The following is a 58,146-nucleotide window of genomic DNA, read 5'->3' as shown; positions in this document are numbered from 1 at the left end:
ATACTATGTTATTTGTTTGACATAAGTTTTCCGTTTTCCGTTCCCTTCCGTTTTTCCGTTCCGTTTTCCGTTCCGCGTTTTAGCAACACCCCACTTTTAAGGATTTGCATCCCTTATGGGACCAAATTCTCTACCCTTACATGTCCGTCAAGTACATAATACTCTGCTATTATATTAAAGCATTTCATAGTGAAAAAAGGTTACCCGCGAGAAAGTCTTTAAAACATTATTAATTAAGCAATAGTTGATTAAAAATAATTGCACTGAAGTCTTTGTGGAAGAACATTTCTTTTAAAATAAAAATTCAATTAATTTGAATATCAATTAATATTGTGGTGGAAAGTTGCATTTCAACATTAAAAATAGAAAGACAATTGAAAACATTTTTTTACAGGCTAAAATTTTTTTAATTGATTTTTTTTTATTAATTAAAAAAGGGGGAGATTACACATACCAAAATTCAAGGTCATAAATTAGGACACTCTACAAAATACAATTTTCATTGCAAGTTTGGCAATTTACTTCAATCCAACACGATTAAGGAAGATATCATATAAGTACTTCTGCGATAAATCCCGACTTGCTGCGATTTTTGAATTCGTAATGAGTCGTAGCTATAAATCACGACATTGTGACACGGGCTTAACATGAAACGAATTCAATGAAATTAATACATAAAAGAAATATAGGCATTGAATGTTCAGTACATTTAGACACAATTTCCATTTAATACTATTAGCATGTATTGTTCATACGTAGATCATGATATTGATATCGAATCAAGTGAGATATATAAACTCTGTATGCAGGTGATGAAGGTATATTGCTGAATACGAAAAGTTAGTCATCACTTTTATCATAGAGTTTGGTGGTTAGATTACCATTAATGTCTTTTACAAGTGAAATATCTAAGTATCTAAGTAAGTGGCTATATTTAAGTATCTCTGGAACTTATTGGCTTAGAATCATCAAACTTTGTCAGTTGATTCATCTTTGGTTTTATGGTGGTCATAGTGACCTACTTTTGAATATCTCAGGTATTTATTGGCTTAGAATTATTACACTTGGTCAGCAGATGCATCTTGGGACTCTAAAAAATGTCAACCAAAATGTAGGACACGATGACCTCCTTTTGACATTTTATGGCTATATTTAAGTACCTGGTATTTTCCGGTACTTATTGGCTTAGAATCATCAAACTTTGTTAGTTGATCCATCTTGGGTTTTTTCAGAGAGTGTCGACCAAAAAGTAGGTCACGGTGACATTTTATGGCTATATTTAAGTATCTTAGGTATTTATTGGCTTAGAATTATAAAACTTTGTCAGTTGATGCATTTTGTGTTTTCCAAGAATGTAGACCAAAAAGTAGTCTTAATTGGCTAAGAATCATCAAACTTTGTCAGGTGATGCAACCTGGGTCTTAGAATACTTAGGGTTAGAGGCTTCAAATACAAGTGATAGGTTGTATAATTTATCGGAAGAGCGATTCAAGGCCCTTGGGCCTCTTGTTATTTGTACCGCTGCTTGTTTATTTCTATTTGACTGCATAGATAAATGTATGAAAGATTCTACAAATATCATGAAGTAAACATCTCAACTTCGTTAAATTAAATTTTGCGTAAATTTAAAATATTCACGATTCATTGATTATCAGAAGAAAAAAAACTTTCACATACCTATTACATAAGAAATGTTCAATAAGAACACTACAAAAATTATAATTTTTGTGCATATCCTAGTATTAAAAAAAGTATAAAATATTTTTTTTTTAAATTTTGGATATTGTACTGTGTAGATTAATTGAACAGAAAAGGAGAAATAACTTATTTTTAATTATTTTTCTGTGCACGTTTATGCAAAGAATTTACAAACTTATCTGGAAGTCTTGTAACTATTTGATTGTTACGCAGTGTTAGTCAGGTATATGACGTCACTGATACATCAATGGAAACGTGGATTCATCCTGAATAATACAGCCCATTTTCATCCAAAAATTACATTTGCAGGCGTAAATGAGCTCTATTTTGAAAATTAAGTAATTATTTTTTGTTTTATAATTTTCTTTTGTTTATCGAGTCTATTTTTTAAAACTAGGATTTCGATAGTAAGGCGTTTTGCAGATTTACCGATGCCACGGGAATTTCAAAAAAACGTCTATATATTTTGCCAGAAAACTAATTCACAAGTGTTTTTCCCACTGATTTTATTTTTGAAATAGCAAGATGACATATTTTTTGATTTAGTTCAGCATGAATTATAGTCCTGTTAAAAATGTATTGGAAGTTACAGTTGTTTTTTTCTGACCTAAATTCAATGATTTATATAGGGGAACTCAATCACACAAAAGAAACGGATATTTTACTAGGTAAGTAATTTTCAAACAAATCTTCGATTACATTATTCCATGTGGACTACATTGATATTGTTTTCAATAAAATATCACATATTCCTTACATTCGATGTGCCGCCTATCAATACAATACTGCCTGGTTTTTCTGTGGACTGCCTCTTAACATGATAAACCAAGTCCCAATCTGATTAAAATCAGATCCTTTGATCCGCTGACAAGGATCTGAAGAAGCCCCATTCAGAATCATCTCCTGATGACCTTTCTAATAATGCTCCTAGGTATTAAATAAACTAATTAAGTGCATAGTTATGATGAGCAAGAGTGCTTTTACCAAAATTGTGAATTTTATGGTCCCAGAGTCAGGGTTTCTGGTGTTAGGGCAGGGCTCTATTGATTATATTTTGAAAATACATGAATTCTTTGAAAATCTCCTTCTCTGCTCCTAGGAATTAAATAAACTAAGTACATAGTTATGATGAGCAAGAATGCTTCTTTTAAAATTATGAATTTTATGGCCCCAGGGTCAGGGGTTCTGGTGATAGGGGGCGGGGCTCAATTGATTATATGATGAAAATACATTAAATCTTTGTAATTTTTTTTATTTGTCTCTGGGTATAAAGCAGATGAACTACCTTTAAAGTTATGATGAGTAAGGGCCCAAATCTTGCAGAATTGTGAATTTCAAAGCCCCATGGTCAGGGGTGGGGTGGGGGCTCTACTTATATACTGAAAATGAATTTATTGTTTGAATTCTGCTCTTTTGTATTTATAAAACATTTATTTATTTTTTGATATTAAGGGTGCCTTTTTGAAATTTTGCAATGTGTGGACCTAGGGTCAGGGTTTATGTCACAGTGTTAGGGGCACTACTGGTTAGTTGGAATGCATTTTTGTTCCCCTACCCTGCATATGGGTATTCAGTTACCAAGCTAAGCAACAGCTAAGTGTATTGTTATGATGATCAATGGTGCCTCTTTCAAAATTGTGAATGTCATATAGCATCTGGCTTAAAACATGAATCAAATTCAATAACTGGAAAATTGTTGCATAAAGCTCAGGTGACATATAAGGCCCGTGGGCCTCTTGTTTTTCTTGAATTTTTTTTTCATTCATACATATTTGCAGAATATGTCTTCCTTCAGCATTTAAGCAGAGACAGTGATAGTTTCAGGAAAACAGCTTATGAGAGAACATAACTGTTGATCGTTTAATTTTGCTAAGTCATCAATATTTTACCATATCTTGGCAACATTAAAAGGGGGGGGGGGGGCGAAAGGCATCTTGACCACCTCTGACAAAACAACCTCGATTGTGTTCTACATATGTCCAAGAGACCTCTTCCTTCGCAATCATTGAATTAAATGTTAATGCAAATTTTTTGCTATATGTCTTTGATTGTCAGTTATATATTTTTAATTGTAGGGAAGATTTACTCATAAAAAAAATCATATAGGTTAACAAAAAATAAACGACCTGTTATTTTCTAACACAATACGAGACTAAGCCTGGTCCTGATTTAGAAGGCTATAATTAATTTCTAGCGGCAAATAATTTTTATTTGGTCCAGCATTGTTTTTTTTAAACCTAATTCGAAAACGCTTAATCCGAAAAAAATATGCTGGCCTTCATGAAAATGGCGCTACGTAGGCCAAAATGGCTATTCAAAATGACGGACATCCAATTTTTCTAATTTTCTCCGAATGTCGAGCAAAATGGAAAAGTAATGAGTGAATATCTAACTGAGTGTAATAAACTATTTAAAAAAAATTAACAGAATGCTAACATTATTAGTTAAACGCAGAAAATTTAGTCGTTTCTACACTAAATTCGAATTTTTTTCTGATTTATTTGTCTATTGTTTATATTCTGCTTTGTTCAGGAATTTACATTTGCATATATCCATACACTGCAGATTTGACTTTTAACTTACAGCTGCACCATCATTCAATTGTAGAATAGTCAGATGTAGGGGGGAAAATACAAAATTGCAGTGTATGGATATTTGCAAATGTAAAATCCTTGGTTATACTAAAAATGTTAGCATTCTTTTATCATTTTATACTTGTATTACACTCAGTGAGATATTCACACATTACGTCTCCTTTTTGAACGATATTGGGAGAAAATAAGAAAAAAAAATCACGTCCACCATTTTGAATAGCCATTTTGACCTTCTTAGAGCCATTTGCATGAAGGCCAGCATATTTTTTCGGATTTAGCATACCCGAAATAGGTGTAAAAACTATGCTGGACCAAATAATATTTATTTGCCGTAAGTGGTATCATTTTCTATAAATCGGACCAGACTAAAAACAGGTAAATAGAATTCATGTTTATTTTTTCAAAACGGTTTTTTCATTATGGATGAGTATTCGGAAATGTTACTGCCATAAGTAATAAATATCATAAATAAAATAACTAAAAGAAAACTGTGACATTTTGTCTAGAACCAATCGGATAGTGCGTTGTATTAGCATATTATAATGAGGTATAAGATAGCGATATAAAAAATATAGAAGGTAAAGAGGTGAAATTTACCCGTCTATCAAATACCGTATAAGCAGAATTTTTAGCGAGGATTTAATTTTGGCATTATTAGCGAGGGTGCTGAGATCGCTAAAATTGGATATCGCTAAAAATTAATTGCGATTTATTTGTAATAGCTCTTTTACTGTGCATTTTAAAATCGCTAAAATTACATATCGCTAAAAATAAAATACCAGTTTTTAAGGACAAATCGCTAAATTTGCGTCTCGCTAAAATTTCCACTTATACGGTAGTATAATAAAGAAAGGAAGTGGCTACAATTTTTAGGAAATTTTAATGTCCGATGAGGAATTATATTCCAAAATGTAAGACAAGAGTTTCCAAGGCAATTGATCACTCCATTATTTCAGTTTGTTCATTAACATGTTCATAAACGTAAAAACTATTTTTAAAAAAATGTGGAAACTTCACTATGATTCATATTTCAATATGACTGTACCTCGATCTATATCGAGAAATTCAAATTATTATAAGCTCATGAAAAGATGTACACATGTGACGTTTATTTGCCCCCCCCCCTTAAAAAAATCCTGTTCATGTGACTTCTCGCTCTCAATTTTCACACAAATACATAAAATAAAGGTAAAATTGCATATCTTGTGTCGATGTAAATGCAAACAAAAACTTAATGGTGTCTTTGAAAAAATTTTCAATCTAAGTTGACAAAAAAGATACTCGTCTTCAATTAGCTATTTTCAAACTGTTTTCCCGTGGGTATTTATTTAAATTATTTTATTTTTCTTCTTTATTATAATGTTGGTATTCTTTTATGGCAGAGATATACAATTATGACTCGCTAATACTGTACTCTCTAACTGTTAGGAATAATTTATATTTCACGTGAAAGGGACGCCATACATTTATCAATAAAAATACATAACACGGCATAAGTTGTTTAATATCTTTTAACTTTCACATTTTGTGAATTGTGCACGAATTAGAAAATTAAGTATATGGAATACTTTAATGGATAATAAAGACAAACGAAATGCAGTTATTTGTTTTTTAGCTCACCTGAGCTAAAGGCTCAAGTGAGCTTTTCTGATCGAAATTTGCCCGTTGTCTGTTGTTGTCGTCGACGTCCTTGTCGTTAACTTTCATATTTTTATCTTCTTCTGAAGAACCACTGGACCAATTTCAACCAAACTTGCAACAAAGTATCCTTGGGTAAAGGGGATTCAAATTTGTTCAAATGAAGGGCCACACCCTTTTCCAAGGGGAGATAATTATGAATTAGAGAAAAATTAACGGCATTTTAAAAAAATCTACTTCTCAAGAACCACTTGGCCAGGAAAGATGAAACTCATGTGGAATCATTCTCAGGTAGTGTAGATTCAAGAATGTTCATATTATGACCCCGGGGGGTATGGTTGGATCAAAATAACCAATCAAAATTTTACATAGGAATATATTGGAAAAATCTTTAAAAACCTTCTTCGCAAGAACCACTGGGCGAGGAAAGATGACACTCATGTGGAATCATCCTCAGGTAGTATAGATTAAATTTGTTCAAATCATGACCCCCGGGGGTAGGGTTGTGCCAAAATGGCCGATCAAAGTTTAACATAGGTATATATAGGAAAAATCTTTAAAATCTTCTTTTGAAGAACCGCTGGGCCAGGAAAGATGAAACTCATATGGAATCATACTCAGGTAGTGTAGATTCAAGTTTCTTCAAATCATGACCCCCTGGGGAAGGTTGGGGCAAAATGGCTTATAAATGTTTTAAATAGGAATATATAGGGAAACCTTTCAAAATCTTTTTTTCAAGTACTTCCGAGCCATGCTTAGTGATATTTATAGGGAATCATCCTCAGGTATTGTAGATTCTAGTTTGTTCAAATCAAGGACCCTGGGGGTTAAAATTCAAGCCCCCTCCCCCCTCCCTGCCCTCAGTAAACTTTCAGTTCTGATCTGATATGTGTTTTTTTACTAGCCATTTGCTCAGGTAAGCGATATGACCCCTACGCCTCTTGTTAGAAATTATATTGAAAAACAAATAACGCCATTGTGTCCTCTTTGTTACACTAGCAGTGTTCGTGGTGTGATTTTAAACTTATTTGACAACTGTATGAATAAGGTTTAATAAAAATAAATCCACAAGATACTGATGTACAAGTAATTGTAACTGGCATAATGCGCCGTTGCTTTATTCTTTAATTTTTATAGAAAGTTGCACGTAACACCCGATTTCGTGGATTCAACAATACCCTAATATTGGGTATTATACGCAATTTCAAGGATAATACCTGATTTCAAGAATCCTCTCCGACCTGTTCAATATTAAACGCCCAGTTGTAAACAAAAAAGTCGTCTGATCAAATTTTCAGGGCTAAATTAAGGAAAAGAATCGATATCTAAGTAAGATGTGTTTATTTTTCACACTAAAATAAAATAATTTATTAAAAATAATATGTATTAGACCCATTAAAACCTAAATAAGCAAATCACAACGCTTGGTAGGGTCATCGGAAAGACACGGTATTGAACGCTAACAGGGCAGACGTTAACTTGAATACCAATACTGAAAAATCATTCATTTTTATAGTCGAAATTATTTATAAAAATTATGTAGAAATGTTTTAGCTATATAATAAAGGAGTTGTTGAACTTATATCGGCGAATATTGGCACTCATTGGCTGGCCAACTTATGCCAATATTCACCGATATAAGTTCAATAATCCTATATTACAAGGGGGAAATCTGGTGAAGAACAGCATGGCCAAAGTGACTCAGGTGAGCATTGTGGCCAATGGCCCTTTTGTTTACATTTCATCAGGGCCCTACTCGGTGGGCGTCTTATAGTGATCAGTCTGTCCGTCGGACCCTCTAGCTGTCCATTCGTCCTTCTGTCCGTCTGCCCGTCCGAGATCTCTTGTCCAGAGCATATCTTCTCTCTCCTTGGTCCAATCTGGCTCATACTTCACCCACAGAGTGCCTTTACGTAAAGGGTTTGTAGAGACCTTGAACAGTGTTTCTAGGTCTAAGGTTAAGGTCAAAACAGAATTATATAAAAAAAATTCTTGTGCAGGGCTTATCTTCTCTCCCCTTGGTCTAATGTGGCTCATACTTCACTCATAGAGTGTCATTTGTCAATGGATGTGCAATGTCCTTGAACGAAGTTTTAGGTCAAAATCAAAAATACATGTGTAGCCTATCTGTTGAAAATCTTTGTTCTATGTATAATTTCTTTCCCTTTAGTCCAGCCTCAAATTTTATTAATTAACTAAAAGTACTAAACAATTATGATTGTCATTCTATATTTTGATAGAGGATATGCAACGATTTTTAAAGGCATTTTTAAAAGTTATTTTGTTTTTATTATTTTTTCAGAGAGAAGTTACTTTTTGTCCCCTTTAGACTCAAAAATAAACTCTTCTCAGCTGCCTTACATTTTCATGTTCATTGATATAAGCGGGGCCCTTGGGATTGACACCATCTCAATGATATCTAGTTTTGCCAGACTACTTTACTCTTTCAATAACTTCCAGAAAAAAAAAATTATATTTTTTATAATATATTCAAATGAAATGTTATTGCTACATATAAGTCAGGAAACATTTTTTTGAATCTTGAATTTGCTGAATTTGTTGAATCAAGGTGAACCTGTTGAATTTATTAAAGTTATAAAAGATTTTTTTTCTTTAAGCAGGAACAAATGAAAAAGCTTGCCACCAAAGAAGAAAGAACTTCAAGTCCATGTATGTATCATAATGCCAATCTTTATTTCTAACAATATTGAAACAAGAAAACATTCATGTAACCATCAATTTTCGCACGGGAAATATATAAAGTAAACAATGAAATTGAGTCTTGATCATCAAACCGCTTCGATATGTGTGAAAAGACATGCGTCTTATTGATGGCGACAATAGTTGCGAATATTTTGAAAACTTATAGTCGGATAAAAATCAAACAAAAAACGATACCCCCGGAGGTAGGGCGGGACCACAATAGGGAATCCAAGTTTTACATAGAAATACATGTATATAGAACTAATCTTTAAAGATATTCCTCTCAAGATCTACAGGGCCAGGAAAGCTGAAACTTATGTGGAAGCATCCTTAGGTAGTGTAGATATTTAATTGTTAAAGTCATAACTGCCCAGGGGTAGGTTAGGGCACATTAGGGAATCCAAAATTTACATAGAAATACAAATTAAAGTACAAATCTTTAAAAATCTTCTTCTCAAGAACCACTGGGCCTGGAAACTGAAACTTATGTGGAAGCATCTTCGGGTAGTGTAGATATTAGATTGTATAGGTATAGCAAGAGGGGAAATCTGGTAAAGAACTGCATCACCCAAGTAACTCAGGTGAGCGATGTGGCCAAATTGGGCCTCTTATCTGATTACATTTTGTCCGCTGTCTGTCCAACCAACTGTAAGTCTGTCTGTTTGTTAACTTTTCACATGTTTGACTCCTACTCACTGGGCCAATTTTAACCAAACTTGATAAAAAGCATTTTTGGTTTGAATTGAAGTTTGAAAATGTTAAAATAAAGGACCAAGTCCCTTCACAAGAGGAGATAATCAAGAAAAGACAAAAGTAGAGTGAAGTCTTTAAATTATTCCCACGAACCAGTAGACCAGGAAAGCTGAAATTTACGTGGAAGATTGCTTGGGTTGTGTAGATTCTAAATTGTTCAAATCATGACCCCGGGGTAGGGCGCGGCCAAAATACGGAATCAAAGTTTTACATAGAAATATAACTTCATCACCTGCATACGAAGTATATATATCTCAGTTGATTTGATTCCCAAGAGCATGCTCTACGTAGGAACGATTTCTTGAATGAGGTAAATTATTGACAACTTGATGAATCAAGAATATTAGCAGTCTTGTTTAAAATCATCATTTCGTACTTGCTATGGTCGATACAATGACCTTGTCAGCAAATACAATTTATCATGGACTAGAGTCAAATGCTGACTTACGTTTTTCATAGCAATTGTTAGTCCATTAATTATACACTGTATGGACGACAGATTTTTTTCTCGTTATTTCCTGATCATGACAACGAGCACTGTTACAACGCAAAATGTAATAACCCTGATTAATAACATTTTGCGTTATTACATTTTGCGTTGAAATCAACGCAGAATGTAATAACGCAAAATATAACAACACGCTTTTGAGGATTATTACATTTCGCGTTATTACATTTTGCGTCGAGATCAACACAAAATGTAATAGCGTAAAATGTAATAATACGAATTTGGGATTATTACAGTTTGCGTTGTTACATTTTGCGTCGAGATTAAGCAAAAGGCAGGAACGCAAAATGTAATAACACAATTTTTTCGTCAGTCAAATTGAATACAATTTTTTAATAGTGTAGTGGTCGATGAAAAGAAAATATAACAAAATGAAAAAAATATACGCAATTTCTTACAATTATATATATATAATAAATTTTATAATATATTGATTTATTGAATTAGCTACTTGTGTTTAAAATCAGTTGAAGAAATGTGTTCAAATTATACATGTAGGTGTTGCAAATTAGAAACGTGGATTTGTGGGCAGGGTTGTTGGGGGTATTGACCAGTGTTCTTTTGCTTTCTTTTATAGACAAATGCAATGAATCTAAAAAAACTTTTTTCATTTGTACTGGAAGGTGTAAATGTATAGCAGGAAGGGGTTTATTGACAATAATGATACCATACTGTTCTAAGCAAATTTACAGCATTGCAGACAAGCAAAAACAAAATGCTATCTCTCTCTTTCTTTCCATCCTGTAATAAAATGGATTGTTTCTGCATGTCCACAATAATGCCATAATAAACATACGAAGTAAACACCCCATCCTTTCCCTGCCCCCCTCGCTTGACACACACATACACTTCTTTTCATTTGTTAGGTATACGTGCCGAAAATGCATATCAAGAGCTTTTAATGAACAAAATGGCAATAGTCAATCTTCGGTAGTTAACTACTGTATACAGGGTTATTTTCACCCTTTCACACTTGCAAACAATTTTGCCCCGTTTTAATTTGTCCAATCGTGGTTTTGTTTAAGAAATTTTACTGTATTCTTTGAAATCGCCCCGTTTTAAATTCGCCCAAAAGATCGTAGGGCGAAAGGGGCGAAAATAAAACGGGGGCGAAAATTTCCCTGTACGAGTACAGTATGTGTTATTGGTTAGAAATTTAAAAAAGACTATCAAAAATATGCCAATCAAAGATAAGTTAATTCTCTATAATTAAGTACAGTGCCCGTAAAAGCCCTTCCGTTGGTCTCATTGTTTTAGTTGTAAATATTTTAACAGCATGTTTCACATGTTGGTTACATGTATATATTTGGATCAATTTTATGTTTTTTTTTGTTAAACGCAGTAAAAAAAATTTTTGTTTCATTTAATTACATATTGTATATTACATTTTGCGTTGTCTTCAGTGCAAAAATAAAATAACGCAAAATGTAACAACGAAAAAGGATTTTGTTACATTTTGCGTTGATCTCGACGCAAAATTTAATAACGCAAAATTTAAAGATCTAATAATCGTATTATAACATTTTGCGTTATTACATTTTGCGTTGATTTTGACGCAAAATGTAATAACGCAAAATGTAATAATCCAGGTTTATTACATTTCGCGTTATTATTATATTTCGAGTTGTAACAGAGCACACGGCGTATGAGACCCGTTGGCAGGGGATGCTCACCCCTTCATGGAACTAGATCCCACCTCTGAATGTTTGGGGTCCGTGTTTGCTCGGCTCTTTTTTGTATTGTTTTATGGACTTTGAGACTGAATTATGTTCGTTATCTCCATATCGTTATATAATCCTTATATTTCTTTTTAGCTACAGAGAATCTTGAACGAAAATTCTTGGTAAGAGTTCCAAGATCTTTGCTTGCAAAGAAAAATGGCAATAATAATGAAGATGCTGATAGAATAGAAGAAGACAACACAGGCGATCTTTCTGATCAAAAAGAAAAGGACAACACAGGCAATAATTGTAAACTGCATGACACAAACAATATATCTGAGGAGAATACTGAAAACATAGGGCCGGAAGAAAGCAGCATTAACCTCACCTCTGATGTCAAGGTAGAGGATCACAGTACTACAGCAAAAGCCAAAGACACAGTTGCTGAAACACTTTCCCCGGAAATAATCAAGAAGATATTAGATGCACAGGAGAACGAGATTAGTGTCAGCATGATTGATTTTGCTGGACAGTTTGCATATTATGCATGTCACCAAATTTACATGAGATCATCGGCTTTCTACATATTGGTAATGGACATGACAAAAAACTTTGAAGAAGATGTCATTGGCGAGGAAGAAGAACAGAAGGGTTCTGTTTTTACAACTTGGAAATACAAAGGTAGTCTTCTCAGTCAAATGCATAAAGAGATAATTAGTCAAAAGTTAAGGAATTAAAATTCGTGCGATGTTCAGTTTGCATCAACTTTACAGAAAATAGAGCACTTCTCAAGAATCTCTATTTTAAGGTCACCTAAAAAAATCAGGTGACTCATCGCTCTCTGTTTTCGTGTTCGTCATCATGCGTTGTGCGTACACATTTAATTATTTCCAGGTTCTTCTCTGAAACCACTGAATCAATTTCAAATAATTTGGCACAAAGCATCTATGGGTGAAAAATTGTGAATTTCATGATCCCTGCCCCCTGGGACCTAAGTGCTGGGGTCAAATTAAATCCCCTAAAATATAATCAATCTTAAAAAAATTGTCTTCTTTACTCCTGGACATCAAGCAGTAAAACTGTTTGCATGATTGTAATCAGCATTTAGTACTCGACCAAATTTTTGAAATTCATGGCCCTGGGATCAATGGTTCCAGTGCTAGGGCGGAGTTACATGTAAATAAGTATATAGTGAAATTGCATTATTTTTAGGTCACCTGAGTAAACTCAGGTGACCTATTGCTATCTCTTTTCGTCCGTCGTCGTTCGTCGTACGTCGTACGTCGTACGTCGTTCAAAAACTTTTGATCATTTTCAGCTTCTTCTCTGCACCCACTGAACCAATTTCAACCAAATTTGGCACAAAGCATCTATGGGTGAAGAGGAACAAAAATTGTGAATTTCATGATCCCTGCCCCCCTGGGGCCTGAGGGGTGGGGCCAAAACCACTAAAATTAATGCAATCTTTAAAAATCTTCTTCTTTACTCCTGGACATCAAGCAGTCAAACTGTTTGCATGATTGTAATCAGCATTGAGTCCTCTATCAAAATTGTGAAATTCATGGCCCTGGGGTCAGGGGTTCTAGTGCTAGGGCAGGGCTAAATAAGTAGGTAGTGAAAATGCATTATTTCTTTGAAAATCTTCTTCTCTGCTCCTGGGTATTAAATAAACCAACTAAGTAGTTAGTTATGATGAGCAAGAGTGCTTCTACCAAAATTGTGAATTTTATGGCCCCAGGGTCAGGGGTTCTGGTGTTTGGGCGGGGCTCTATTGATTATATAGTACATTGAAAATACATGATTTCTTTGAAAATCTTCTTCTCTGCCCCTGGATATTAAATAAACTAACTAAGTGCATAGTTATGATGAGCAAGAGTGCTTCTATCAAAATTGTGAATTTTATGGCCCCAGGGTCAGGGGTTCTGGTAAGGGGGGGGGCTTTATAGATTTTATAGTAAAAATACATGAATTCTTTGAAAATCTTCTTCTCTGCTCCTAGATATCAAATAAAGTAACTAAGCGCATAGTTATGATAAGCATGAGTGCCTCTACCAAAATTGTGAATTTTATGGCCCCAGGGTCAAGAGTTCTGGTGTTGGGTGGGGGGTGGGGGGGGGGCTCTATTGATTATATAGTAAAAATACTCGAATTCTTTGAAAATCTTTTTCTATGCTCCTAGGTATTAGATAAACTAACTAAGTGCATATAGTTATGATAAGCAAGAGTGCCTCTACCAAAATTGTGAATTTTATGGTCCCTGGGTCAAAGCTTCTCTTGTGAGGGGGGGGGGGGTGCTATATAGATTATATTGTAAAAATACTTGAATTCTTTGAAAATCTTCTTCTCTGCTCCTAGTCATTAAATAAACTAACGAAGTGCATAGTTAAGATGAGCAAGAGTGCTTTTACTAAAATTGAATTTTATGGTCCCAGGGTCAGGGGTTCTGGTGTTAGGGTGAGGCTCCATTGATTATAGAGTAAAAATTCATGAATTCTTTGAAAATCTTCTTCTCTGCTCCTTGGTATTAAATAAACTAACTATAAGGTACACAGTTATGATGAGCAAGAGTGCTTTAACCAAAATTGTGAATTTGATTGTCCCAGGGTCAGGGGTTCTGGTGTGTGTGTGGGGAGGGGGGGGGGGTTGTGGGCTCTGTTGATTATATAGTGAATATACATTAAATCTTTGAAAATTTTCTTCTCTGTCTCTGGGTATGAAGAAGATAAACTACCTAAATAGTTATGATGAGCAAGGGCCCTAATCTTGCAGAATTTTGAATTTCAAGGCCCCAGGGTCAGGGGTGGAGTGGAGCTCTACTCATATAATAATGAATTAATTGTTTGAAATCTGCTCCTTTGTATTTATAAAGCATTTATTTATTTTTTGATAGGCAATTTTAAGGGTGCCTTTTTAAAATTTGTGCAATGTGTGGACCTAGGGTCAGGGGTTTATTTCACAGTGTTAGGGGCACTACTGATTATTGCTGAATATTACTGATTAGTTGGAATGCATTTTTGTTCCCCTACCTTGGGTATGGGTATTCAGTACCCCTGCGAGGTGATCATGAATAATTCATGGATTTCCTTGAATTTTTCATGAATTTTATACATGAAATGTTCATGAAGATCCTATGAACTTATTATTGGGCATATTTAAATCAATAAACCAAGCTAAGCAACTTCAGTGTATTGTTATGATGATCAATGGTGCCACTTTCAAAATTGTGAATGCCATATAGCATCTGGCTTAAAACATGAATCAAATTCGAAACTGGAAAGTTGTTGCAGAATGCTCAGGTGACCTATAAGGCCCAGGGGCCTCTTGTTATTTAAAATCTTCTTTTATGCTCCTGGGTATTAAATAAACTAACTAAGTGCATGCTTATGATCAGCAAGGGTGCTTCTACCAAAATTATGGCCCCAGGGCTCTGGGGTTTGGGTGGGGTTTTAAAGATTAAATAGTGAAAATGCTCAAATTCTTTGAAAACCTTCTTCTCTGCTCCTGGGTATCAAATAAACTAAGTGTATAGTTATGATTAGCAAGAGTGCTTCTACCAAAATTGTTAATTTAATGCCCCCAGGGTCAGAGGTTCTGGTGTTAGGGCGGATCTCTAATGGTTATATATTGAAAATCTTCTTCTCTTCATGAGCGTTCGCTTCGTGATTGGGAGGCCCGGGTTCGATTCTCGATCGCGGCGCCGCGTTATACCTAAGACGTAAACAAAGGTAGTGACTGTTCCTTCGCCAAGCGCTCGGCACTAGAAGTTAAAGTCACGGGTCTTTCGGATATGACCTTAAGGTAGGTCCGTACTTTCAGAATTTTCTGTCAAACTCTTTATTTTTTTATTTGAAAATCTTGAATAAGTCATAATCTAACCAAAACACCCATAAAAAGCATATCTTTGCAGGTTAATTTTCATGCAACATGTCTCGGAGTATATACCTCTAAAAATGCAACAGCAAAAATTCAACATATAGAAGTGTAACATCATATTTTATTAAGCTATGTACCAAATCGCATCCAATTATTGTTAAAACGTGTGAAAATCATAAATATTTATTTTTCAAGAAAAAAATTTGAAATTTCTATTTGAAAACACTAAAAAACTGATGTTGATTCAGTCAAAATCTCTCAGAGAAAAGGCTCAAAATATCTTTATTTTAAATATTTCTCAAAATTTTATATGTTTATATGCTATTTTTTCTTCACAATTATTTCGAATTATATCCTAGGTTAGCAAAAAAACATACTTTATTATTGTTGACCAGAAAATTTTTACAAAACAGCCTTTTGAACACCTATACCCCCATTTTTGGAATATCTATTTTTTCAATCATTCTTCGCAAAACGTATTAAAAAGTAAATGTAAAATGGTCAAATAGGCTAAAAATTAAAGATAAATAGATCTCAAGTTAATTTGTTAAAAAAAAATAAAAAGCTTTAGGTCCATAAAGGCAATAAAGAATTCTCTGTTTGTGCATGTTCTAAATTACATATAGATCATATGGACAGAGTGCAAAGTGGTTATTCCTATATAAATAATGTACATTAAATGTTTTTTGTGCTCAATGACACTATAATAAACAAATATATACTTGCCAAATTATTTTTAATCATCCAAAGAGATTTTATTTTCAAAAGATAAGGATAATTAAAATTGATATTGGTGTGTAAAATTAAAACCGGATCCGTAAAAGTGTGGACCTGCCTTAAAAACGTAGGTCCCGTGTCACGGTAGGGGTTGGCACGATTAAGAACCCTCACTGCTCAATGACCCTGAGTGCCGAGTATAGGTCTAAATTTGAAGCCCTTCACCGGCATCGGTGACGTCTCCATATGAGTGAAAAATTTTCAAGAGGGACGTTAAACAATATACAATCAATCAATCAATCAATCAATCTTCTCTTCCTGTGTATTAAGCAGATGAACTACACTGTACCTATATAGTTATGAGAAGCAAGGGCCCTAATCTTCCAGAATTGTAAATTTCAAGGCCCCAGGTCCAGGGGTACCAAAGAGGGGGCTGTACTTATATACTGAAAATGAATGAATTGTTTGAAATCTGCTCCTTGGTATAATGATTTTTTTTTTCCAAAGGCAAGGGTGCCTTTTCAAAAATTGTGCAATGTGTGGATCGAAGCATAAAGGTCAGGGGTTCATGTAAGGCAGGGGCACTCCTGATTTCTGTTGATTATTATTGATAAGTTAAAATGCATTTTTGTTCCCCAACTCTGCCTATGGGTATAGTAATGATGATCAATGATACCTCTTTCAAAATGTTGAATCCCATATCACCTGGCTTAAAACATAATAAAAAAAAAATCAATGAAATGTTTTTGCATGATGCTCAGGTGACCCATAAGGCCCATATCTTTTTTTGTTTTTTCTGTTTTTACTTTTTATACACGTCTTTTGACGTGACTCATTATGTTAAAGATTTCTTGTCCGTCTGTCTCTCTTCATTTGTCTGTAAGCTTTTTCCATGTCCGACTCATAAAATTAATACTTTTAGACCTAGAGGTATCAATCTTTGTCAGCTGATACATCTTGGGTATGTCTTACACAAAAAGTAGGTCGCTTTGACCTAAAGAAAATAAAATCATTGGATATTTTATGTTTTAAAAACATTTTAGCATTGAAAGTGTAGTTCAATTTATCTCTTCGGAGTCAAAGATAATTGTAGAAAGACTAGCTCTCTCAATCATTTCTATAGAGCATCTCTAACCAAGCAGTCTTACATGTATCTATATCCTTTGGGAATTACACAGAACTGTTTGTCAGTTTATAGCATATATCATATGATGGCCAGTCTTTTTTTCAAAATTTATTTGGCATTGAATAAGCTGTGAAGACTAATCTGATATTGATTAATTTGATAAAAATTTGACAAGGTATAACACAACCAGTTTTATAAAAAAAGAATAGCAAATCTATCAATGATGTAATATTTCTTATAATTAATCCCTACACCACAATGGATGGACAAACAAATATTTCAAGGGATGGATAAATTAAAGAAATCTTGACATTATTTTCTTGCACTGAAAATTGTTTAAGATAATTTGATTGGCGTGTCTTGTCCGTCTTCCGATCGTCGATCTCCATTCATTCGTCTTTCCATCCATCAACTAAGTGTTTAGCTCATTTTGAAGGAAATTAATTCAAGATATTTATCACTTTGAAATTCTGGTACACCTTGGTGAATTCTTTTCAACTGCATAAACATTTTGAAACTGGATCTTTCATTTGTCTGATCACTCACCTAATAAAATAAATAACTAATAATAAAATGTTTTTGAAATATACACCCAATCATAAGAAATATAACACCTTGTGAAGATTATAAACGGGATATAACTTTATACCCCAAAATAGTGAAGACATCTTTTACTTTGCTAAATCACTTATTTAAATGTTGAATGTTCACCCCATTACCGGAAGTTGTCTGTAATCCCTCTTAACAGAAATAAAAAATAAGAGCATGTTTAATGCAATTATTTGATTTTTAAGATTTGTTCCTGTTAATCGTAATTCATATACTAATATTCGCGGTAAAATCTCTCTTTATTCTTTCGGATGTGATGCTTATACATACTTCCTGAAACTGAAAGCATGCATAAATAAAGAACAGGAGAACTGCATATTTAAAGCTGACATGAACTCTTAAAAAGGCACCAGTTTCCATCTTTGTACGACTTACTACATTCCTGTACGCCTTTGTCCGCCATATTTCCTCGTTTCCGCCATATTAAATCGAACATTTTTTGGCCACTTGTACCTGCTATATATAGCCTTTTAGAACTGTTTCACTTGAGTGATTTTCTATCCTTGCTGTCGACATGTGCACATCTCCGATAGCAAAGTTTTAAAAAGTCCATAAACTGACCAATATACATGTGAAAAGTAAAAATTCAACAAAAACTAGAACTATACCGAGAATTAAATTATTTTGATTGCATTTGCTGCAATACAGAAAATACACTTACACGGAAAATATTCAAGTAGAGCAAAACTTCCATGCATGTCAGTCGAGAAAACGCGTCAAACGCAGTGATAGAAATATTTACCTGAAGACTGCTATCGTTACAGGGATGTGCACATGTCGCAAGAATTATCCTATTTTACTTTTATTGAAAAATGCATCTCATAAATCATGTAATCCATTGCTAACTCAACAGTAAAGAACTGCTTGGACACACGTGGCCCATGCTGATCAATTTATTTGGTCAGGGAAAATATCAAAAGTTGAAAGCGCCGTGGGGTTGACTGAAAAAATGCAAATAATTATTTTTTTCAAGAATAAACAATACTCTTGTCTGTAAATGGTGTAAATAAAATTTAAAAAAAAATGGTTTAACTTCATCAAATTTATAATTAAGTATGCATTATTACGAATCATTCACCTTTTTAAGATATGAAGACATTTTCCTGGGAAAGGGGGGGGGATAAAACATGCATAACACTCTCATAAAAATATTTTAAGAAAAACGTCTGAAACAGATCGGAATTCTTTTATGATCAAATAAATACTGTATATTGGCTTTATTAGACCTAATATAATTTGATTTAAAGCTATTCTATGCTCAATGAAAGAAAAAGTGAGCAAATTCACATACCCCACGGTCCCACATAAGTCGAAGTGCTGAAATTCTCAGAAAAAATAAAGGAATCGTAATTTCCTTGTTAAATGCACATCAATACATATTGTTTCCTAATTATCCGCAAAGTTTGACGAAATTGTATGCACCGGTTTATGAGGAATTGTGCTGACAAACTGCTCATTTTTATATTCAAGATATGTCCAAAATCTAAATGTAAAAGTGCGGGCATTCCCGAAAAAATAAAGATTTCAGAATTCCCTCGTGATATTCAAATACAGAAACATTGACTCCTCTGAATATCAGAATAGTTCAACAAAACTCTGTGCATTAGTTTATAAGAAGTTGCGCTAACCAAAAAAAAAAAAAATGGGCCGACTGATGGGTCCAAAACATTATACCTCACGCAACTTGTTGCAAGGGTTATAATAAACGAGTTTGATTCTGTGGTACAATGACAATGAAAATAGAATTTAATGTGAATTAAATTTCTAGATATAAATAATTAATGATTACTAGAAAAAGCAGATAAAAAGAGATAGGAACACCCCCCCCCCCGTGAGAATTCCACATTCTACCTACAATTAGCTTTTTGTAAATTCTCTTGTCGTTGTCCAGGTTCAGAATTTAAGTGTCGGAAACGGGGGGGGGGGGGGGGGGGGGTTACAAATATATACTTAGTATAGACATTGAATATTGCTGCGTAGGTTTATCCCCCCCAGCTTTTAACAGACAATTCGCAGAATAAGTTAAAAAAGAGGAAAGTGTTGGTGTTTGGAGAAAAATTTTGTTGCTGAAGTTCGAACCCACCTAACCCCCTTTCCCCCACACAAAATAGAATATTTGTGTTTAGGAAAAGGACACCCCCCCCCCCATTTTATTTTTTAAACTTGTCAGATTTTTTGTATAAAAAAATTTCTTTGCACTCTCCTATCCGCAAATCCTCTTATACCACTTAATGAAATTACATAAAACTTTCACAGAATCTTATAGGTATATTACATATTACCATTGTGGACCGCCTATTTTACATTTTGATCAGACACGTATTTTGGGTTTAGCGACAACAGCAAAATATGTACTTTGCCATTATAACCATATGGGCGTCGAGGGTATCATTTAGTGAGCTCATTGCTCACAATACCTCTAGTTTCTCTTTCAATTTGTCCGTTCGGATTAACTTCTCGTCCAAATTAAAATTATTTTTCAATTTATGAAGTTTCGACATCCCGCCTGAAAAAAAAGCCCTTGATCTGTCCTAAGGCTTAATAAATGGACAGCACAAAGTGCGCAGGATCTTATACCTATTATTGCCCTGAGAGATGGTTACAGAGTGAGAGAGAGAGGGAGAGAGAGAAAGAGAGAGAGAGAGTTAGTTCAATATACTATTAGTAAATAAAAATAATCCGTATTCAACCAGTATCAAGACTCCCTACCTTAGCTTTTAGAATTATCTCCCAAATACTCCTACAGAAATTATTTTTAAATATATAAAAAATAAGTAGCTAGACTATCAGGCAGGGATATTAAAATCTCGAAAGCCTCTCTTTAACACCATAATTATAAAACATTTATACATTACTTCAAAATGCACATACATTGTGGTCGGAGTGACACATTTAAAATAAAATTTTCAAAATTGAATTCGGCAGAGATGTCCGTCTTCCAAGAATATTTAGATAAGGGTCATGTTAATTATTTTTCACCCCCCCCCCCCTCCGCCTAAAAAATCAAATGCCTAAATGTCAATCTGAACAGGGGATGGCATTTCTTCGTGTGTTTGTGTGTTAAAGAACGTATAGATCTATGTACACATAAAAAAATATTCTGGTTAATTGCTTTTAAGATTTGAAGTAAATAATTGCCGTACATCAAATTACTAGATTTGAGATTAGTACTACAATTATCAGTTATAATTGACAAATGAATTTTGCGACGCAAACCAACTGCAGACTATATACATGACTTTGTATATAAATGTATATAAGAACTACATGTAGATAGACAATTCACAATTATAGCTTATGAACAGCAGTTATAACCCCCCCCCCCTTTCAGCTGCGAAAATAACAAATAACTTCTCTTTCCACTTGTGATATTTTTCCTGACCAAAATCTGATTAGCACGGACTAGGTGTATCGACGTGCTTGTCTGTACGGAGTAATGACAGTGTGTTTACTATTGAGCTTTTACGGAGTTTATTTCTTTTTTGTGATGCATATTTCAATAAATGGAATTCAGGGTGTATATTACTTGACTTGTGCACATCTTCGAACCGATGCAGTAACCTTATTACCAGGTATGGGTATGTTTACAGCGTTCGAGGCGTTTTCTCGATATGCACAAATTGCATAGGGTCTGCAAATCAAAGACGTTGGTTGTTTTGCGCCATTCAAATGATAATAATTTCAAAATGTGTTGCAGATTTTACTGCTTTTTATTTCAATTTTTTTCTGCATAAATTGGCGCACTGTAAAATACGTACTCGTGCATCTAAATTTCTCACTAAACTTGCATTTTTTCTTTTGATTCAAATCAATAATTATTCAGAAATATGATTATTTTGTTTATTGTGGTTTTGAACTGTCTTGATTTACTTATGTGTTCTCATGTATGCTTTACCATCGGAGATGTGCACAAGTCGATATCCAAACCAAAAAATCATTCAAGTGTAACGAGCGCATTGGGGTATACATCGTTTCAATGAGACAAGGTATCTGAGAGAAATATGGCGGAATACGGCTATCGTTGGTATGAAACAAGTCGTACATTGATGAAAATGTTGCGTTTTTAAGAATTCATGTCAGCTTTAAATATACACTACATAACTGATTTGTCAAAGTTAAAGAGGGTCCTTCAGATGAGACTTTTAAAAAACCGAGGCAGGCTTTGGCACGATAAAACTCATTCACTGCTCAATGGTCCTGAGTGCCAAGTAAAGATCAAAATTTGAAGCCCTTCACCGACATACGGTTACGTGTCAATTTGAGTGAAAATTCTGGAGAAGGACGTTAAACAATATACAATAAAAGAATTAATCAAAGTTAAGGATGTCCTATTTTTTTGTACATAGTTGTATCCCATATAGATTTTTCACCCTAAAATTATGACGTTACCTTTCTTTTGAGTCTGAGTATATTTGAAAAAATTGACATAAATTCCTGAAGAACAAGCGACACATTTTTTAAATCGTACTTTTTTTTCATTTATACTTCCACTCTATATATCATATTTAACTTGAAATTGTTTAATATACTCTTTTCTAATAAACGTGATGACTTCAATTTTCTACTGTAAAGTTCTCTTATTCATAAAACTATATATCTTTATCAAAAGCATGTTGGGGTTATGTCTCCCAGTTTATTCGATACGCAAGAGCATGTTCTTTTTGTAATCTTTATTTTTCAAGCAAAGTGACATTTTTAAAATACATTGTAATGGTGTTCCTTAAATATTGTTTTATTTCATATACGTTTTTAACGGTGGGCAAAATATAATCTAGGAAATGTTTGATCTCTTAAGTCTAGATCTCAGAAATTAATGTTTTATATCTATTTTATAATTAAATATAAAAAGAGAAAACATTTTACGAAAAAATATACCGCTAAGTAATGTTTAATTTTGCATTTTTGATAGAGTATGTAGAATTCTGGCTGAATTCTATTAAATCATTTGGCGGCCCTGAAGCACCAATCCTTATTGCAGCCACACACACAGATGGCAGAACAGAAGATGTACGAGTGTATTTATGCAATTTCATCATCATTAGTAACAGTGATAATTTCCGATGTCTCCAAACAATTTTCATTTTAGTTTATAAAAGAAGACAACGAAATTAAGATCAGATGTAAAATTCTGATGTATAATTAAGAAATCATGTATGATAATATTCATGAAGTAACCATTATGATTTATGGTAAAGATATCATATATGCAAAATTTTGAGGCAAGCATTCATTCTTTTTGTTTGATAATTAGGCTCATGTCTTTAATAACCACAGCTCCGCCTTTATCAGCTTTTATAATGCAAGTGTACTAAATTTCTTCGAAATGATCTCAAAACTTTCATTTTATTTTAGGTATTATTTCTTCTTCTTTTAGAGTTAAATATATATTCATTTTCAAATCATTAATAATGTTGTCTTATGCAAATTTCTCTTCATATCATTTTTTTCCAGACTTAGAAAGGGTATAGGACTTTTTAGCTCAAGTGAGTTTTTCTGATCAAAATTTGTCCATTGTCTGTCGTTGTCGTTGTCGTCGTTGTTGTCGTTAAATTTTCACATTTGAGAACCACTGGGCCAATTTCAACCAAACTTGGCACAAAGTATCCTTAGGTAAAGGGGATTCAAATTTGTTCAAATAAAGGGCCATACCCTTATACAAGGGGAGATAAAAAAGAAATAGTGAAAATTTGATAGTATGTTTTACAAATCTTCTTCTCAAAAACGACTGTGCCTGGAAAGATGAAACTTATAGGGAAGCATCCTCAGGTAGTGTAAATTCAAGTTTGTTCAAATCATAACCCTTGGGGGTAGGATGTGGCCACAATGGCCAATCAATGTTTTACATAGAAATGTATAGGAAAAATCTTTAAAAAATCTTCTTCTCAAGGACCACTGGGCCAGGAAAGATGAAACTCATGTGGAATCATCTTCAGATAGTGTAGATTCGAATTTGTGCAAATGATGACCCCGGGGGTAGGGTGAGGCCAAATGGCCGATCAAAGTTTTACATAGGAATATATAGAAAAAAATTCTTCTCACGATCTATAGGCACAGGAACGATGAAACTCGTGTGGGATCATCCTCAGGTTGTGTACATTCAATTTTGTTCAAATCATGACCCTTGGGGCTAGGGTGGGCCATAATGGCCGATCAATGTTTTATATAGGAAGATGTAAGAAAAATCTTTAAAAATCTTCTTCACAAGAACCCCTAGAACAGGAAAGGTGAAACTCGTGTGGAATCATTTTTAGGTAGTGTAGATTCAAGTTTGTTCAAATCATGACCCCGGGGCTAGGTTGGGGCCATAATGGCCGTTAAATGTTTTACATAGGAATATATAGGGAAGCCCTTTAAAATCTCCTTATCAAGTACTTCAAAGACATGATTAGTAATATTTATATGGAATCATCCTCAGGTAGTGTAGATTCTAGTTCGTTCAAATCATGATCCCATGGAATTAAAATTCAAGCCCCCATTCCTCCCCCCCTCAATGTAACTAAACTTTCAGTTCTGATCTGATATGTGCTTTTTCCTCGCCAATGTGCTCAGGTGAGCGCTGTGGCCCCTGGGCCTCTTGTTATGATTTTATTCAAATTGATACAGATGATAAAGATACAAAAGGGAGAAGGAAATGTTAATTAAATATTATAACTCTTTAATAATAATAAAATTAATAAAAATATTAAATTTTAATTAATTTAGGACATAGATGATTATTTCATATGTCTATGGCGGTCCCTACCAGAGGTCGACAAAACATGGCTGTCCAATCATCGCAGTGAAGAAAACGAATTTGCATTTGAACTTATAAACATAAATGAAGGCGAAAGAACGCAAAAGTTACAGTTGCTGAAGAATGCCCTTGTTGAAGTAGTGTCAAATAAACTGGACACAAAAATTTTATAGGCTGGTAGCTTATTGCATGAGTTCTCTCCAATGGAAAGTTGTACCGGACAAAACCGATAGATGTCTTTTTCAAACAGCAGCTGCGTTTGAATACAAAAACCACACTGTTGTACTCGGTATATGTGATAAAGATATTCAGTTGCAAGTTGTGATCAACTTTTTGGACATAAAAACTGAAATATCCAGTGAAGTAGGTCGTTTAATCCTCGAGGCTCTAGATGAACTCACTAAAACGTTCGAAAACAAAAATCTAAGTTTTCAAAGAGGGTACAAATGCCAAAAGATATTTTGTGACCAAAATGATGCGTCGTTTACACCAGTAGAGGAACTTCTTCTTTTAGAAGATGAAGAAATTCTATGTTCTTGCTATCCAATGGGAGAAAAACATCTAATAAATGTTCACGACACTCAGAGATTCTGGGAAAAGGTAGATATGGTCGTCTAAAATATCTCATTACCAAATATCATTACACGCTGACAGTGTGCACCTTTCGTTTTATTTGCTTTGTATATAAACAAGCGAGTTATAATATAAATAACAGAGTAATTTATTCGTAATCTCTTCAACACATTACAAATGATTACAGGATAATTAAAACTTGCTTATTTTTTTTTTTTCGAAACGGATGATTTTATTATTTGCAAACCTAATTATTGAATATTAAAAAAGCACTTCCATGAATGTCAACATTCATCATTATTTCTTAAACTGTAACCCAACTTTTATTCGGCGCAAGAAATATTCGCGAGTTAATTTTGAGATCTACTTTAAGTCGCGAATATTAATCAATCGTAGCTCTATGTTTGGGCCACAGGAAGAAACTTTTCTATGAAAGTATATAAGAAACATCTTTAAAAAACCATCTTTTCAAGAACAACTTCGAAACAAAAAGTAACGCTAATGTGGATGTTTTGAAGGATAAAAAATTATCTTGATCACATCGTGTACCCTTGTGGTAGGGGGCGACCAAAAGAAGAGATTGTGGAAGTTTTATTTTGAAATATAGAAAGATAATATTGTAAAGAACCACTGGACCAGAAAATAAGAAATGAAGGTGAATGCTTCCTTGGGTATAGTAAATTACTTATCCATTAAAATCATAGTCCAAAGGGGTAGGGCCACACAAGGGAGTCAATATTTTAATTTGAAATTTTTAGGATAAACCTGTACAAACTTTCACGATATTTTTGGCACAATTACATGTTTGTTTTGGTTTAAATGCGGGGATGGGGGTTAAGGCAGTGTAAATAAAAGTGACATTATAAAACTCTGAAATAATAAAAAAAAACATTTGATTGTTTATCATTGCTACTTTTAGAGTCGTGAAGAGGCAGAAAAGATCCCAATTATGTCACAGCCCCCTTTTGAAAGTATTGATGAAAGGAGAGGTAAGGGAACTAGTTACACAAACGTCTAAAAATACTTTTATGTGCCTCTATACTTAACTTATGAATAAAGTAATCTTTTATATTATTTTTATAAATAAGAAAATAGTATAATGAATTCATAAAGTTGATTAATTATAAAAATTATGTTCTAGTTGTCGTATATCAACATGCAGAATTACACATGATCGAAGCTAAAATTAAAGCAAATCAGTCTTTAAAAATTCAAAGTAAAATAATTTATTCTTTTTAAAATATCGAAGTATATAAGCAAAGCTTTTAAGGGAAATTATGGTAGACATTGCGCGCATATAAGTCTATATGACGTATACGCGCCGTCATACACTTCAAAGCTTCCTCCTACGTTTTATTAAAAAGATATAAGATCCATGAAGTTCAGGCGGAACACATTCACATTTTTCACTTTTAAGAATTTTGGCACCCTTTGTACACTCACTCTATATCTGATTTACTCTAATGTTTTGAACAGTACACTTTGACAAACTTCAAGATGTCTTATATCACTCTAAATGTGACACGTCTGTCTTTTTGGAAAACATCAAACAAAATCGAACGTTTCCGCCTGACCTCCTTTTTCGGGCATCCTGTCCTCTGCTGATCATTCAATGACCCCTGACCAAAAATCGCAGGAAACATCCATAAACAAGTCTATCGATTACATTCTTTCCGTGTGTCTGCTTCATCATCGCAACTGCCTGTACTGGCGATTTTCCACTTCGAAGCTAAAATTCTTTACATGATTTTCTTTTCCATTTCGACATTTTTTTCTGTTCAATACATCAGATAAAACCTTTTTAAATAAAAAGGCATTTTTGTGACGAGGGACACTTCTTATGTTTTATGTTTAAAGCGTCTGAAAATTATATAATTAAATAAAATGAAATTTTCATTATTTTTTAGTTTTTTTATGCATCTTTTGATACAATATATTAGATAATATGACACTAAATATTTGAGATATGGACACAGTGACATTGCTTTGGATCAAACCTTGTATATTATTTATTCTTTTAAATTAAATTATTAAGTCTTTTTATTAATGCTGTTAAATTATGTACTTAAACATTACTTTATTCTATGTCCTAGAGATGGGAAAATGTCATTTAAGTGAAATATTTAAAAAGACAATTGAAAACTTATAGTATTTAAACTGAAAAGGTCTCTGTCATGAAAAACACCAAGACTTATTCTCCTCTAAAAAACTAAAACATAATATTCATTGTTTTTTTTATCTCTTAAGATTAAGTTCATTTGATGTGACCTAATTTTATAAATACAAGAATGATGTTTCTATCGTTTATTAACAAACAAATCATGATTCCATACAGAAATATAAGAACGCATACATGGAAGAAATGATGTGTTAACTGGGTTTCTACATTTACAATTGAAACTGTCACATTTTAGATGTGGTCTCTCTTTTAACTCTCCTCTAAATGTTTTTATACAATGACAGATTCAACTGTCCAACGATTAATGGTTCACAATTTTCACTGATTCAGATACATCAGCAAAATTTCAAAAGAAAAATGATGATACTCAACGGACTTATGAAATGGAAACCATATTCACCCATGAATGGCAAAAAAGTGTGGGTCATTTGATTTGTGGTAATGGAGCAAAAGGTACAGCATTCAGGGTTGGGAGTCGTTACCTCATGACAGCATTCCATGTGATAAGACAAACTTTTGGTTAGTTGCTAAGCAACGGTAAATTTATGTTTGATGAACAGAATTTTGCAGTATATTTTTTGTATTTATTTTTGGAATAATAAAAAGTAAACAAAATTTCAACTTGACAATGTTTTTGAGAGAGTATAAATTATTTTTCATTTCTATTACACACAGAAAGATACATCGACAAAATCATAGAAATAGCCCAGTCTGATCCTCATCGAAGCGAGAATTGTTTACGCTTACTCGAAAAATTGAATGTAGAGGAATCTGGGAGAGATGTTGAAGAAAAAATTAAAAGTGGGATTATCAAGTGGGCTGAGGGATCCAGAAATGAGTTGAAGATCACCAGCTTACTCAGTGCTATGGAGGAAACTGGATTTTCAATTGCAAAAGGTTAAATTTCATATTAGATCAATCCTACAAAAAAGACAAACTGAATGATTGTATGTTGTTTTCATGAAATCTACTTTGTAATTATTATTTTTTTTTTAATTTAAAATTACGTCTTGTCGTTGTGGTTCACATGTAGCATCCCATGCATGAATGGATATTGATTGCCTATCATACAACATATATATCAAAGTTTATTATCAATTTGTTACCGATTAAAGTAGGTCTACACTCGCACTACGTCATTTACGAATAGTAAAACCGGAACCACGCTTCGTTTTTTCGAGATGTGATTTTTTAAATATATTGGTCTGACTTTTACTTAGCGTTTTAAATATGCGATTTTGCTCCATGTCAGTGGCATCAACAGACACTGATTCTACAGTTAATTAAAAAGAAAAAACCGAGAACAACTTTCGGTTGACAGAAATGATTTGGTAACAAAACAGTATTTCTGTGAATGATGCATGTGTTATATGCCGTGCCGATAACACGGACCACGAACATGCTACATCAGAACATGTATCAAACTGTCGAAGTCGAGGCGCCTATTGTCAGCGGCCAAGTGGAAGCTAATAGTGATAATTGGCAAGAAAAGTAATGACTACGATTTCACTTAGACAATTTATGAATTTTACTAATCAAGCATTACAAAATTTACTTTGAATAATAATTAATGCATAAAACGCATATCATCCACCCCCCCCCCCCCCCCTGCTTACCCACGAATCACAATGCAAAAGTTGATTCACTTGCAGCATACTTACTTTCTGTAACAAACAAAATTATCCAGTTTGTGAGAATTAGTCAATCAGTGTCATTTTCATGGTATCCAATTTACAGACAAGAGTGTTTCATTTTTTTTAAAGAGTAAAAAAAGAAATTTTCAGGGACAATAAATATTGGGTGTGTATAATCATTGTTTTAAATATGTACAACTTTCATATTATGTAATATGATATTTCATATTATTGTACTATGTACAAATATACACTCAAACATTAACAGTATTACAGGAAAATGTGGCAATATATTACTTCTGGAAGAAGGAAATTAATGGGGTCCCTTTAGTGTAAAGGTCATAACACGAAAAGTGTCATCATAAAATTTTTTAAGCTTATTCTTTTTCTTAAATATTATTAAGTAAAATTAAAGCAAATTTACGAAATTTGAGTCCATATTTTTTTAAACGACCGAGATCGACCTGTGAAGCATTTTTCCCATATAAAATAGCCTAACAAAGTGCATCTATTTATAATAATTCTTGCAATGCAATGATTATATTTTGTTTACTAAAATGTTTCTTTTCTGTTTTGGGTATTAAAGTTGAATATGAAGACTTTAATTCATTTATATACAACGAAATCTAGGATAGGTATATTTTCAATATTTTACATTTCGTGGTATATAATCGGGAAAAGTAAACATGTTGACATATGATTTTTCTGGTGTCTATCCATTGCTGGGATGTATGTCTATCTTATAAAAGCAGATTTTTTAAGATTGAGCCCATTTAGTGTTGAGTGTAGAGCTATCTTAAATCAATTTTCATACAGGACTTGATGAATCATAAAAATGTTAAATCTTTAGATAAGGGAACTATAAAAAAAAATCCATATATACTAAGGAAAGTTTAATTTTACGGCAACAATCAGTACACATAATAAAAAACATTGACTTTTTATGATAGTAATCTTCAATTTTCTTTAAAGGTACTTGGATACAGATTTGAAGTTGATATTTTTCTATAATATTACGACTTATGTATTTTAATAGCATTTGACTCAAATATTAATTTAAAATATATTCTTATTAAAAAGTTATTAAAAATTTAATATTTTTGGCGCGTTTGATTGACACGTCCTTGCACTTTCACAAATTTTATTTTTAGTCTTAATTCTTAGGAAAAGTGGCAGTCTTGTTGTGTATGAATGGAAAATATTAATACTTTAATCCAGAAAATTCAGCGTAGACATTTTCGAAAGCAAAACAAACACACAATATATTCTCAGTCTGTGCAGGTGTGGTGAGCAGATTTTGGCAATTCAACACACACGGTGAACCAAAACACCAAACAATAACGGAGATTTCGCCCTCTTTACAAAAACTGTGTACATAACACGAGTGTGCTCGATTTGCTTAACTCTGTACGCAACGGAATGACGATACTTGTGAAGGAGTTTTGCTTTCTAACATTTCTACTCTGAATTAAATTATTTTTCTGGATTTAAGTTTTAATGATTCTCATTAATACACTTTTCCTAAAGATTAAGAATAAAGTTAAAATTTGTGAAATAGAAAGGGTGTTTCAATCAAACCCGCCAAAAAATTAAAAGCTTTAATAACTTTTAAATAAAATAAGATTTTTAATTAATGTTTGTGTGAAATGCAATTAAAATATAAAATTAGTGATATTATACAGAAAGAATTAACTTCAAATATGTGTCCAAGTACCTTTAAAACTAAGACAAAACAATATATACCATTTTTCTTTAATTTACCTCCTCTAATTGATTAAAAACATGAAAACTAATCTATTAAATTGTTAGGTCATGTGAGGAATCTGAGATATATACTCACCTTCAATGGAAACGCAACACCTTATTTTTAGGTTGAAAATTATTTTCGAGTTATAACTATGTACCAAAAAGTTAGGACAACTTTTACTTTGCCAAATCAATTATTCAACGGTTGAATGAATTTCTTTCCACTACCGGAAGTTGCTTTCTAGCCCTCTTAACAGAAATCAAAATTTTGCATTTTGAATAAAAATTTTAACAATATTTTGGGTTTTCGAGGTTTTGAAAAATTATATCTCTAAAATTTGGCCATTTCCTTTCAATTTCTTTTATAAATATAATTAACGAATATGTTCTTCCCAGTTGTGACTGGTTTTAAGAAAATTTTAAGCACACATTTAAAAAATATTCACAAATTATGTGTTTTATTTTCATAAATATTTTTTATTTTAAAAAATTTAATATCTATACGGCTTTTCTACATATATTTTATTAAAAATTAATGTGATGCATTAATTTACAGCAAAAATTTTACAAGAAAGCCTCTAATTTTGATGGAATTTTTTTTTCATTTCCTTTGAAAAAATACAAAAAAAATTCATATAAAATAATTGAAGGCTAATGTCGGCCTTTCAATGCTGAAACCATTTTTTAAAAAGGTTGACTCACAGATATATAAAATAAAAAAGTTGGTGTGGCATTCCTCCTTAATAAATTTTACATAAAAATATACATATTTCGTCGATATTCTAAGTAAGTCACCGGGCGCATGTGTGTTCAGGATAAATATGTTGATATAATGTGTAGAATGATAATATCAATGAAATATGTCAATATTGTTCCTGAACAAACTTGGGCTCTATAAATTTCAAAGCTAAAATTGTTGAAAGTTTGTCCATTTTGTCATCTTTTTGAAAAAGGATATAAAATCAGCCTGGTTTGTGACGCCATAAAAACAAAAATTGTGAATACACTGCTTTGACACTATCATATTTTCTGTTAATTTATGTTTCTCATACAATTTATTGAATTTAGCACATTTCAGGAAGTTTTCAAAATTTGTTTTTTGTGGCGGCAAATATACGCAATATACCGGATATAGTTCTTTCAATGAAAAATATTGTAAAGGCCACTAATAAATAGAAATTTGGCTATTTCACTAGAAAAACCTTAATGTTTTATCACAACACAACTTTATGATAAATGTTGATGACTTCAACTTTTCATCATCAACTTCCTTTAATAATGCAGAAATATACTTTTATCTTCTGCAATTTTTGGAGTTTATTTTCCACTGTTGATTCGATACATAAGAGGACGTTCTGCGAGTCTCGTTTAAAGGCATCATTTTGAAAGTTTATGGTCGATATAATGACCTTGTAAACAAATACTGTCTGTCATTAAGGTAGGATTCATTTTAAAATTAAATGATATTTAAAAATTAATGAAAAAATCAGAATCAAGAAAGATAAGAACCTTACTTGTAATGCAAAAGATAAAATGTTTTTCTTTTTGCATAAAAAGATACTACCATATAGGGCATATTAGATGATATTACCAAATTGACATGGATAAATTAAATAAAATAAATATTTGCTAATCCGAATTTCCTCTTCATTTTAAAACATGCATCAATCGCCTGGATTGGTATATATTATTTGGACTGATTTCATTGAAAATGATGTAAAAAATAAATTTCTAGAATATAAAGAAATTGTGAACCTTCTATGATGTTGAAAATTCTACCTCTCTAAAACCATCCTTATTAATCTATACAAACTTTTTTTAGCTCATCTGAGCCGAAGGCTCAAGTGAGCTTTTCTGATCACATTTTGTCCTGCATCCGTCTGTCTGTCTGTTTGTCTGTAAACTTTTCACATTTTCCACTTCTTCTTAAGAACTGCTGGGCCAATTTTAACCAAACTTGCCACAAAGCATCCTTGGGTTAAGGGAATTCAAGTTTGTTCAAATAAAGGGTCACGCCCTCATTCAAGGGGAGAAAATTGGGAGAAAATTTGGTGGTATGTTTTAAAAATCTTCTTCTCAAGAACCACTGTGCTAGGAAAAATGATACCTATGGAGAAACATCCTCAGGTAGTGTGGATTCAAATTTGTACAGATCATGACCCCCGGGGGTAGGGCAGGGCCACAATGACCGACCAAAGTTTTACATAGAAATATATAGGAAAATTCTTTAAAAATCTTCATCTCAAGAATATCAGAGCCATGATTGTTCATATTTATATGGTAGCATACTCAGGTAGTGTAGATTCAAATTTGTTCAATTCATGACCCCGGATGGTAGGGTAGGGTCCTAATGGTCTAGCAAAGTTTTACATAAAAATATATTGTAAAATTCTATAAAAAAAATTCATCTCAAGAATAACAAAGCCATGGTTGATCATATTTATATGGAAGCATCCTCAGGTAGTGTAGATTCAAATTTGTTCAATTAATGACCCCCGGGGGTAGGGCAGGGCCACAATGGCCGACCAGAGTTTTACATAGAAAATAAACTAAAATTCTGTAAAAATTTTCTTCTCAAGAATAACAAAACCATGGTTGATCATATTTATATGGAAGCATCCTCAGGTAGTGTAGATTCAAGTTTGTTAAAATCATGACCCCCGGGGGTAGGGCGGGGCCACAATGGCCGACCAGAGTTTTACATAGAAAATTAACTAAAATTCTTTAAAAAATTTCTTCTCAAGAATAACAAAGCCATGGTTGATCATATTTATATGGAAGCATCTTCAGGTAGTGTAGATTCAATTTTGTTCAAATCATGATCCCCGGGGGTAGGGTTGGGCCACAATGGCCGACAAAAGTTTAACATAGAAATATATATGGGAATATTTTTTTTAAATCTTCTTCTGAAGATTAACAAAACCATGATTGATCATATTTTTATTGAAGCATCTTTAGGTAGTGTAGATTCAAATTTGTTCAAATCATGACCCCCGGGGTAGGGCGGAGCCACAATGTCCGACCAAATTTACATAGAAACATATAGGAAAATTCTTTAAAAATCTTCTTCTCAAGAATAACAAAGCCATGATTGATCATATTTATATGGAGGCATCTTCAGGTAGTGTAGATTCAAGTTTGTTCAAATTATAACCCCCGGGGGTAGGGCAGGGCCACAATGGCCGACCAAATTTTTACATAGATATATAGTAAAATTCTTTAAAAATTTTTTTCTCAAGAATAACAAAGCCATGGTTGATAATATTTATATGGAAGCATCCTCAGGTAGTGTAGATTCAAGTTTGCCTGGCGTCGGTCTGTCTGTATCTCTTTCCGTCTCTTATAACCTAATTTTTATCTTTATAAACTGTCTTTCCCGGAAACATCGGACTGGAATCGCTGAAACTTGTGAAAGTGTTTCCTGAGATAGTTGTTTTCTAATTTGATTGAAATCGTTGCCCACTTGGGTAGGGTTGGGTCACAATAGGGAATAAAAATAGCATTGAAACGAAAAAGAAAATACCTTTCAAGGCTTCTCCTAAAGAATCTTTGGGACAAAAATCTTAAATTTATGTAAAAGCTTACATTCTTTATCAATATTTTAAATAGTTCAAATCATAACCCGGAAGAAATATGATGCGACAAAAAGAGATTTAACATGATGAAATAACATATAAATAAAAAAGATTAATTGAAACTTCAAAAACTAATTGGCCAGGTATTTAAAAATTAAATGAATTCTTCTTGCAAAAGTGTAAATTCAAACTTGCTCCAAATATAACCCCTGTGTTAGTGTGGGGCCATAATACGGAAAAATATGGATATAGGTTATTTATTATCAAGATAACGGGAGCAGGGTCAGGCAATAGAAAGGAATTCAAATTTTACATTTAAACTGATAAAAAAATCCTAAACTTATTTTCTATTATGCAACATACACTTATTGGTCATGTCATGGAAATACGAAATTTTCCCCACAAGCACTTTATTGCGCAATACAAGTTTCCCTAAAGTTTAGCGTAAATAATTTTATGACCTAACATCTTAAAAGGAAAATATCTTTTTTTCATTCTATGACATTTTAACATGTATAAAATAGAAGGAAATTGGATTTGAATAAAAGATTAAATGTATTAACAAGCGTGAAAATGTGTGATTGCGGGAAAACGGTATATGCGTGATTTTGCGTTAGAAATAGAAAATGATATATATGTGTTAAAGTGCATGACTGTGGAGAATTGGGTTAAAATACTCAAGAACAGAAAAAAATGATTTACGGTACTTATCCTCATGTTGTAGGATACCTTGCTCGTATTGTTTTATACAAATGTATTTGTTTGGACAAACTTTAATCTACACCACCTGAAAATGATTCCATTTTACTAATCACAGCTTTGTTGTTCTTGAGAATAATTTTAAAAAGTTTTCCCCCATCTTTTCTTATGTCAAACCCGTTGTTGCCCACCCTTACCTCGGTAGCCATGATTTGAATAAATTTTTATCTACCATACTTCACAATAATTCCACATAACTTTATTTCTTAAGTGGAAAATAGTTCTTATTTTCAGTTGATCGAAAGAAAAAAATGCAATTTATTTTTCAAGTATTCATAATTACATGAATCTCTTCTTGGAGGAAATTACGGCCCTCCATGTGAATAAATTTGATTTCTCTTTACCAAAGGATTCTTTGCTGCAGTTTTGTTTTTAAATTGATCAGGTGTTTCATGAGAAGAAGATGAAAGTGTGAAAATGTGAAAAGTCTACAAAAGTGAGGACGACGACAGAAAACAGACATATTTCGTCAGAGAAACTCGCTTAGCCTTTGGTTCAGTTGCGCTGAAAAATCCTTTCTTTGTATATGTATATGTGACGCGCCAAACAAAAACCTCCCTTATCTCTATTATGACGTAACGTCAAAAGACGCGTCTAAAGTCAATGAGGTAAATGCGACGTAAAAACACCTCCTCGAGAAAAAAACTCTCCCCTGTAGAACAATGGGATGTTTTTTTATGTATATGCTGAGAAAGATTCTTGGGTGTGGTTTGATGTACTTTATTCTCTAAAAAGTTATTTTCCGTCAAGTATCAGTGTGACGTATCCTTTTCACAATTATTAAGAGTACATTTTTAAAGATGTCCAGTGATGGTTAAAAAACTCCCGTAAGGCTGTTTTTAAAATGGAGTTTGTTTGCCGTCTTTCTATTTTGTCGGAAATGTTCAATATTGAATAAAGGCGTTTCTGAATTTAAAAAAAATGTTGTTGATTGGATGAGAAAATTCCGGAATGAATAATTTGGAGGTTTAAAAAAGATTTTAGTCGGTCAATTTTAAATGTTAAGGCCACACCAATATATTTTTTGTTCGTCGGACCCGCGCGCTGGTATTTAAAAAAAAACTATACAAATAATATTAATCTAAAATCCCCGCACCATGGAAATTCTGTGCTGTTTTCTGATCTATTTCCGCTCTATTTATCGGACTTTTAATCTATTTACTCTGCAAATCGGAAAAAATATAATTATCCGCTCAATTTTTTTCATGCCCCGCCTAAAAATTTTGGCTACGATAAAGTAATAATATTATTATTTAACCGCTAGCCCGCTCGTACTTTTTTCATCAAATGTCCGACGAACAAGAAATTAAATTGGCGTGGCCTAAGCAAGTTTTTTTTAAAGATTTTTAAATTCAATTTATATTGTTAAGCACATGCAGGAAAATTAAACTAGGTAAGGTGCCTTTTTTAAAATAGCGATGCAGTGAAAATTGACCTGAATTACCTCTCTTAGCTACCCAATTTATAACGCTGTGGTTCATATAAAAAAAAAATCGTACAAAAATGGTACAATAATATTGAAATGTTACGTCAGGCGGATCAATGTGTTTTTTTATGCAAGTGATTGTGACCGAGGTAACCCAATTTTTTATGCAATAAAAAGTAATTTATTTATCCAATCAAATACCAGCTTATAACCATAATTAAATTAAAGAAGTTTATAATAATCTTTTTAACTTCCGTAGATGATGTAAGTTATGGAAAAATACATCGTCTTTGTTGCACTTTTGTGTGCAAGTAATAAGAACTGTACATATTTTTTTATGGCTTGCCAAGGATATTGATAAATACATGAATTAAAGTTTGGTTAAGAAATGTAATTCCTTATAGGTACGACACAGAGTATTTGACTTGGCCACTTCTTCGGAATTAGCTTTTAGCTGTTGATTTAAAATTAATATTTTGATGAAAGATCTTTTGACCTTCTCAATTTATTTTGTTATTATTTAACACTTTCTCATGTTGTACGCAAAAAAGTAGGAAAACTTCGCCCCCGTTCTCCTTTGTCTGCTCTATCTCTTTTGAAACTTGTAATTTACAGTGCGGATGCTCACATACATTGTACAGTGGCTGTCCCACTTTCTACGATATTTTATGATTGAGAATGAAACAGATTGACATATGTTTATCGACATTTCTAGGGAAAAATTAAACATTCCGTTATTTTGCTTCACTGTTATGTATCCATAACCCGTTTGTTGAGGTTACATGATACATTCAATTAAAATTGTTATAAAGTTATACATATGTTACAAATTAATACAAATTATTTGAACACTTTTAAAACATTCCAACCTAATATTATTTTACATAGGCGTCGGACCCGGAGGGGGGAGGGGGGCTAGGGTATTTGGAAAAAAAAATTGGTACTGAAGTTCGAACCTACCCCCCCCCCCCCTAGGATTTTCGTGTTTGTGAAAAGGACACCCCCCCTTTCTTTCTCTTTTTTTTTGCTTGTCAGGTTTTTTTAAGGTTTAATTTATTTTTTACACTTAGCCCCCCCTTTCAATTTGCTTCCGACGCCAATGTTTTAAACATGATTTTTCTACCAAAGGGTCTTTTGGATATGGGTCCCGTGTCACGGTAGGCGCTGGCACGACAAAGAACCCTCACTGCTTAATGGCCCTAAGTGCCGAGTATAGGTCTAAAATTGAAGCCCTTCCCCGGCTTATGGTGAAGTCTCCAGATGAGTGAAAAATTCTCAAGAGGGACGTTAAACAATATAAACAATCTTAAGGTCTTTACAACCAAAAATCTTTTAAAACATTTTATAAATTTTATAAATGTTGTGTTCTAATTTTTTTTTCTGATAACATCCTTTCAAGGGGGACGAAATGTTATGGGAACGTTATTTTGCTAGTTATTCAGTGTAAAAATAATAGTCTCATAACTATTAACGTCAGTAATTATCAATCCTATAATACTGTTTAATATATAGTCTATTTATAGTCCCTATATAATCTATACAAACGCAAACAGTTCATAACACTACATATTCACCGGGTTTTAGGCCGTATTCACCGGAGGGTTAATGCCCGTGGAACGGCATTGTGACGTCACAATCAAAACATCTAACAACGTTGTAAACAATGGTTGCAACGGCCGCAGTAAGCTACGTATCTGACCAAGAAAAGAATTATTCAAACCTATTTCAGGATTATTTTTTAACACCTGGACGTCTGACACATAGAAACTCGGAAAGGAAAACACGATGGTTACAAACAGTAATCTGGAGATTTTTATTTTCATTTTCAAATAAGGAAGTTCGCAAATGAAAATGGTGTCGTCATACAGCCTTCATTGTCTTATCTATTAAAATCCCGACTATATAATAAAACAATTATGAACTATTTTGGTGTTGAATATGGTTTGTTATTCGCCGCGGTCAATATGAATATTTTTCTGGTGAATAACAAACCATATGCAACACCAAAAGAGTCCATAATTGTATAATATTGCGATATATTTTCATTTTTTGTCCTCTATACACTTATAGCCTAGATCAAATTTTAAATGTCCTTATTAATTTGTATTTGCAGCTCAAGCAATGGAATACATCAACGCCCATCCTAATTATGTATATTTTGGTCGCACGACAGAACAAACTGAATATCCAAGGTATCCACTGACAATTGATGTCCCGTATTATAACGATGCAGAGGACGTTATTTTGATGGAAGTGAATTGGACAGAGCTTCCAAAGCCATTCTATTTGGACAAATCGGATGTACAACCAAAAACAGTTAACATTATTGGTCATCCAGGTTCCTATGGAAATGATCAAATATTAGATACCAAATGTCCATTGATTTCGATGAATGTCGCCTATACAACCCATTATGAAGCAGTCAAGTGGTGGAAGGGAAATTGTTCCAAGTTGAGCCATGAAAGAATTATAAAGTCTTATGATGAAATGATCTGTAAGAAAAAAGTTCTTTTCCACTGCTCGAAAACCACAACGCATGGAGCTTCTGGAAGCCCTGGAATCATTGATTTAGACAAAGGGTACCCAAACGTTTATTTAATGCTCCAAGAAGGTTATCCTGGTTTTGCACATGATGATATGAAGGAAAAACTTCCGAGTTGTCCAAAACATTATCTTGTTGAAGGTGGAATCAGCATGCTCGGTGTTTACAAGCTTTTAAGCACACCACAGTTTACAGATCTTCGAAATAATATTTTTCACAATTAATCTGAATATATTGCATGTGTTTGATGTGTTTTTTTTGTCTGTCTGTCTGTGACCCCCGGGGGTAGGGCGGGGCCACAATGGAAGACCACATTTTTACATAAAAAAATATAGGATTTTTTTTTTAAATCTTCTCAAAAATAACAAAGCCATAATTGGTCATATTTATATGGAAGCATCCTCAGGTAGTGTAGATTCACGTTTGTTCAAATCTTGACCCCCGGGGGTAGGGCGGGGCCACAATGGACGACCAAAGTTTTACAAAGAAATATATAGGAAAATTCTTTAAAAATCTTTTTCTCAAGAAAAACAAAGCCATAATTGATCATATTTATATGGAAGCATCCTCAGATAGTGTAGATTCAAATTTGTTTAAATAATGACCTCCCGGGGTAGGTCGGGGCCAAAATGGCCATCCAAAGTTTTACATAGAAATATATAGGAAAATTCTTTAAAAATCTTCTCACGAATAGCAAAGCCATGACTGGACATGGGACTACTTTTAGATTTAAACTTTTCAATAATAAATCAATTTCTACTTTTTCCTCGCCACAGTGCTCAGGTGAGCGATGTGGCCCATGGGCCTCTTGTTTTATATATTTCAACAGAAATTTACCACTTGTAAAACACATTTTATGCTAACTTACTATGTCGCTTTTTATCAATATTAATTCTTTACTATATAATATGCAGACAGAGTTTCCCTTTATTTTATTGTATTCCTTTTTATACAATTTTAATGTTAAGGTAAAATACAGTATTACTTATCCTGTAAAACATAATGATCTAAAGTCTGCGCTGTCATATTACTCATAAGCTACTAGGATACAGGGATCAAATTGTCTGTGTTTATATTCGAAATTTTTATTTTTTTTTCGGTGAGACGACTTGTAGAATATACTTAAAACATATTGTGAGTTTGTATGCCAAAATAAACTTGTCTTTAAACATTGTCAGTTTAAAAAAATCAGAATCTGGCAGTGACTCTTTTGTACTCTGTAAAAATGTATCTGAATTTCACCGTCTATTATTCGCTGTTTTATTTTTTTTAAAGTACGACAATTTAATGTATCAGAAAAACTCCAAAATACCTTTTCCCCCAAAACGTGGTTTAGTATTTGACTAAGAATAAATGTGAAAATATATCTATTTTGATATACACTCCTGTATATCTGTTATTGAACGCTTTACATATTTATAGCTTTGTGTACGGAATTTTTGATATATACTGAAAGGAAAAAGAAACGCAGGGTAGCATAATTTTCAATAAAGATTTGACCACATGACCGAAAATTGCGAAAATTTGTCAGAAGGGAAATTTAGTTACTGTGCATCAAAATCAGTATTCAGAATTACTCAACCGTAAAATATATTACGTCACATAGGGAAAACGCTAAAAAGCTCAAAACACGTGCAATTTAATAACGACGAGTTTGTCAACAAATCTTGTTGCATTATTTGATGCATATGAGGTATGCACATCGTTTTTCAATATTAAGAGACATTTTGAATTTATTGCAATCTTGGCACAGTTTACGGAAGTTCAATGGGGTCTTGTTTTCGGATTGCTTAATTATTGAAAAAGGCAACAACGGTTTACTAAGCAGTCTCTTGTAAATTTTTCCCCGTAAAACGTTTTAGCTGTTGTCAGAGAGGGTCTGGAGTGGTTTTCAATCAACTGTGACGATGACGGTAACGCGAAACATAGTCATGTTACGAGCGGGTTATTCTTCCTGCCATCTCTTAAGGTGATTCGAACCTGTCGTGAAAGTAATTGGAATTTTAAAAGATGGTTACCTTCGGATAAAGGACAAGTTTGTGGTTTAAGAATCATAAAAAAATATATATCTTAATGCGCTCGTTTCCATGGCAACAACCTCTGAATATGCCCTTGTTTGAAAATGTAAAATCTGTGAAAAAAATCCCACTACCAGTACAAAAAAGTATTAAAAAACTTAAAAATTATCATCAGAATTTATTTATGTTCATGTTAAAAAAAGGGTAACAGATCAACATCATCTTGTCATTTTTACACATAGATAGTACATTCCAACAACATTCTACGACAGCCTGAATTTCCTCTGTCGTCTTAAAAATTGCCAATTTTTTCTTAACCTTGACAACAAAAATGGTTATAAAAACACACTAAAAGTAATAGGATATTTATTTTCTAAACTTTATTTTAAATAAGAGATATATAGCTAAGTAACAGAGGGGTGAAATTGGTATGGTCATGAGTCAAATAAAAAGATATTCTAATCCGAATTTCCTCTGGTCCATTTTTAAAATTACCCCGAAATACATACATTGGCAATCGTTGCTATACAACTTAATCAAAATTTATCAATGTCAATTTATTTAATGAAATATGTTAAAAACAAACTTTAAAAAAATACTTTTGAAGAAAAAATAAAATAAAATTTAAAGAATTTTAAAATTTACATCTAATTTCCGTATTTCCTATGCTCTTTTTTAACCTAAAACTTCTGAATTGATTCTTGCCGAATTAAACATTTAACACAATATCATGATACAAAATTTTTCATAATTTTTTAAAGATTTTATATGTATACCTAATTTAGAAAATAACACTCACATATTTGCACAGTTAAGGTGAAAAAAGTGCACATTTCAAATCCGAATTTCCTCTGAATTTTTAAAATAACAAATCAATGATGTAAAGAAATCTGTGAGCCAATGCTCACTGGCTATTCCCCCGCTCCGATGAAGATAAGCACTATCATGTTAATATACACAAGTTCAATTACAGGCAGATGCACAGAAAAATATGAAGTTGACATCAGATTCATATCAAAATTATTCCGACCATATGGCATGCCTCAACAAAGAGTGTAATAAAATTTCAAGCATCAGCTATGAATAGCTAATGAGAAAACTGCGACGAAAATTTGTTATGTGTGAAACAGACAGACGCACAGACAAACAGGATTTTGATATCCAATTTGAAAAAAAATGTAGCTAAACATATAGCATACCTTAGAGAAGATTGTGTTTAAATTTCAAGCATCTACAATGAGTAGTTGCAGAGAAAACCGCAACAAAAATTTATTATGCATTAAACGGTCAGATGCACAGACAAACAGGAAGTTGACAGAGGATTTGAGCCAAAATGTATTCCATCATATGGCATGTATCAGAGAAGATTGTTTTAAAATGTCAAGCATCTACAATGAGTAGTTGCTGAGAAAACTGCGACGAAAATTTGTTTTGGATGGACACAGACAGACAAATAGACACAAAATGGTAATACAGTATTCCCCCTCTCCTTCTGAGTGGGGTATAAAAAATATATATTCATGGACTGACCTTTTCTTGCCATTTAAAATATTTTTATATCATATTGGAATATGGAACATAGTGATATACATATGACCCAATTTCAGTAAATTAAGAATAAGAACAACGGTTTACAATCCAAATTTCCTCTTTTTGAACACATACACACACACACAAAAGGAATTTTAAAGATTTTTTTAAAAAATCTAGAAAAACATGACAAAAATGACAAACCACTTATATAACATTTTTGAAGAAGTTTTCCCATTATATCACAAATATATCATTTTTATCAATATCCCCAGAAAACTGCTTAATCATGCCGGATATAGTTATGTTCCACCGCTGACAGTTATATTACCCTCCCAAACACATTTATGTTCACTGGCGTGCAATCATTCTGCATATTAAATATGTCAGGTTCGAAATTTACAGAGGCAGTTGCTAAGCAAACATAGAAATTTCTGCTAAAATTAAAAAGTTGGGACAACATCTGAGATTTGTTTATTTGAATTTAGATAAATTAAAATAATTAAATTGAGGAGAAAAAAATCTTTAAATACAACAAAGGTTACCAACTTATCAGTATATTGAAAACTCTCTGCAATGAAACAGCACGAATATTTCTGAATTATACTCAACGTACATGTTTACCTAGGCCTAGTGTTCAATAAATATGATCGATGATTGTTTAGGATTCAATGATTAAAAATGTTATATACCATATATAACATGGCTTAATTCTCGGGCATTAATACATGTACCAAAATATTTGCCCCTCTGTGAAAGGAAAGCCCAGAAGTGTTATGTCGCCCTTTGCCTTTGGCATCAGGCGACATAATACTCCAGGGCTTTCCTGTCACCGAAGGGCAAATATTTTGGTATGCTGCCCTTGAAACCATGTTATATATGTATAATTTATCATTGCTTAACTTTTGCAAGCTTAAACTTAGGAATAACATAAATGGGCACACTGAATGGAAAAAAAGAAGGATTTAGTATGACAAAAGTTTCTCAAAAAGTATATCATTTACATGTTTGCAGCAGGTCTGTTCATATAAAAGTGCTTTAAATCTTAAAGCGGGTTCTGACACAAATGCTTCTTCCCATTATTTTCCAACTTTAATCTTGACTTTCTGTGGCTTTCAATTGGTAGAATTCTGATGAACAATTAGCCTAGGTCTTTCATTGCAGCTTGAGTGTAAACACCTCAGTCATGTTGACATGTAGCAAATTCAACACAGATGTGATTCTTAGTCTGAAGAAAAAAAAACTTTAGTTCAAATACAGCCTTATTGAAAGGTGGATACTGAATACAAATGTAATAATGTAACATCTGTTATAAAATTACCTATTACTGACTGATTATTGATATTCTAATAGTAATAATTCCAATGAAATAACCTACAAAATAATATTTACATTCCGCATGTATTTAGCCTATGAAATGCATAGAACTTGAGGCATATAATACAAAATTACATTGACAGTAAGCTCAAAAGGTAAGTATTACGTTTTTTTTTTCAATTTTATGTTTAAGTCACAAACTTTGAATACTGTGCAACATCATAAGGGAAAATCAAAAATCACTCTCAAATTGAAGAGTTTAACATTCATTTTCTAGATTTGGCATGGCTCTTTCATTAATATAAATTTACCCCAAGAAAAAAAAAATCACTTATCTGACAGTATTCAACTTACATGTGAATTTCATAGACTTCTCTGAAAATTTTAGACCTTCCTTTTTATAAATTACTTCCGAACAAAAACTAATAAATGAATGCATTTTGTAAACAAGAACTTAGAACCAGTGTCCTCAATAATGTTTCATAACATGAGAATACATTTAATATAATAATTGGTCAGCTGTTTTTTTTAAAGACTTTTTATCATGTTATTTTACACTGTGTGACATTGCATCAAGTTTGTAGGAAAGACATCAACTCATATTTTAAAAATCATAAACATGGGAGCTATTTTTATCAGTCACTCAATGACAAATCATGAAATGTGCATGCTTTTTTTGCTATTTTCTCATTTGTGGGAATAAATTCAATATTTTTTTTAAGGACAAGTACAAAATATCTTGATGAAGAGAATAAGAACTCACAGCATCAATGGTGTCATTGACTCATTCTATGCACTGCCCATAGCAGCCATTAGATTTTTTTCCCTTCATTTTCGAGATGAGACAAAAGCGAACATAGATCAGATTATACTTCTGCATTTACTAGATGAGCTAACCTTTCATCATGATGTAAATAAAATGTGTCTTCTTAGAAGACATTGCGTACCAAACATAGTAAACAAAAAGTCTCGGTCGGAACGTTTTGTTGTATTTAGTCTTTAAGGCCTACCTGAAAATCACGGGGTACATTTTTATCTTGTCGTGCATGTTGTACCTAGAAATAAAATCGTCTGAACGGTTGTTGCAAGGTTCCAAACAACATATATCAGTACACTTCTTGGATACAAAAAACAACCGAATAAAGTGTTTTTTCTTTGAAAATAAAAGAGACTGTCTCTCTGTCAACATTGTGGCGGAAAACGGCCAGTTAATTGTCGTAAATTCCTAATGTCGGAAGAAGACTCGAAAATCCAATGTTGAATGATTTTATCAGAATTCTATTGACAATTACTTTATTTTTCTATCAATCGTTGCTTGTGGTCCATTAAATTACTTTTAAAACAAAATGAAACGTAATAATGAGTATCACGACGTCAGCAGTGATCAGCCTATTTTCAGCAGTTCGAGTTCCGCGGTAGATTTGATTTCGTCATGTTCGAATCACCTTAAATCGCCACCTGACTTCCACAAAAACAGCCATTTATAGAGAAGATGATTATAATCATTACATTCATACGAAATTTGAAAGAAAACAGTTCTGCAATTTGGTTTTTTGAGCCAGTCAACTTACGGCTGTATTCCTTTCACTGGCGCATGCGCGCACTGTTTGACTTTTTTTGCGTGGTTACCCATGCTAAATATAGCCAGAATTTAAAAAATAAACACTCTGGTGAAATTCCATGCAAAGGAGAAATAAGACTCTGACAAATTCACGAGATAGACATTGAAGATAATGAGAGTTTTCGATTTTCACTTTTGGGGGGTATCGTCATTTGAGCTTCAATAACTTATGAATAATTGGACAAAATCATATGAGAACTTGGTTATATCTTTTTGAAAGATGATTTTAAAAGGTTGATAGAAAAACTAAAAAGTATTTTGAGTAAAAACAAATTTAATTCACCTCAAAAGTTTACCCTGCGTTTCTTTTTCCTTTCAGTATATCTTTGTGTACCAGATATACGAATTCATTGTATATATCTTTTTGCAATAATTCATGCATATTTATACCTTTGTTATGAAGTATTGTATTTATATTTTAATGTATTGCATTTTCTCTTTCAATAATAAATTTACCTTAAATTATCATTACCTTTTATTGTAATGTATCTCCTTATATAGAGAGGTCTTCCGTCGAGAATTGGATAGGAAGAAACTGTTCCTTCCCCCAGGGCTGGACACCTTGGTGTGAAAGTTTTGGTCGTTTGAATGAGACCTTCAAAACCGAGTTGGGAGGAGTAGGCATAAAAAGGAACATTCACTGCTTAACAGACCTGAGTGCCTATCAAAGGTCTTAATTTGAAGCACATGGCCGGTAAATGGTGACGTCTCTATTTCAGTGGAAATTCTTAATCGGAACCTTATAAACATACAAACAGTGAATTAACAATCATTTCTTGGTGAAATTGATAAGTTTGTTATTGACGTATGACAGCCGCACCGCAATAATTGCACTGAAATAATATACATAATATAATAAGATATTACCAATAATTATCAACAAACCATCTTGCTGGAGTGCGTTGCAAGTAATTTATCAAACTTGCTATAATAAAGCGTCCTTTGATGAATTACACTTTATTCCAAGTTAAGGTTAGTCAACCATTTAGTAAATCCTTACAAAGATACATTGCGTGTTCTAGTAAATGTTAAACCAAGCTTCTTTCATTACTTCTCACTAAGATATTGACAGTAGTGAAGGAAAAACTTCAAAAGTACTGTGCAAAAATATATTCAAGGAGTGGTGTGAATCAGATGTAGATACTCAAAAACTCCAAAGAACTTTTGATCAATTTGAAATCACAAGATGTTACCAGAATCAACAGCTAAAAAATTAACGTTTTTTCAACATTATACACAACCATTCCGCACGATAAATTAAAGTCCAGGCATTTTTATATCATTGAGAGCTGCTTTGTCAGTCAAAATGGAACTCGTAAATTTACTCACCTGGTCAATGGTCATTTGTTAAAACATTTGATTGCATACACAGTTACTCTGAAGTTTACATAAAAGAGATGCTTGGGTTTCTGATTAACATAATCTACGTGGTTTTCATATCTCCATATAATTCATGTAAGGTATACTAGTAATATTTTAACATGTACATGTATAGCAACATTATTTTAGGCCGATATATAATAATATTTTTATTACATATAGCATATGGAGAAAACTAACATTATTTAAAGTATTTAAAACAATATTTAAAGTCCGTAAAACAATACTTAATAGTAGCAGAGCACACACGGATCTCCAAAACATCAGAGGTGGGATACCTTGGAAGGTACGTACCATGGAGACGTGAGCATCCCCTGCATTCCGGCCACACCCAACGCATGCTCCTTGTCATAATCTGGAAATAATTACTGAAACATACTACATTTCACTTATCTGACTTATTGTATACTACAACAAGACGTGCAGGGGGGCAGGCTTTAATTGAATATTTTCTGCAGTACATGGTTATGTCTTGGACATCACCGTCCCGAAGACGATACTTCGCTGAATTCTCCTGAAATGTCAATAACACATAAATAATAAAAAACTTAAAGTTCAGATTCATGTATATACACAGGGAATTGAATTAAATTGTGTTCTGAATGTTGATTTTTTTTTTTTTTGCAAATGTTTAGAAATGATAAATTACATCTTTGTCTGCTTTTGCTTAAAAAGATTTGATGTGTCTGCCTCTACAATAAAAAAGAGAATTAATTAAAACCATATATTATGGCTATCTCACTTTTTTTATTTATTAAAAAACACAGAATTATATTCATCTTATTTTCTTGTAAGCAAATTTTCATAACCGTACATTTTAATTTCAGCTGGATTTCGCATAAATGGTAATAAAGGTTTTAAATCTTGAATGAAAATATATCAGGTTACAATGCTTAAGATAATCTTTTCAATTTAAAGTAACCGTATATAGTATGATTCATCGATCCTTTTAATTTAAGACGATCTTTAAATACGTTTCAGATCATATCGAACGACTTCTCCGACTTTATTTAAATGAATTTTAGTAAAGTTTGAAATGCTCAGGGTGTAAAATGACAAGTGATACACAATACTGTCAGTGGATTTTGCGTGAATATGAATATTAAGTTCAGTGACTAAATATTTTCATACTTGATCGGTTCTAAATGATTGCATGATAATTGAAATAACCAATGAATGCTTATAAATGGAAAGATTGAAACTGCACAGAGAAACAATTAAACCCGATCACTAAACAAGGAATTTTATACAATGAAAAGTATATATTTTATTGTTCTTTAAAGCGTAAAATGAACGTCACAAATGGATACTCAATGAAGTATATTTACATTTGTAAAATTCAGGTCATTGTTTATGATGCAGTTTTACAACGTGCAGTATCTACGTATCTAAAACTTTTTAAGGATTATGAAACAAAGTTTTGATTAATTAAAATATCACAAAATTTAAATGGCTATTCCGTTTCTACACAACAAAAAATTATGAATGTATACACATTTTAACAACAAGAAAATTGCGTAAATGTTAAAAAAATGGCATACCTTCATCACCCATAAAAAGCTAACATGAAAGGGCGATCCACAAATGCATTAATTAATCTGTACAGATTTCTCCCTCTCGCACAGGAAATGGTAGTAAATGTAAATATAAAAATTTGAATATATGATATAGAACTCTTTTTTGTAAGATGAACATTTCATTATCACATTTGATTCCATTTCTTGTGGCTTCCTGGAACATTAGTGCATATAGGACATCCAGTCAATTTCTGATATCTTTATCAAAATTAATTAATGAAATGAATAAATAGATAAAAAAAAAAATAGATAAATTAATAAAATTTAAAAATAAATAAATAAACACATAACAAATGGATAGAAATAAACTAATTAATAAAAGCAAAACAGGAATAATAATTTTTTTGAAAATTTTCTCAGCTGACAATGATGGTTTTCTCCTGTTTTCATTCTGTTTCCAATATTCGAATTCCATCGATCTTCTAGATGTTTGTAACATGATATCAAGGTTTTCCCATAGAAGGCGTTATCATTGTGGAAATAATTTATAACTGTTGTATGCAGAAATGAGGTACGGAGAATTGTGTGCAATGACAAAGATCAATTCATTTAAAACTCTAACCTACGCTTCCCTTACGACAATCCAATCCTCTGAACTCTAAATCTCTTCGCCCCGTTTGCTGTTCACTCTCGGTGGTTTCGCCCCTTGTGGTTTTCTTCAAACATATTTAACATGATGTTAAGTTTAAGGAAACGGATTAGTATAAGTTCTTGAAACTTGTTTCCGAATCCTTTTTGATCTTTGTAACTACTTGCCTGTACTTGCTCGTCATGTTCAAATAAAATATGGTTTAAACTAACATGATGTTATGGAGATATTATTTTTTAACAGTGGGTGTTTAGATTAACATTTTAAATGAGAATTTCAATTTCATTCAATTAAAGTTGGCGATCATGAAAATGATACATACCACATAAAAATTTCCGTGTTGGAAAAAAAAATCATAAGGATGGATGATAGAAGCAAAAATCACTGAAATATCTTAACTTAACATTTTTTAGAACTAAAATGAATCATTTAAACAAATAGGGTCTCAATCGTTTACTAAAAATTATCTTACAGTATATTGTATCACTGAAGTAGATCATTTAATTTGGAAAGATTGAAAATATTTCCCATCGCATATACACAAAAAACACTACTCCATGGAAGAGACCATTTGTCATATAGAATAAACTACTTATACTACACGTGCAAAAAAAACCATAATAAACCTCTAATAACCTATCATATTAAAGATAGAATCAAAACAACTCGATGGGAAACCGCTCAGTCAGCAAACACGTAATTATAATTAGTGTCCAATCACCCGTTACTTCTGAGAATCGTCCGAACGGAAATTCCTTAACAGTTTCGTTTTGGACAGTCAACCTTGTCGAATAAAATTCTCAAGTTCGGCTAAAACCAGGGATAAATCAGACTGGAATAGAACTTCAATACCTTGGATAGGAGTTTGAGATTTTACTTTCGATATGACCAGCATCAGGGTAAGTTTTGATTTTTAAAACTAGGGCTTCAAGAGGCCAATGCCCCTTACTCAACGGCGGTAATCAGTAAGCCTTTCAACAGATTTTTCAAGTTGCACATAGATTAAAAAAACATTTCATAGAGAGAAAGAGATAATAACATACATACCTTTAATTAACTCACTGAAACGTCAAGTTTTACGATGTTGTGTAATGAGGACAGGTAACTCAAGTGTGAAAAATGACCAACTAAGTGCCGGTTTATACGACAGCGTATTCGTGAAATTTTAACAATGTAGAATTTTTTTTTTTAAATCGTTTGTACAATTTAATAAATTGTACAAACGATTTAATAAATCGTACAAAAATAATTCTTGTACAATTTAATAAATCGTTTGTACAATTTAGTAAATCGTTTGTACATCGAAACCATAACATAGGATGGGGAAGTCTTCAAATATTTTGCTCGTCACAGTTATTGTATTATGTTAACTTTTAAAGCATATATATATTTTTTATTTTTATTGATATTTTTTTTAATAAAAGAAATTGTAGAATTTCTCAAATATCTTTGCATGCATTTGATTTTTTTTATTAAGGAAAAAATGATATTTACTCAATCAGAGACAATCCAACTGCTAATCTTTTTAAATCTTTTCTTCAAAACATTTAAGGAGAGGATTGATTTTTTGTTCATATGGATGTTTGCATTTTTAATTCACATTGTGAATAGCATTGCTTAGGCCTGTGACGAAATTCCCAACAATTATAGCACTAAAGCCTTGGGAAAATGCTAATTTGGCCATAATAATAGAGACAGCATTTTACATGTAGACTAGCACATATTTGTATATAACATTTCTCGTCCCAAAAAATCGATTTATTGCAAGAGCATACACTATACCTTCAATGCATCATGCCTAGTTTTGACATATAAATTCAAGAGGCATGAATTTATTTGAAAGGTGCCGTGAACCTGATGAAATCTTGAAACTATAAATTGATTATACTTATATACTTGACCAGCAAAATATTCTTTCCTGTGGGTCAACAAATGTAATATTAGCATTTTAATACATGAAGTGGAATTTATAGGTTCCTAGCACTTTTCACGAAGTTATATACTGTTGAAAAGAATCAGTTTTTAAAATTAAGTTTGTTTCTTTTATGCTACACATAGTAATGAAAATATATTTTTTTAGCAATATCAACAAAAAGTAAAGTTAATTGAGCTTTCTGGCAATCCTCTTTTAAAACATTATGCATTTCTAAAAAATCTTATGAAAACAATTTATTTATCTTCTTCGTAAATTCAATTCTCAAAAATTTCATAAAATATTTTAAAATGATTTTGATTATTTTAATACAACCATAGAAAGAAAAAAAAAATTAAGAAATAATAAACAGCACCTAAAACTCTAAAGATATCATTAAAATTACAAATATATATTTATTTTGTTTTTGTTGAAACATATTCTCCAGTTATCTCAGTTTTCTTTAAGTCGTATTATTTTCTTTTGTTTAAACTTGAAACAACAATGGGCATGTATTAATTTTGTTTTAAGATATACTTTTGTGGAACGCTTTTCTTGAATTTTAAGAATGTTTTGTCTAAGCAATCTTAAACTATACATCTATAATATATCTTATTGACATATTGCTGATCATTCCATATTTTTAAATCTCATGATAAATGAACATGTATTTTGACAGAAAAATAAAGTAAAAATTCCTTTTTAGATGACAGATGTTTAGTATTGTGTCTTTCTCATTTACATTTGACCTATTTCAGCAGTTTTTCTAAACCTTTCAAATTTTAGACACCTGGTTAAGCTGTTATAGTTTACTATATTGTTCAACCATGCTATGACTATGCAAGAATGATCTGAAGTTTAAATTTCATTCAAGTTGCAGAGTGAAACAATTTTTTAGAAATTTCTGCATAAATATTATCGAGGACATTCGTATTATTTCTATTAATGACACATAGAGATCCTTTGTGTAAGTATTTCATTTCACCGCATCGTAATACAAAATAAGCTATTTCATCTGTGTCCTCATTCTTAACCGAGAAAAAAATACCAGAACATTCAACCTCAGGAAGAATCTTTAGAATGATAATTAACGAAAAAAACAAAGACGAATTCTCAAAACTAAAACAAATCAAAATCGAAGGAATTGTGTTTCTGTTACTTAAGTAAATCTGCAGTATGAAAAAAAAATCGTTCATTGAGCAATAAACATGAAACAACTTATATATGTATGGATTGCCCAAATCAAACTTTAAAAGATATCTAATGGTAATTACTAGGTTTGCATGTATATCTATTCAAATAGAATTTTTTTTTACAATGAATTAACTAGTAATTACATTGATGAGAAAATAAAGGTTTTTTAGGGGTGTGTATGTTGTTTAAAGTCTCTCTCTAGAATCTCTCACTCAAATGGAGACACCAGCACTTGCTGGTGGTGAGCTGAATTTTTCTTCGTATATTCGGAGCTTATGGCCATTGAGCAGAGAGGGATCCTTCTAGTGCTAGCTCCTACTTCAACATGGACCTCAGTTAATACGGTCTGACTTATCGGAAGGACCGGTCTCCACGTCGCACAGTGGGATTTGAACCTGCGATATATGAATCCACTCCTTATACCGCGAATCTAGAGCAGACGCAATATATAACATAAGATCCGAATATAGGGGAGAAATGATGACAGATATTCAGTACTGTGTCTTTCACATTTACATTTGACCTATTTAAGCAGTTTTTTTATGGAAAGAAATGTTGCGATTGATTACAGCTTCTGTATCCTTCAACTCGACCTTTAGATATCTGGACGACGTAATTTCGTCTTGTGTCGTCGATTAACACTGGTTATTTCCATACTTATTTTGGTACAATATATCCCAGTGAGCGTGAGCAGAGATAAAAGATACCACAGAGTCCGACATATATGTTTCATATTTGGATATTTTACCTGAAAAAGACTTTAATGGTAATTTAATAACCAAAGTTTATTATGAACGTGATGACTTTAATTTTTCAATCGTCAACTTCCCTTACTTATACACGATATACCTTCATCACCTGCATACAGTGTTTATTTCTCTCAGTTGATTTGAGCATTAGAGGGGTTAATTAGGAATTATTATATTCCGTAATACAAGGCGGTTTAAAGAGCCTGTATTCGACAAGAACCTTTATTGTCAAACACTGGTCCTTATTCTGGCAATGATTTTTTAATTAACTTCTCTTAATAATTTTATCGTGCAGTAAAACGTCGTTTATATTTAACTTATTGCATGAACGATGCCAATGACTTTGCTTACGTCTTAGTATCTTATTTAAATTCTAATCATATTTGCAATGCGCAGACTTCATACATTATAATAAGGGGGAAAACTCATCAAAGGGCAATCATTTTACAATTCGTTGGATCATTTGTTAGGCAACCATTTTCAGGTGAAGTCAACTTCATTGTATCTTTTTCCGTACTAACATTTGTATAAAATTTACCACAATTATTCAAAAAATGTTTTAAGCAACAATTTAAAAAATCAAGTTTAGTTTTATCTAAAACACGTTCTAGTTGAATGTTAAGAATATTTTGTGTAACCACTTTATACCGTTCATAGTAGCTAAGTCTGTAGGGTACTCGCTACGTGATCGGGAGGTCCTAAGTTCGAGTCTCGGTTGCAACTGATCTAAGTCGATAAAAAATGGGTAGTTTATTCACCATGTGTGATAGTGAAAGTTGCTTGTCCTTTGGATGAAACCTTAAAAGCCGAAGTCCAATTTCACAACAGGTAAATACGATAAAGATTAAAGACCCTTACTTTATAATGGCCCCAAGTGCCGAGTAAAGGTCAAAATTTGAAGCCCGTCATCGATATATGGTAAAGTGTTTATATGGGTGACAAATTCTCAAGTGGAACGTAAAACACATACAATCAATCAATCAATCTAATAACCTTAACAAAAAAAACTGCATAACTTTTAACAGATTGTGAATCATTTTACGTTCACATAATATTAAGGTAAAAGAAAAAGAATGTAGAAATAAACATTATTTTCTAGTTGACATATTTTTTTTTCGTAAATTGTGTCTTTCTGATCACTTTAAATTGACCTATTTCAGTAGAATTCATCGACTCTTGTAAATCTAAGATGCCAGGTGAAGCTGTTATTACTTATTATATTGTTCAACCTCAGTGACTTTGCAAATTTGAAGTTAAAATTATATTCTCAGGTTGCAATGTGTCACACATATTTATACGTTTCTGCATAAACATAATAGAGGAAACAAGTTCTAGATGCACAAAAGAGGGTCCATTCTGGAAAATAAAATATGAAATGATAACATATCACTGTGTTGTTGAGAAAATAAACTATTTTGTGTGTAGCTTAAAAATGAGCCAAAAACAGTACAACCAGAAAATTCGACTTGATGAATATTCTTTCGAATGAAAATTAAAGAGAGACCAACGGCGAAGCATGTATTATTTACAAAAGCCACATGGTTTTCATAAACAATTTGTTACAGCATCGATGCTGATTTGAATGCTTCCTTTGCTTGCTGATTTAATGCTATTAATCCTTATCCTGATGCTGTTTGATAATTAGGTTAATGCTACCAAAAATAGCATCATGATACCTGAAGTAGATAATTGAATTTCATCATTACCATTAAAGGTCTTTAAAGTGCCTTATATAATTTTTGGATCATAATATCTCACTATGTATTAATAATCTGAGTACTTTAACTAATTATTTTCTCTATTTTTTTCTTTTACTGAATTAACCTCATTTATACTCTGATGCTCGTAGGTAAATGTTGATGTAAATAGGTCAATGCTACTTTTATATTTTTCTTGCGGATGCTGATCCTGGTAATACTGTTGTTTTTGGACGCTGATCCTGATGCTAGCTGGATACTGATGCTTATTTTGCTTTTGCTGATACTAATTTATGTAACAAAATTAGTTCCCTGAACTGTATTTCCAGGCGATGCAACGTTTTTCGGTCTATCTAAGTGAACTTAGAAAACATCCTTTGATATAGACATTTGTCATCCAAGAATCCCGTCATTCGGTCTTCTGGTACAATACAATTGTTCCGCAATTTAAATATCATTCAGTAAGTTGTATTAATTTTCAGTTGATTTTATAATGAATATCCAAACAATTAAGGGATTGAAAATGACTAGAAAAAGGTGAGGGTTTTCTCTCTAGAACATTATATAGTTTAACCCCTTGAAAAACTTCCATAGACTACGGAAACGTTTCACCGGGCTGTAGAGAAATACAAATGAAACACCGACTACATAGTATTAATTGTATTGCACATGTCAACGATTTTTAAATAACTCCTTGTTTGTAAAATAAAAACCTCTTATTGAAAATACCAAGAAAAATATGTATTCTTTTTCTAAACTTTTTTTTATATCAGCATATCATTACATTGATGACAAGATGATAATGAGGCACTCCCACTTCAGGACTTCACAAAGTCAGGGTTCTATTTGGAATGTTAAATCGGAACAGGAATTAGACCGTAAAATACACAGGAAGTGATATTACCGCTAAAAATTACTAACCCCAGAATAAATAACATTTCTAGTTTGTATACGTAATAAGACAAAAATTTAGATGTGTGTTGAAGTCACCTTACTTTAATACATTTACAGTACCGACCAGACCCAACCTGACACAAAGCAATCCCAGAGCAGTTCCGGGGACTACTTTCTGGGACTGCTTTAGCAGTCCCGCAGCAGTCCCAGAGCAGTCCCACAGCGGTCCCAGAGCAGTCCCACAGTAGTCCCATAGCGGTTCCAGCAGTCCCATCGGTCCCAGCAGTCACAGAAAGCAGTCCCAGTGGGCGGGGTTTATTAATTTAATGGGCGGGGCTAACTCAGAAATGAGATTGCCAATAAACAATGGAACTATAAAAGGCAGCTGATTTTTTTTTTCTGAGCAGTATGCCAGGAATCCTTACAATGCGAAGGTCATTTACATGAAGAGTACTCGCATAGATTTGAAATAATTTGAAATAATATTTATTGAAGGAAGAATTAAAGCTTACACACCTACTTAAATTAATTACACTGAACATGAATATTTAATCACAATTATCTTGAGTTTTATGTGATTGATACTGGATCCCATTTTTATTTTCTATACAGAAAATTAAAATTGAATTAAATATATTTCACCAGAATAAGTTTTAAATAGATCTTAACAATATAGATCAGGCTGATTTCCATACTATCGGGATACTCTTAAGGCATTTTTTTTAAGTATTAGGGCTTTTGAAAAATTTGTTGCTAATTTTGCGAAGTAATATTTTTTAAGTATTGATTATTCTTTACTTACATGTTAATTTAAAAATAATTGTTTTGCTTGTAAATTGTATAAGTGACCAGTATAGAATCATAAGATTATGTTTAACTTTAATTAATCTTAAAAGAAATTTATACTTATTTCATTTATCTTTTTTTGCAAAACATTTTTTACATAAATTTAAATTAGGGCCATTGTTAATTGAGAAGCATGTTCAATGATGTGTAACACTGATACGTGTACCCAAATAACATGCATGATTGGTTTTCTTCCCAAAGGCGATTGAAACCACACAGGTGTTTATACCATTTTATTTATATACACATTATCCGCCAGATAAACAAAAGCAAAACAAAAAAGAAATAAATCACAATTCCCGGTATTTTCAACTGATTATTATTTTCTTTTTTGAATTTATTCTTTTAATAACTTATTTATGAATTAAAAATAATTCATCTGTAAATTCCCGTATAATTGTTCACATTGCTTATGTTAAGGAAGAATGGTGGCATAATTTTATTTCATATCATAAAATAAATTGTTAAATTTTAATTTTAGGGTTACATGTAATACTCTTTTAGCGTGATGCTTGTAAAATGTGTAGCCTTTTCAATTAAAATTTCTTATATATACTTGTATGTAAATATTGCCATATGAAAATGTTGAGTATTTAATATTAGATTTAATAAAAAAAAATAAATCTACGTGTAGATATTTTGTCTCATGAGCCTGTTTTTTTTTTTTATATATTTTAGAAATAAAAATCTCCTCCTGACTTCTCCTCCTGACTTCCTTATTTAACAACTTTATTTTTAAAAATATTCTTTATTACATATGTAAATATGCAATCCCTAAAACTATAAATTAACTGTAATACATGTAATCTCAAGTTATTAAAAGATTATAAGAAATCCTTGCTTATTAAACAGTTTAAACTCCTCTCTGCTGCAAGTAAACAAAACAACATGGAGCCTGCAAATTCAGAATACACAAGGGGGCGGATCTATCTGTCACTCAGAACCAATGTCACACATGAGAGAAAAAAGTAGTCCCAGAAAGCAGTCCCAGGGGCAGCCGGGACTGCTGGGATTGCTTTTCATAGCAGTCCCAGAGCAGTCCCACAGCGGTCCCAGAGCAGTCCCAAGCGGTCCCAGAGCAGTCCCGGGGACTGCTTTCTGGAACTACTTGGGTGTCAGGTTGGGTCTGGTCGGTACTGTAGCTCTTTAAAGTTTCCTTATTGATAAGCAGTCCATACAGTATTGTGCATATTTGCTAAATTTATCCCCAGCTCACTCAAATATATGCAAACAATAGAAGTTATATATTAAGTTACTAAAATTTGATGCTTAAAACTGATTGGAATGAAACATTTAAGCGAAGATAATGACTTAAAAATCCATCCCTTTTATAATAAAGCAACCAGCCATCACTTAACCAAGAAGTATCCCCTTAAAAGGACATAATAAAACTACTACCTTTTCAATGCACATCTTTATATTTGAATGCTATCAATTTCTATGGACGTCTATCAAGCGCGTCATTCAAGTGTATCATTATATATGTGAATACTTGGTCAATTTTTTTATCTGCTTTATTTTTTCATGGATTAGAGGTTCCTTATATGTAAGTATTCTTTATTGATTAGCTACAATTTTCCCTAAGATGTACGTTAAGGGATAGGTGAATAGGGTAATTTGAGAGACAAAAGTTGTCAGTTTATAAAAAAAGAACTGAAATCAAGCATGTTAAATATCAATATCTATATATGATTCATAGTTTCACTTATGAACATGTAGGTTCATAAACTATATCATACAATATATCATATCACCCATTGTAATTTATTTTTCTA

General features: G+C 32.5%; 2 protein-coding genes and 1 long non-coding RNA gene across 3 annotated transcripts; 2 read left to right on the top strand and 1 right to left on the bottom strand.

The window, feature by feature from the left end:
- Positions 1-11,708: 11,708 nt before the first annotated feature.
- LOC134238785 (uncharacterized) lies at positions 11,709-24,786 on the top strand (the record flags this gene model as incomplete). The annotated part of the gene is made up of 3 exons (XM_062720901.1): positions 11,709-12,236; positions 22,790-22,887; positions 24,583-24,786. Coding segments are annotated over 3 exons (830 nt in total), but the record flags the coding sequence as incomplete, so codon positions are not given.
- LOC134238783 (uncharacterized) lies at positions 24,785-40,245 on the top strand. Its single transcript, XM_062720900.1, has 5 exons — positions 24,785-25,213; positions 26,106-26,175; positions 27,696-27,884; positions 28,041-28,262; positions 38,619-40,245. The coding sequence occupies exons 1-5, from the start codon at positions 24,803-24,805 to the stop codon at positions 39,269-39,271; spliced, it is 1,545 nt and encodes a 514-aa protein (XP_062576884.1). The 5' UTR covers positions 24,785-24,802; the 3' UTR covers positions 39,272-40,245.
- Positions 40,246-47,159: 6,914 nt separating this feature from the next.
- LOC134238784 (uncharacterized) lies at positions 47,160-50,200 on the bottom strand. The gene is made up of 3 exons (XR_009986084.1): positions 50,127-50,200; positions 47,563-47,605; positions 47,160-47,427 (listed from the first exon to the last, which is right to left on the bottom strand). It is a non-coding gene; the product is annotated as an uncharacterized LOC134238784 (long non-coding RNA).
- Positions 50,201-58,146: the final 7,946 nt, after the last annotated feature.

The sequence above is a fragment of the Saccostrea cucullata genome, unplaced genomic scaffold, assembly GCF_032062105.1.
Source record: "Saccostrea cucullata isolate Sc308-1 unplaced genomic scaffold, CSIRO_AGI_Scuc_v1 ctg2940, whole genome shotgun sequence".
In the NCBI taxonomy this organism is placed as follows: Eukaryota; Metazoa; Mollusca; class Bivalvia; order Ostreida; family Ostreidae; genus Saccostrea; species Saccostrea cuccullata.
Note: the sequence above shows the minus strand (reverse complement) of the source record. Positions and strands in the feature narration are given on the sequence as shown.

Coding starts and splice junctions, on each gene's coding strand:
- LOC134238783 (XM_062720900.1), top strand. CDS start 24,803: ATGAGTTCTCTCCAATGGAAAGTTGTACCGGACAAAACCGATAGATGT. Junction 25,214..26,105: donor CTCAGAGATTCTGGGAAAAG/GTAGATATGGTC, acceptor TGCTACTTTTAG/AGTCGTGAAGAGGCAGAAAA. Junction 27,885..28,040: donor TGTGATAAGACAAACTTTTG/GTTAGTTGCTAA, acceptor TATTACACACAG/AAAGATACATCGACAAAATC.